Source organism: Danio aesculapii, chromosome 12 (assembly GCF_903798145.1).
Source record: "Danio aesculapii chromosome 12, fDanAes4.1, whole genome shotgun sequence".
Lineage (NCBI taxonomy): Eukaryota > Metazoa > Chordata > Actinopteri > Cypriniformes > Danionidae > Danio > Danio aesculapii.
This window is the reverse complement of record NC_079446.1, coordinates 50,946,027-51,013,526: the sequence shown is the minus strand read 5'-3', so window position 1 is coordinate 51,013,526 and position 67,500 is coordinate 50,946,027. Positions and strand designations below refer to the sequence as shown.

At 38.8% G+C, this 67,500-nt stretch overlaps 2 protein-coding genes across 3 annotated transcripts in view; both read right to left on the bottom strand.

Annotated features, from left to right (window-relative positions):
• Window positions 1-10,674: 10,674 nt before the first annotated feature.
• LOC130238973 (disks large homolog 5-like) lies at window positions 10,675-59,309 on the bottom strand. 2 transcript variants are annotated; one of them, XM_056470094.1, is made up of 33 exons: window positions 58,707-59,309; window positions 50,507-50,575; window positions 48,332-48,503; window positions 45,563-45,706; window positions 45,006-45,189; window positions 42,540-42,778; window positions 41,036-41,348; window positions 39,157-39,387; window positions 37,879-38,063; window positions 37,413-37,538; window positions 37,196-37,328; window positions 35,306-35,433; window positions 35,025-35,203; window positions 34,466-34,569; window positions 32,336-32,428; window positions 29,835-30,590; window positions 27,604-27,706; window positions 27,225-27,360; window positions 26,882-27,003; window positions 25,114-25,194; window positions 24,882-25,041; window positions 23,610-23,772; window positions 22,263-22,396; window positions 21,919-22,062; window positions 20,439-20,589; window positions 20,216-20,364; window positions 19,052-19,222; window positions 17,614-17,810; window positions 16,918-17,061; window positions 16,426-16,553; window positions 14,092-14,201; window positions 13,737-13,846; window positions 10,675-13,490 (listed from the first exon to the last, which is right to left on the bottom strand). In XM_056470094.1, exons 1-33 carry the CDS (start codon window positions 58,984-58,986, stop codon window positions 13,387-13,389), a joined length of 5,643 nt encoding a protein of 1,880 aa, XP_056326069.1. In that variant the 5' UTR covers window positions 58,987-59,309; the 3' UTR covers window positions 10,675-13,386. The 2 variants fall into 2 exon arrangements, with proteins under 2 accessions (XP_056326069.1, XP_056326070.1); XM_056470095.1 differs by lacking the exon at window positions 39,157-39,387.
• Window positions 59,310-64,217: 4,908 nt separating this feature from the next.
• The window catches only part of anxa11b (annexin A11b), a 20,948-nt gene continuing 17,665 nt past the window's right edge, over window positions 64,218-67,500 (bottom strand). Inside the window, exons 12-15 of the mRNA XM_056469413.1 lie at window positions 67,319-67,414; window positions 66,978-67,036; window positions 65,631-65,753; window positions 64,218-65,455 (exon numbers count right to left, since the gene is read on the bottom strand). Of these exons, the coding sequence (XP_056325388.1) occupies window positions 65,396-65,455; window positions 65,631-65,753; window positions 66,978-67,036; window positions 67,319-67,414 (338 nt within the window). The 3' untranslated portion in view covers window positions 64,218-65,395. The remainder of the gene's footprint in view (window positions 65,456-65,630; window positions 65,754-66,977; window positions 67,037-67,318; window positions 67,415-67,500) is intronic.

Genomic DNA, 67,500 nt, shown 5'->3' with positions numbered 1-67,500 from the left:
AAAATGATTCAACTTTATTAAAGTTACAAATGGTTTCATTTCTCGTGGCTGAATGCTGTGAATTCTCTTCTTAAAAACACGCAAATTCAAAACTTTCACTCCATTTTGGTTAAGCTCGCAATACCTACACCTGTGTTTCTCCAGGCCAACTATAATAATCAGTCAACATTGCGTATCCTGCGATGCGACTCTAGCAGATGTGCACACTGCGATATCGGTGCTGAAATGATATATCGTGCAGTCCTGGTGTACCCGATACAAATTTAACATAAATCTAGATCTCTATGACAACATAGTTTTGTTTCTATGTATGTGTGTGTGTATTAGATATACATAATAAATATATATAAAACACACACACACACATACAGTTAAAGTCAGAATTATTAGCCCGCCCTAATGTTCTTTTTTAAATATTTCTCACATGATGTTGAACAGATTCAGGAATTTCTCACAGTATTTCCTCTAATATTGTTTCTTCTGGAGAAAGTCTGATTTGTTTTATTTCAGCTAGAATAAAAGCAGTTTTTAATTGTTTTAAACACCATTTTAAGGTCAATATTATTAGCTCCTTTAAGCTGTATTTGTTTTCAATAGTCTCCAGAATAAACCACTGTTATACAATGACTTGCCTAATTACCCTAACTTTACCCTAATTACCCTAGTGAAGCCTTTAAATGTCACTTTAAGCTGAATACTAGTGTCTTGAAGAATATCTAGTCTAATATTATTTACTGTCATCATGACAAAGAGAAAATAAATCAGTTATTAGAGATGAGTTATTAACACTGTTATGATTAGAGATGTGTTGAAGAAATCTGCTCTCTGTTAAACTGAAACTGGTGAAAATTATACAGGAGGGCTAATAATTCTGACTTCAGCTCCATATGTCAAATCAAACTTTTATTTCCGGTGTGATTATTCATTGCCCAGCACATTAAAATTTTCATTTTTGTTTACAAAAACCTTTAATTTTCTTTCTTTTTTTAATTAAATAAATATACATGTATATAAAATTTTTTTGTGCAAAAATGAATCGCGATTAATCTAAAAGATTTTCTCAAATATATGCATGTGTGTATTTACACGCATAATAAATATGCACAGCACACAAAACAAACTTTTACTTTGACAAAATATAAGTGTGTGTGCTGTGCACATTTATTATGCGTATAAATACACACATGCATATATTTGAGAAAATCTTTAGTTATATTTAGATATAAAATATGTGCGTACATGATACAAATTTAAATGTAACACAATGCTTTTGTATAGTTTGTGTCTATATAAATACACGCTGTTGTCTCAGATGGGATTAATGAATGCCCAGCACTAGTTTTTAGAATCAATCCTCTACAATAAAACTGAAATGTGAGTTTTTTCATCAATATAAAGAGCTAAACAAACAAACTTGAATGAAATCTTCACCTTCATCATCATAATAATCATCTTCATCATCATCGTCGTCTTCTTCTTCTTCAGCGGGGAGCATCGAGCGTCTTTCTGGAGCTCCAGCAGATCAGCCATGTTCTCCAGGCGCTGTGGCCGGGTTCAGTGCACTCTCCTCCGGCCGCCGCCGCGCTCTCACCCGCGCTCCGGTTCTACGGTTCCCGCGTCGGAAAAACTCGCCCTCAAAGCGCGCAACTAAAAAAGCGTCGCTCCGTCTTTAAAAGAGGTCGCAGAAGGGCTGTCGGTGATGATTAGAAACATGCTCAAGATGGAAAATATCTCTCTCTTTTTCTCCGTGCGTCCGCTTTTTCGGAACGTGTTGCGCTCGGGCGGATGCACAGGTGCCGGAGGGCGGAGCTCCAACACCCGTCACTCAGAGCTGGAGACACACACGCACACAGACACACACACACACACACACACAATCTATTTATAGACAGTCAAAATAAGACACTTGAGTCAATAGAACTGAATAATGCTAAGTAATTGTGTAAAATAGGGACAAACGTTGTGTTAAAGGGATAGTTGACCCAGAATTACATTTACTCGCTCTTAAGTGGTTATAAACGCTTATGAGTTTCTTTCTTCTGTTAAAACACTACAGAAGATATGTTAAAGAATGTTGGAAACCTGTAATCATATGACTCTCATTGTAGGTAAACAAATATGATGGATGTCATTAGTTACAGGTTTCCAACATTCTTCAAAATATCCTCTTTTGCTTTCAACAGGAGAAAGAAACTCAAAAAGGTTTGAAACAAGTAAAGTGAGAGCAAATGATTACATAATTTGTATTTTTGGGTGAACTGCCCCTTTAACTGGTTTTAAACCTCTATGAGCTTCAATCTTCTGTTAAAACACTAAAGAAGATGTTTTGAAGAATGTTGGAATCCTGTAGTCATATGACTCTCATGGTGGGTAAACAAATACGATGGAAGTCTATAGTTACAGGTTTCTAACATTCTTCAAAATATCTTCTTTAGTGTTTTAACAGAAGAAAGAAAATGATAAAGGATTGAATCCATTAAAGGCAGAGTAAAAAATGACAGAATTTGTACTTTTAGGTGAATCATCCCTTATTTTACAGCCATTTAACTTTTAAAAATCATATATCCCATGTCACAAAAACTGCTTTCTTTCATCTGAGAAATATAGCTAAGTTACGAAGTATGCTATCCATCTCAGATGAAGAAAAGCTAGTCCATGCTTTTATGACTTCTAGGCTGGACTACTGTAATGCTCTGTTTGCTGGCTGCCCAGCATCCTCTATTAACAAACTTCAGCTAGTACAAAATGCAGCTGCCAGAGTTCTTACCAGGTCTAGAAAATTTGATCACATCACCCCAATTTTATCCTCCTTACACTGGCTGCCTGTTAAGTTTCGTATTGAATTTAAAATATTGCTTCTTACATATAAAGCTTTAAATAATCGAGCTCCTGTTTATCTAACCAATCTTCTGTCTCGCTACAATCCAACTCGCTCTTTAAGATCTCAAAACTCAGGGCTTCTGGTAGTACCTAGAATAGCAAAGTCGAGTAAAGGAGGTCGAGCCTTCTCATTTATAGCTCCTAAACTCTGGAATAGCCTTCCTGATAACGTCCGAGGCTCAGACACACTCTCCCTATTCAAAACTAGATTAAAGACCTATCTGTTTAATAAAGCATACACTCAGCGCATCACTTATGATGCATCAGCGGTATGATACAAGAATGTGCTCCACACAGGTTTCTGCACCTTGTTGATATACACTGTGAACAGCAGCTACGCTAATTATTCTCTTTATTCTCTATTTCCACCTGGGGATACTCATCTCGAGAACCCTCAGACCACACAGCGCCACTGATTCGATCCAAGACCAGCGACGAGATGATCCCAAGGTTTCCATATCCTGGACCAGGCCGTATCTGGAGCAGCTACTGTGATGGTCATGGAAGAGTGGAGAGCATGAGATTCCTGTGAAGCTCCAGAGACAGACGAGTCTTCGCTGAGGCCAGCTTCCAGCCTCCGCCACTGAGACTGCAGCTCTGCACAAGACGTTTGGCCAGCGGAGAAATTAAAATGGTCGTGCCCAACTGAGCCTGGTTTCTCTCAAGGTTTTTTTCTTCACTTTCGCTAATTGGTGAAGTTTTTCCTCTCCGCTGTCGCCACTGGCTTGCATGGTTCAGGATCTGTAGAGCTGCGCATCGTTGGATTTGCTCTTCAGTGTTTGGACTCTCAGTAGTGATTATTAAACCACACTGAACTGAGCTAAACTGAACTGAACTTAAACACTACAAACTGAACTACACTGTTCCTATTTACTGTGACCTTTTATGTGAAGCTGCTTTGACACAATCTACATTGTATAAGCGCTTTACAAATAAAGGTGAATTGAATTGAATTATTTTGAGGAATGTTGGAAACCTGTAACCATTGACTTTCATTGTAGGAAAAGATGTGAGATATAGAGGTAAATCTCTCCAAAAATGTAAATGTAGACATTCTTTACTGTGAGTTGTTATAAAACTTTGAGTGTTTTTATTCTGTTGAACACAAAAGATTTTTTTGTGAAAGCTGAAAACCTGTAACCATTCACTCCCATAATAGAAAAAACAAGGCCAGGGGTTTATACAACATTCTTTAAAATAGAACAAAAACAGATAAAGTGTGAGTAACTGATGATCTATCCCTTTAAATTGTGTCCTATAAATGTAATAATAAACAAATAACCCAGCAGTTGACTTTAGCCCAAATTGTGTTGAAATAACCCAACATTGCTTTAGAGTGTAAAAGTTGATTTTAAAGGGACAGTGCACCCAAATATAAACACTGTCATCATTTACTCTTTAGCTTCTTCTGTCAAACCTGTAACTATTGACTTTCATAGTATTAGTTTTGTCTACTGTTGATTTCAATGGGAACATTCTTCAAAATATCTTCTTTCAGGTTCAACTGAAGAAACTCATGAAATGTTTGAACATGCCATAGAAATGTCTAAGAGTGACTTTTAAGATGAGTGAACTACCCCTTTAAGCGTAACCATAATGTAACCATAGCAACAGTTCAGTGTGTAACCTCATGCATGGTCTGAACGTACTGTAATATCACATTGACACGTGTATTTTATGTATTAAAGGCACTTTAAGCATCAAAACACTGAACGCTTTACTGTTGCTCTTTATTCAGAAGTGTTTACCTGCATTAGACTGTGTCAAGTTTAACATGTATAAGAATTGGAGAACAGTGGCTCAGTGGTTAGCACTGTCGCCTCACAGCAGGAAGGTCTCTGGTTCGAGTCTCGGCTGGGTCAGATGGTGTTTCTGTGTGGAGTTTGCATGTTCTCCCCGTGTTGGTGTGGGTTTCCTCCGGGTGCTCCGGTTTCCCCCACAGTCCAAACACATGTGCTATAGGGGAATTGATTGTGTGTGTGTGTGTGTGTGAATAAGTGTGTATGGGTGTTTTCCAGTACTGGGTTGCAGCTGGAAAGGTAAAACAAATGCTGGATAAGTTGGCGGTTCATTCTGCTGTGGTGATCCCTGAATTAATAAAGGGACTGAGCCAAAAAGAAAATGAATGAGTGAATGAAGAGTTGGTAAAAACAACATATAATACTATAAATCTTCCACCATCATCATTATGAAAAATAAGTTATTTATAGATGTACTAATAATTTAGTAAAATATGATTTAATAAGTAATAATTATTATGAAGGTATAAATAATAATGCAATATACTTACAAAAGCTCACCGAGGAACCGTCCTGATGCTCTACAGTAAATAAAGTCTTTTGCATGTGTTGTTGAAGGTAAATGTAATTCTTCACATTCGCATCATCGTGAGCTTGTTTTTCCTGTTGCTTGATGACAAATAATCTCCCTCTGCCATGTGATTGTAGGAGATTTCACCTGATGCAGAGTCTGAATGATGCTCATGTAGTAATCCTGCTGCTGATGGAGCTGAAGGGGCAGCGCGGGGCGCCCTCTGCTGGCCGAGCTGGAGAACACACACTCACAGGATAAACTACTCAGTATCTGGATGCAGCCTTGATGATGTAAGCTGAGAGTGCATATCCCAGTGATGCAATGTCAGACACAGGGCACGCAATAGAGTGAGTGACGTCACTGTGACGGGTAGGGTTAGGGGTGGGGTTAGCTGAGCACAATAAAAAGGGTTGGATGCAGCTCAGATTGCATCTGCACCGGGTCTGCATCCAGACCCCTCTCCAACTACTCGCCCGGTGACATTTCTATTCTTATTATAAATATTGCTTTTATTCTAATTGCTTCTAAGAAATCTGACCGCATGCATTTAAAAGAACGGACTGAATGAAATGAACATTATTCAACTCAATTCAGCTCATCTTTAATTATAGAGCGCGTTTTACTATGAAGATCGTGTCAAAGCAGCTTAACAGTTCTAGTAAAGTCCAATGTCAGAGTTGAACATTACACACAGTTAATGATAAACTTCAGCATGCTTCTTTATTATTGAGAGCAGTGTTATTCAGTTGATCATGCTTTTCATCTGATTAATAAGAAAATACACAAACAATTGTGTATTTAGCTGTTAGTTTTCTCTATAATGCTCATTTCTGCTTCATTAAATGCAGAATTAATGATACACTCATAATAATAATAATACACTCATTTATATTATTCATTTATTAAGTCTGAGATTTGAATTTAAGATTTGAAGATTGTAAATCTTTTATTTCTAATCTTTGTCTCGACAAATATGAGCAGTTTTTGTGTATATGTTTGATACATATACTGCTTATGAGATACACACACACACTTAAAGAGATAATCCCTCCTTTTTCTGTGTGCATCATCAGTTCTGTATCATTCATTCATTCATTTTCTTTTCAGCTTAGTCCCTTTATTAATCAGGGGTCGCCACAGTGGAATGAACCGCCAACTTATCCAGCATATGTTTTCACGCAACGGATGCCCTTCCAGCTGCAACCCGGTACTGGGAAACACCCATTCACACAAACACTCATACACTACGGGAAGTTTAGTTGATCAGTTCCCCTATAGCGCATGTGTTTGGACTGTGGGGGAAACCGGAGCACCCAGAGGAAACCCACACCAACACGGGGAGAACATGCAAACTCCACACAGAAACACACACTGACCCAGACGAGACTCGAACCAGAGACCTTCTTGCAGTGAGGCGATCGTGTTACGCACTGCACCTGTATTATTTCTCATCTATTTATTTTTTCATTATTATTATTATCTGAAAATGAATAAATGTTAAATCAAATATATTTAAATGGAGATCAAGATTTAAAGTAGGGCTTATTTTACAATATTCAACCCCTGGCAAAAAGTATGGAGTCGTGTGTAGTGTGTAGGAAATAAACAAGCACATACACACCACAACACTATTTACAGAAAACACTCCAACCTTCTGGCTGTATCAAACACTTCAAAAGAAAGAAGGATCGGCGCCAATAGCTTAGTGGTTAGGTGTGCTGACATATAGCACCAAGGTTTGATTCCCAGATCAAGGTCCTATGCCTATTATTCCCGTCCCTCTGTTCCCAATGCTTTCCTCTGTCCTTCACTGTCCTATAACATTAAAGGTGAAACCCCCTGTAAAATAATGATTAAAATAAAGAACAGAGCAGTCAAATACAGCGGTTACAGGTCAAGCAGAGGAAACACATATAGAATCACACAAACCTGAGGAAAAGGATGAGGAATCAGCAAATAAAAACACTGATGGTGCTTTTGTTGCAGCACCGCTGGCTTTTATAACAGCTTGATTCGTCTGAGGCATGGATTTAACAGTATTCTTCATCAGTCTGTCTCCATGTCTTATTGCAGTGCCAGATCAGCTTTGCAGGTTGGAGCCTTGTCATGGAGCTCTTTCTTTAATTTCCACCACAGATTATCAATTGGATTGAGCTCTGGAGTATTTACAGGCCTTCCCATTGACATTATACATCTGTCCTGGAGGAAGTTTTCACAGATTTTGCCCCATGGCACGATGCATTACCATCCTGAAACAAGATGCCATCATCACCAAACATCCTTTCAACTGGTGGAATAAGAGAAGTGTCCAAAATCTGAGTATAAACCTGTGCATTTATAGAGGATGTAATGACTGTCCTGTCTCCCATTCCTCTACCTGACATACAACCCCATATCATTAATGAGTGTGGAAATGTGCAGGCTCTTCAGGCAGTCGTCTTCATAAACTTCATTGGAATGGCACCAGACTAAAGTTCCAGCATCTTCACCCAGCCCAATGCAGATTCATGATTCATCACTCAATATCAGTCTTATCCAGGCATCCTCAGTCCAACACTGTCTCTCTTTAGCACTGAAACCTTGCTCTGATCTCTTTACATGCTAATGATGGTTTTCATCTGGCCTTTTCTGTATGTAAATCACATTTCTTTTAGATCAGTGGTCTCAAACTCCACTGCAGTTCTGCAGTTTAGCCCTAACCACCTCCAACTCTCACCTGATCAATAGTCTCTAGTAGTCATGAACATTATTTAGATCCGCTGTGTTTGATCAGGGTTGGAGAAAAACTGTGCAGAGATGTGGCCCTCCAGGAATTGAGTCTGACATCTATGATGTACATTATTTCCTACAGTCAGTCACAGACATTGACTCCACTTTCTGTCCATTTGCTTTGTTGAAGGCATATTGCTTTAAGCTTCCTGTATTGATGCTTTGACGTCTTCCTTGGTCTCCCACTTCTCCAACCTTCCCATTTGATTTGTACTTGGTCCAGATTTTAGACACAGCTGACCGGGAACAACCAAAATCTCTAGCAACATTCCCTGAAGATTAACCTTCTTTGAGCAGTTTGATAATCCTCTGCGGTGTTTCAGCTGACATCTCTTGTGTTGGAGCCATGAGTAATGTCAATCAGCTTGGTTCATACCTGTCAACTCTCCCATTTTTCCCGGGATTCTCCTGGATTTTACAGTTCTATCCTGCTATCATCCCGTAAAGGTATTTTCCCGTATTTCTCCCGATTTTTCAGAAATCTTCCGTATTTTCGGAAGCCTCCCTACACGCAACCCATACTGCCGAACCACCAGGGGTCGCCCCTTGCTCTTAAATGTGAGTCTGTTCTGTGCTTTCGCTTTGTTTAGGCATGAAAACACTTTGAAATAAATATAAAAACGGAGAGATTCCCTTCCTTTTCATTACAGGTGCCGTCTCCCCTCCATATGCAATCCTCAAACAGTCATATAGCGGTGCGTGACTGTCAGCTGACGCGCTCCATAGTGATCAACAGACGCTGTTTCCTGAACGGATTCTGTACACGTGATTTGAAGCGGAGTGAAAGTCTGGGTTTTGGGTGCGTGTTTGAACAGACATATACACATAATTAATAATAATAATAATATCTAAAGATGTCGATCTTGGTGGGGTTTTTCCAAACACAACTAATTTCGTCCTAAATGAGAATAAAAAGTTAGGAAAGCAATCGAAAGCTTTCAAGGTTGAGTCTGAGTCATTATAATGTTAGATGTGTGTATTTTAAAGTGACGCCTGTTATTTAATGTAATCAAACGAAAAAATCTAAATAAATAAGAGATTCATTCATTGCTCTTTAGAGACCACCCAAAACATCACCTTTTATGATGCAAAATAGGGTCTCTTTAAATCGAAATTGATATAGAAAGTCAGAAAATATTATTACAATTATGACATAAGTCACAAGTTCGTCTTTTTATCTTGTAATTTTGATTAACCAAGTCCATTTTTGATTTATTAAGTCATTATTTTATCTCATAATTTAGATTTTGCCAAGTAATAAGTAGGGTTGGGTACCGAAACCCAGTGCCATTTTAGCACCGGTACCTTTGTAACCGGCATGTACCGGATCAAATCAGCATATGAATTTCTCAGCTATGCAGAGGCCATTATTAATCAGAAATCTAGTGTACATAGTTTTACATTAGGAAATGCAGTCTTGAATTTACAAACAGTCAGCAAGTACCAATGAACAGCTGTAACACATTGATCAAATGGAGTTTTCAGTCACGCTCATGTGAAAGTAATACTCAACTTGTTTAGTTTTGCCTTCTTTCATTTTTGATTTCCGTCTTCAACACATGATTTATTTACAGCACATTTTTAAACATAATAGATTAACTAACTCATTTCTTATGTCTGCTTTATTATCTTCCCCATGGTGACAGTCAGTGCATAACAGTTTACTAGTTATTTTGCAAGAGTGTTGTATTTAGATAAAGCCCCTTTAAGTGTTTTATAGTCTTTTATTCAGATTAAAGTGTCATTTAAAGACTTAATCAGTTAACTATGAAAGTTGAAATAATCAGTCAAATTATTTTGTAAGTGATTTGTTGTGTATATCAAAAATAAACAGTAAATATAAAAGGAAGCTAATAATACTGACCTTATTTTTATTTAAATTAAAAACTGCTTTATTCACAAAATAAACAATCAGAAATAGGCCTTATTATGACTCCAGAATAATGATGTTTTTTAGGAAACACTGAAAATGTTCAGAAACATTCTTTTAAATGGGAGGGCAAAATAAATGGACTTCAACTGTAGGCCTGTCTGCTAAAGTTTACAGGTCCAACAATGTGCCTTGATGTGTGATCCTACACCAGTACAACGATACTTGTCAAACAAATGAACAAAGAAGATTATTTTGAGCTTAAGTTATTTAATTATCTTGTTTATGAAGACTGCAGAGTGATGCAGGAAAAAATGACTTTGAATAATTTTTTAAGTATTTTATGATAAATATGTTAAAATGGACCCAAGACGTGGAGGAAAAACTAGTGTGAATTTGGCAGAAGCACTCATGTCTGTTTGACGTGTCATCTGAGCAATATTACAACCGGGTCGATGAAAAAAAAAAAAGTTAAATAAGAGCATTATTTACCCCACTAAAGGCTTCTTTCTCATTATGTAGTTAATAACAGAGATATACACTCCGTGACGTTTCCATGTCACTTCTTATGTGTGTTTGGTTGTGAGATGTAGTTTGTGGACCAAGACAAAGCTGTCAGCGATTCTCCTATTGTAAAGTCATGCAGTGTGAAACCCCCTGTCTGCGATCCATCCAAGTGTAAACTAAGCAGCGCCTGAGTGCTAGCCCAGAGAGTCATGCAGTGTCAGAACATCTGTGATTACTTTGAAAATCCTCCAGTCTGAACTCAGCTTTAGAGTGACCATCAGCCAATCAGAATCCAGCATTCAACAGATGTGAAGTATACAAAGTACAAACAGCAGTATTTACATAAAATATATTTACATAAATATATTTATTATTGAGGGAGAAAATAAAGGTCATCGCTGTATATGTGGAATTGGCTACCAGCCCTAAATAAGTACTAATTTAATAAAGGTATTTTAATTCCTCTCAGTCTACAACAAACCCTTTGTGTAGAGTTATATTCAACACTGGAAAAGGAATAAACAATATAAAGTAAACGGCAATGATAGTGGCATTCGTTAGAAATCTACTAATCTACGTATACAAGAGATACATGAAGTCACTCTGTAAAACTGCAGCACGCTTCTGGAACATACAGTATATAAATAAACATGTCTGAGGGAGGATGTGAACAAATCTGGAGTCCTGAATCAAATGATTGCAATCAATCCGGATATTACCGGGGATTTGAACTCTGAACTGAGTCACTAACAGTTTGAACTGTTTAAATTGAGTCACTGAGAGTTTGAACTGATCAAACTGAGTCACTAAGAGTTTGAACTGTTCATATTGAGTCACTAAGAGTTTGAACTGTTCAAATTGAGTCATTAGGTGCGTTAAACTTCATGCAGTGCTGCGCAGATCAATGAAATCTGTCTTAAAGTGGTGCATGCTGGTTAGAAATTCTCTGGATTGATGCTGCGCGGATGCCACGTGACTGTCACATGTAGCATCAAAGTACCGCGACAGCGCTCTGAGATCAGACGACTGATTCAGCCGGTGCATCGTCTGAAGAGCGACTGCTGGAGCATTGATGACGACACCGATATTACACAATTGGCCGAGTTCACCGTATGACAACAACCACGTGTGTTTCAGGTTTATTATTGGACAACTTCAGTCTAACAAATTTCAAAACAAACAAGTACCTTTTCATACCCTCTCTATCTTGTACACATCATGCTTATTAAAACACTACAGATATTTTACTGCAGTATCATGTTTTGTTAAATAATTTGTTCATAATTGTTTGCACAGGTTTATTCAGCCTTTTGATACACTCTCAGAAAAGGTACGCGAGCCATCACTGGGGTGGTACCGTTTCAAAAGGTACAGATTTGTACCTAAAAGGTCCATATTACCTCAAGGGTACATATTAGTACCTAAAAAGTACAAAAGTGTACCTCTTAAATATTAAGGTACTAATATAAACTTCTGAGGTACCAATATGGACTCTTCAAGCACAAAAGTGTACCTTTTGAAAAGGTACCACCCCAGTGACAGCCCGCATACCTTTATTTCTGAGAGCGTACAGACTGCTGTATTCAGCTCCATGAACGATTTAAATGATATTTTTTGTGAATAACCTAAATATGAACTCAAATAAGTCTTACAGACTTGAAATAAAATAATTATCATCATTGATCCTGACACCCCTATAAAGATTTCTTAACAAATTAAGTTAAAGAACTATTTTATTAAATAATTATGAAATGATTTATAGGATTATAAAAGAGATTGTTTTCCTGTCTAGTCATTTATACACAAGTTTTAAAAGTGACATTGATGAACCTGCTCTTTCTGGGAAACCTATGCTGAAAGTGGAGCTCACTTATTTCAGGAATGTCCTTTTGTTCAATCTTTTTGGATTAAAGTGCTTTTTTGAAGATGCTTTCATTATCCAAAATAATCTCCATCATTGTTTCAGACTTAAAACCCCATGTTTTTTGGGGTTTACACTAATATATATTGGAAAGTTTTATATCTATAAATGTAAATAAATGTAAACGCCTTTTTAGCATATTCAAACAAGAAGTATTAGCCTAGAGTGATGTTTAAACTCTGAGAGTTTGTGCTTATTGTTTGTATTTAATAGGCCTATTCGTTAAGTTTATATTACCCTCTTGTTTCCCCTTATTTCTCTCATACGTTTGTTAAATATTTAATTCATAATCCCCTTATTGTTTAAAAATGAACTATACGTTGTAGAGACTCTATTCCGTATTATTTGTACTGTAAGTCTTTTGTTGTTAAATTTTTTTTAAATGATGATGATGCAGTGTGATCGGTCATCATGACTGCCGCAACTTTGAGCGCCGAAGTGTCCGGCTGTCCGACTTGATGACGCCCCCGCCTGCACTCGGCTATTCTTGTTGATCACCAGCTGCAGCCATGGTTCAAGTCAAACGCACCTTAAAAAGTATGAACTATTCGAACTGAGTCACTAAGTGTTTGAACTGTTCGAATTGAGTAACTAAAAGTCTGAATTTGTTCGAAATGAGTCACTAAGAGTTTGAACTGTTCGAACTGAGTCACCAAGAATTGAACTGTTTAAATTGAGTCACTAAGAGTTTGAACTGTTCAAACTAAGTCACTAATAGTTTGAACTATTCAAACTGAGTCACTAAGTCTTTGAACTGTTTGAATTGAGTAACTAAAAGTCCGAATTGTTCGAATTGAGTCATTAAGAGTTTGAACTGTTCGAACTGAGTCACCAAGAGTTGAACTGTTTGAATTGAGTCACTAAGAATTTGAACTGTTCAAACTGAGTCACCAAGAGTTGTAAACTGTGAGTTTACAGAATCTGATCTACAGTTGACTACATGATAAATATTTGTACATAAGCAGACTGATTAAACATAATTCCTCATAAAAGCGTATGTTTTTAAAGTCTCCATGATATATAGCACAGCCCTATGAGTGTAGTAGTGATGTTTACAGCAGTGAGTTGCAGCAGTGTGAGTTTTTGCTAGTGTTGTCAGTATTATTGCGTTTATCAGGACTTTTCTTCACGTGCTTCCATCAGGAATCCACAGCACTTTGTTTTGCTCCTGGTCCACAATGGCCATGATCTGTGTGCATGTGCTGGAGAGAACGCCGGCCTGAACCACACCTGGAAAACAGACAACATCTGCTAAAACATTTGCAGATTCAGATAAACAGATATGGGTGAAATCAGACACATGCATTTGCACAAATTAACAGATATGGATGAAATCAGACATGCACAGATAAACAGATATGGGTGAAATCAGACACATGCATATGCAGAGATAAACAGATATGGGTGAAATCAGACACATGCATATGCAAATTAAACAGACATGCATGAAATCAGACATAAGCATATAAATCAGACCTGTGAAGTATTTGCTGTAGTCTTGTTCAATCCTCTGCGCCAACTCAAACTGCTCTTTGGAATGTTTTTGTGACACTTTGTCTCTCAGATAAACAGGGTCTTTCTGCTCTCTGCATGAACACACACACACACACACACACACACACACACACACACACACACACACACACACACACACTCTTATTCTATGTATTTTTTCAGTGTCAGTTGTTAGTTTTCCGTTTATTGTGAACATGTTTAAGTTAACTAAACAGTTTTTTGACCAATAGTTGTAGTTTATTAACTGAATCCTGATGTAAAACAGGTATAAATGGGCATCAGTACATGCAGACAAACGAATGCAGTAGTCTCTCACTTGATCTGTTTGGCATTTCTGTATCGTATGAAGATGACAATGGGGTAGATGCTGACAGCGTGCAGGCGCTCGATGGCATGAGGAGCGATGTCCAGCAGACAGTGACAATCCTGACAGAGAGAGACAGCATTCACCTTTATTTTTACAATCAGATCGCTCAGAGCATTCAAACTCTCTAAACTGAGCCACTTACAGTTTGAACTTCTTCAATCGACACACTAAGAATTTGAACTGTTCAATTTGAGTCACTAAGAGTTTGAACTATTTTAATTGAATCACTAAGGGTTTGAACTGTTTGAATCGAATCACTAAGAGTTTGAACTATTTTAATTGAATCACTAAGGGTTTGAACTGTTTGAATCGAATCACTAAGAGTTTGAACTATTTTAATTGAATCACTAAGGGTTTGAACTGTTTAAATTGAGTCATTATGAGTTTGATCTGTTCAAACTGATTCACTAAGAATTTGACCTGTTTGAACTGAGTCAATAGAAATTTGAACTGTTCAAACAGAGTCACTAAGAGTTTGAACTGTTTGAACTGGTCACAAAAAATTTTACTGTTTAAATTGAGTCACTAAGAATTTGAACAGTTTGAACTGAGTCAATAGAAATTTGAACTGTTCAAACAGAGTCATTAAGAGTTTGAACTGTTTGAACTGAGTCACAAAAAAATTGAACAGTTTGAACTGAGTCACTAATAATTTGAACTGTTAAACAGAGTCATTAAGAATTTGAACTGTTTGAACTGAGTCACTAAGAATTTGAACAGCTTGAACTGAGTCACTACAGGGTATATACAGGAATCAGAGTGAAATGTAAAACCTTTTAAGACCTTTTTAAGACTCTCCATACATTTTAAGATCTCATTGCCACTTTAGGATTCAACGGTAACATTGACGATAATTTAACTTGATATATTCCCCGAATACTGATTGTAAAAAACTAAAACATTATTCATATACTCAATAAAAATGCTAATCCAGCAGATAGCGCATACAACAGCAGGACGTATACAACAGTGTTATATAATGGTGTAAAATTGAAAAGCAACATTTTAAACAGTATCTTAATAAAAAGAAACAATTTTCTAAAATGCTGACAAGACGAAGTTTAATATATCTGTTTAACTTATGGCATGACAGTAAGATTAACACAATAACTTACATTACAAATTTTGTTAGTTTTACTTAAATTAGGGTGATGCAAAAATGAGTATACCCCACATCAAAAACTACTTTATCTAGTTTGTATGGCCTCCGGGATTTTTAATGACAGCACCAAGACATCTAGGCATGGAATGAACGAGTTTGCTTCATTCTGCATCATCTATCTTTTCCATTCTTCAAAATGAGCCTCTTTCAGAGTTGCTCAGAGAGATGCTCAACTTAATGTCTCCTCAGAATTCCTCATATTTCTTCAATTGGATTAAGATCAGGAGACACATTTATAATAATATAATATATATATATATATATATATATATACATAGATGTCTATATATGTGTGTGTATATTTATGAATGAATTTATGTGTCAGAATTTAATCATTTTGGACAAAGTGACTTTACATAAAAGCTTTATTAGTCTTTCTTTAACAGACAACACTGGAAAAAATACTATATACTATTATAACATATAATATCAATGTCCCATTTTAAAAGTCATGTTAATTTAATTTAACAAGTCAGTATTCATTTATATTATGCCAGTTTGTAAACTATTGAAGTAATTTAAAATATTTTCACCTAAGTGACCGTTCCAAGAAAATAAGTATAGTTAAAATATAAACATTAAGTCTGTAAACTAAACTATTAAAAGTGCTGATGATTGTAAGTGATAGTAAGTGTTGTATTGTCGTCTTTCAGATTGTATCTCAGCTTTAAAGCACTTTTTAAATGAATAAATAAGAACACAAATGTCATGAAGAGTTTGAACTGTTTAAACCGAGTCACGAAGAGTTAAACTGTTTGAATCGAGTCATGAAGAGTTTGAACCGTTTAAATCGAGTCACAAAGAGTTTGAACTGTTTGAATCGAGTCATGAAGAGTTTGAACTGTTTAAATCGAGTCATGAAGAGTTTGAACTGTTTGAACTGAATCACTGAAAGTTTGCATTAACTTATTTTCTCTTTCATTATATTTTTAATCCTTTTAATCTTATTTTAAATATAACAAGTAATACTGTAAAACATGTGCTGGCTCAGTTTAACATCACAAGGGAAAAATCAGATAAATAATGAACACTTCACAGGATGAAGAATAATGTATTAACTGTGTATTATGCAAACTTCATGACAATTAACCAGCATTTATTTCCATCTCTGGGTTTCTGACCTTCTCTGTGATCTCCTTAATGGAGGCCACTGTGGTGACGTCGAAGTGTCCGCTCCGCCGCTTATAATCGATAAACAAACAGTCTTTAACACCGCGCTCGATGGCCTGCTGCTGGGCCTTCATGCCCTCTGAAAACACACACACACACACACACACACGCACACACGCACACACGCACACACACACACACACACCTTTCAGTCAAAAACACTAGCGCTGAGCCATTAATCACAGCAGATTTTCATGCAAAATAAAAAAAATATATATATGAAATTAATACAAATTCCAACATTGTAAATTATATTTTAAAATGCACATTTGACTTTGAGTTCATTGCAGTAAATACTCAGATTAACTTTATACTGTTTTGTTTATTTTTCCACACAAGAGCGCCCTCTAGCCCTCAGATGGAGATTCACTGATACTTCAGCTCAATTTCAGCCCTAATAGCTACACAATAATGAAAACTCAACCATCAGTGGATCTCCTCACCAGGTAAACAGCGGCAGTACTTCCCAGGAGCCTCTCTGAGCAGCATGTCTTTGATTGGCTCCACCAGAGGGCCCAGAATCAACACTGGCCTGCGACTGGCCGATTCCACCTTCAGAACGCGCTGATAGACCGGACTCACACAGTCTGAACACACACAGAGACAGACACACACGGATTAGGCAAACTTCATGTGTAGTCAGTCGTTCTTGTCTATTTGATGACAGTTTCTTCTTACACATTATTGTTAGTGTTGGGTGAGTAAAACACTTATTACTATATATCCACAAACTGTATATCTCAACACCAAGAATAGAAATTAAACTCGAGTCAAACATGACCTTGGATTTGTGTATATATATATATATATACATATATATCTGACATAGATACATACACACACACACATTTCTATTTTATTTATACAATATATACAATTATCATTATATAAAATATTGCAAGTATATATATATATATATATATATATATATATATATATATATATATATATATACACATACATATACACACGCATACACTAATATACATGTAATTGTACAATTGTACTTGTGTATTTCTATGAACAAACATTAAGCGTATTCTTGCTTCTTGTTTGTCTGTATGTATGTTTATAGGTATCTATATGTGTGTGTGTGTGTGTGTGTGTGTGTGTGTGTGTGTGTGTCAGTATCTCCTCACCCTCCAGGTAGGGCATGGAGTCAGTGCTGATGGCGTCGGCTGCAGGAGCGTCGCGTCCGTCTTTAGAGCTGCTGCGTTTGTGTTTGAGTTTCCGCCGAAAGAAAGAGCGACGCGCCGCGGCTGACAGCGTCTTCCCAGAGCCGCTTTCATCTTTACTGTCCGTCACACTGTACCGACGCTGGGAATCCTGATCCATCCTGTAAACACACACACATAGCAGATACAAACACGCTATACAGTACACCACTGCACGCTTTAAAAGAGGCAGCATGGAGGATCCTAATTGTGGCGATTTGGTGACTGTTGCTTTAAATGCAAATGAGATTGTGCTCCTTTATGAAAAGGGCGGAGCTACAGGCTGCTGTGCGTCAGCATAGTGGCACAGCCCTGCTGTGTTGTGAGTGCTGGTCAGGTGTGCATGTGTGCTTCATGCTTCTGTCAGTCTATGGAGACTCCTGTCGCTGTTCATTTATGCTTCATCTAAAACTCCACATTTATAATCCTCTAAAGGTCGCCTCGCACTCTGAGATTTTTAATAATCCTAAACGATTGTAGCATTTCAGACTGCATGAACATGGCTCTCATGTGACACTGTAAGATCTCAGCAGTCATGAAGTCAGACTGGACAAAAATGAAGAGACACCAAACACAGCAGAAAACTCTCCTGGAGTTTGACGTCATCCACCCATGACACTTACACTATCCCGCGTTCTGAGATGATTCCTCACAGCAAACGTAAACTATCTGTAGTGGCCATTTTGCACACAGCGTGTCTCAATAATAAAGCCAGGAAGAAAAAAGCTGTTTTGGCATTCCCCGCGGTCATTTGAATCATCGCACGGCTTGCGCCATCAGATTCGGAGCTCCTATTGGTTCTTGGATTGACGCTCATCGCAGCTGTCGTCACACTGCAGGAGAGTGTCTGAAATCTGCTGACTCTGCCAGAACCTCATCAGAGGGAAAATCTGATCGCAACGGGCAGAAAGCGGCTGTCTGTGAACATGGCCAACCAACGAGCAAAGATCACCGATTTTAGCCCAGGATCTCAGCAATCTTTTAGGATTTCCCAAATTTGTCTCAGATGACAAAATCGCGGCTGAAATCACACAGTGTGAGCAGGGCTTTAGTCTCTAATGGCTAATGGACAGACGGCTGCTGCTCACTCAGGGCTGCTGTTTATGCTAATGAGGGAGAGATGGGCACTAGTGGGCGGGGCTTTACCCCTCTGATGACACGTACAAAGGGAGAATGCCAATCAAAGTGTTTCTGCATCAAGTCTGATTATAATAAATACAATTCATGTTGAGCATTAGAGGATGCTGGAGATACTCACACACTGGGCTTATAACCCCATATAAAGGTGATTTCTGCATAATAGGAGCCCTTTAATCTTTAATAGTGAAACAGAAGCAGGAATAATGCCATGAATCTCACATACATGCACTTGCTGGGCACGTGTCCGCGCATCAGCTTCTGTGCGTTCTCGTCTAGTTGCCATGCCAACCAGTAGCCGAAATTCCCCCTGGGCAGCGTGTCGTCCACATAGAGGATATCATCCTTCTTGAAGCTCAATTCCTGCTCTGAATCTCCAACATGGTCAAACAACGCCCTGGAAAAGAGCAGAGGAGCCATCAGTTATATAGCACTGTCATCTTCATTCATTCATTTTCCTTCGGCTAGTTCCTTATTTATCAGGAGTCGCCACAGCGGAATGAACCGCCAACTATTCCAGCATATGTTTTATACAGCAGATGCCCTTCCAGCCACAACCCACTACTGGGGAAACACCCATACACACTCATTCACACTCATACACTACGGAAAGTTTAGTTGATCAGTTCCCCTATAGTGCATGTGTTTGGACTGTGGGGGAAATCGGAGCACCCGGAGGAAACCCACACCAACACGGGGAGAACATGCAAACTCCAATGTCATCTTTTTTATTGAACATTTTAGATTTTAAACTACATACAACAAAGCCTGAAATCCACCCAACAAAAGGGTCAACTATAATAAAACTGTTTAAGGCTAACTTATTAGCTCTCAGACTGTGGAATTGTAGTTATTTATTAAATAATTCCAGAGCAAGGACATTTTTCACAATCTTTACAAATATTTAATCTTTTAACAAAAAAAAGTTGTAATTCTTTTAGTTTGGCTTGATGAAAAGCAGTTTTTACATCATTTAAAACAATTAAGATCAATATTATTAGCCCCTTAACAAATTCTTAGATTGGTTACAGAACAAACCTGACTTGCCTAGTGAAGCCTTTAAAGGGCCACGAACTCCCCCTAACCAGTGGCTAATCAGCCGGAATCTGCTGAGGTGACAAGACGGCGACCAGCGAGACCTAGCTGTCACACAAGTGGCCACGCCCTTAATTATGCAGACTTCATATAAAGGAAACGGATGAGTTATAAAAAAATTCACCCACTAACAGTTGTCATGAAGGGTAATATTAGCTATTTGAACCAAAACCGCTCTTTGTGCCAGGCTGTAAACACCTTTTCTGCTGTAAAGTTGGTCATTTTAACAGTGAATTCAGGAATAGAGGAATTTCAATGAATTTCTGATTCAACTACTTCCGTATTAGACACACACCTGATGTAGAATCCGTCTCCAGGTGTGTCTTTGGCTCTCCTGAAGTGCTGTGGTCGGTTCTGCACCCTCAGCATGATGTTCTCCGCAGGCTTCAGCAGCTCTAGATAAACCTCCTCTGCAGTCTTATTCTTCATGCTCACCGAGTTGCACTGCACACAGGAAATAATATCATCACATCCCCGTCCACCAATCACAGCCGCAGGACACCAAGCCGCAGCTTTACCTCCAGGATCAGGTCTCCAGGCTGCAGGCCGTGAGCTCCTCCGTCCTCCAGATCCTCCACAAACACACCGGTCAGGTTTCCTCCGCAGATCCTCACGCCCAGATCCACCGGAGTCTTCCTCAGCAACACCTGCCTCGGCTCCGCCCGCTCCCTGGCCAATCACAGAGCAGATGCTGCTGCAGTCAGACCAATCAGCAAACACGATGCTTCTGACCACAGCGAGGCTATGTTTACACTCACTTTTGTTCCGAGCAGTGTTGGGTAGGTTACATCAAAAAAGTAATTAATTACATCATTAAAATTGGGATTAAATTATATTTTCAGACCATTTAATTAAAATTAAATAAACTCTCCACATAAATGTCAACACATGGACAATTGAAATGAATTTAATTCGTTAAATCGGAGTCAAACAGAACCCTTTAGTTGTGTTTAAAACAAATTGAACTTAAATTTTACACGACATATGTATTAAAACATGGAGAAATTCCACATATTGACAAATTTCTAAAACATTTCATTGTTTCTTATGCATCTACAACTGTAAATAACATGTGAATAACAAAAAACATACATGTACACTACCTGACAGAAGTCTTGTGGTGGATCTCAGTTGTAGGAGCAGCACATAATAACTGGACTTCTAGTTGATCATGTGTTAAAGTGTCAGAAGGTGGATTTCTCTGCTGAATCATCTGTTGATCTGCATCCCAATCATCACTAATACTGCAGAAGACCTGCTGGAACCATCATGGAGCCACTTGAGACATTTGCGCTGCCCATTACATTACAAACCACAGGAGAGGGACAATTCTCCAGCAGGATAGCGCTCCTTCTCATACTTCAGCCTCCACATCAAAGCTCCTGAAAGCAGAGAAGGTCAAGCTGCTCCAGGATTGGCCAGCCCAGTCACCAGACATGAACATTATTGAGCACGTCTGGGGTAAGATGGAGGAGGAGGCGTTGAAGATGAACACAAAGACTCTTGATGAACTCTGGGAGTCCTGCAAGAAGGCTTTCTTCACCATTCCAGATGACTTTATTAATCAGTGATTTGAGTCATGTCAGAGATGTATGGATGCAGTCCTCCAAGCTCATGATGGAGTCAGACACAATATTCATTCTGTTTCCACTGCAGCATGAGCACATATTCTATACTGGACATTATTGAAGCTTCAGTGAGCCGACTTTAGTCTAAGCAGAGTCAGACCTTACTGTCCTAATCAAATCAGTCAACATCAAGACATGATCAGATTATATTGTGCTCAAATAAGCCTCATCTAGAGGCCTTTACCTTTCATATAAGACACTTCTGATATCAAATCATCAACTAGAAGTCCAGTTATTATTTGCTGTTCCTAAAACTTGGATAGGCCACAAGACTTCTGTCAGAGTTGATTCCTTATATAGCCATGAAGTCTTATCTGAAATCCCAGTATGAATAAAGATCGTGTTATAATGAGGTGCAGAGCTTATATACCTGTAAGGGCTGGATGTGGGCGTGGCCTGTTTGGAGGGTGGAGTCATGGTGCCCTCGTCCTGTTCACTGAGTGTGTCTATGTTGGAGTGTGTGTCTGGTGTACCGGGTGTAGAATGAGAGCTTATAGATGACTCCATCCGCGAGCTGAAAACACACATATATTCAGTCATATTAAGAGTTTGATAATAATTCTGAGATCTGATTTGTGACATCATAGCTCAACAGTGAAAGCGAACTGCTATAAAGAAACAAAACCTTCCAATATCATCCTCTCTTAGTATCACGTAATGATTAAATTCAAATGATCACACTTTAAAGTCTATGAGCTCAGGACTGAGGTGTACCTGGAGCGCGAGTGGTTGCCCAGCTGCTGCATGTGTGTGTTGTACTGGGCCAGTATGGTGATGGTGTCACACTGCTGACCAATGATGAGCCTCGCCAGCTGCTCAGTGGCGTTCCTGAGATTAACACCATTAAACTGCGCGCACACACACACACACACACACACACACACACACACACACACACACACACACACACACACACGCACACACACGCACACAGATTTACCATATGTGTTTATTAGGATTCTAAGAACTGCAGAGATGCATAGATCACTTGTAAAGGGTCATAAAACCCCCTGTTCAATTTGACACAAACAAAAAATATGCTAGTCTTGGGGCGTGGTCTACTGAGAGAAGAGGTAGAGTGGGCATGGCCAGCTGTGAGCAGGAGGAAGGGATGTGGTCTGCTTTGAGCAAGAGGGATAATGGGCGTGGTCTGCCGTGAGCAAGAGGGATAATGGGCATGGTCTGCCATGAGCAAGAGGGATAAGGGGCGTGGTCTGCCATAAGCAAGAGGGATAAGGGGGATAAGGGGCGTGGTCTGCTGTGAGCACGAGGGATAACGGGCGTGGTCTGCTGTGAGCAGGAGGGATAAGGGGCGTGGCCTGCCGTGAGCAAGAGGGATAATGGGCATGGTCTGCTGTGAGCAAGAGGGATAAGGAGCGTGGCCTGCCGTGAGCAAGAGGGATAATGGGCATGGTCTGCTGTGAGCAAGAGGGATAAGGGGCGTGGTCTGCCATAAGCAAGAGGGATAAGGGGAATAAGAGGCATGGTCTGCTGTGAGCACGGGGGATAATGGGCGTGGTCTGCTGTGAGCAGGAGGGATAAGGGACGTGGTCTGCTGTGAGCAAGATGGATAAGGGACGTGGTCTGCCGTGAGCAAATGGGAGGAGAGTGGGCGTGATCTGCTGTGATAATGGGCATGGTTAGCTGTGAGCCAAAGGGAAAATGGGCGTGGTCTGTTGTAAACAGAGGAAGAAGAGTGGGCGTGGTCTGCTGTGAACAGGGAGGAGAGTGGGTCTGGTCTGCTGTGAGCAAGAGGAAGAGTGGGACTGATCATCTGTGAGCAAGAGGGAGAGTGGGCATGGTCAGCTATGAGCAAAGAGATCTGGTGTGATCAGGTATGATCAGGGGAGTGGGTGTGGTCAGCTATGAGCAGAGAGAGTGGGTGTGGCCAGCTGTGATCCGGGGGAGTGGGTGTGTTCATGGTCAGTTGTAAGCAGATGGCGGGGAGGAGGCGTGGTCAGCTGTGAGCACAATCTGATCTGTATATTTAACGGCTTCTTTAATCAAATCTTTATTAATTGCCTCTGTACAGCAGCTGTGTGTCAGTGTTCAGTGCCGCACCTCCAGCAGCTGGTCTCCAAACTCCAGGTGGTGCTTCTGAGCGATGCTGCCCTCCGTTACCTTAGAGACAAAAATGCCACCATTGTCCCCGCCCACTATGGAGATGCCCAGAGGCTCCGCCCCTTTGGGGATGGTGACGTACCGTGGCTCCTCGATGAACGGCCTGCAACACACAAACACACTGCTTTACTGCAGCGTTCAGGCACACACTGGAAGAAGATGATCTACTAAAACATTACAGGTTCAAAGCATTATAGAAATATTTATAAAAGAGTTCCTTTATTTAATGAAATCTGATAAATAAGTTTTGTTAGCTAATTTGTATTTACACTAATGTGGTACTATATTGATATTACATTATTATTGTTCTGACTGCTAATTCATATATTTTATTTAATTAGTGAAGGTTTTAAGCCAAACTAATATTAAAACTTTCTCCAGAAGACAAATATAATAGGAAATACTGCAGAAAAAGAAAGACAATTGAATGACAAACAGCACGTGTGAATGTACATGACAGCTAAACAGAGGCAGTTTGCTTGTTTGTGTTTTGACTGACGGTGGACAAACCTCAGGGTTCGTAAAGACGCAAACCATGATCTCTGAGATCGAGAGAGCTTCAGGAAAGACCTGTTACGCAAAACACATCTGGAGCAGCAAGAAGAGGAAGAACAGAGGAGAAATCAGAGCAGAAGACAACAACAGCAGCAGATCTGAGATTAATAACAGAGCAGGAGAAGAGGAAGAAGAGGAATGTCTAGAGGAAAAGCTACAGGCTGAAGGATGAGGACTGCACCAGATCTCATAAACCTGCATGACTTTATCTGAACGTTATGAAGTGAACAGTGTCTTGCACCTCATATTCAGATATGGACAAAATAAAGAGGTCATCAGTGTCTCTGAATTTCCAAATAATAATTCATTCATTCATTTTCTTTTCGGCTTAGTCTCTTTTTTAATCAGGGGACGCCACAGCGGAATGAACCGCCAACTTATCCAGAATATGTTTTACCCCAGATTAATAAAGGGACTAAGCCGAAAAGAAAATGAATGAATGAATATTAGAGATGCCACAATGCTCTGTATAATACTGAAGCATTCAGTTCGACCTCCAGAGCTCAATATCCATTTGGAAATCTCATCTTAAGTGTTTACGTAAAAAAGTCACAGGATTATTGAGGCTTTTTTTTGTTTGTTTATTCTTATACTCACTATAAACTCTTGCATTGTTTTATTTAACAAAATAAAAGATGACAACATTAATATTCATACCTGTCCCTTCTCCTGTCTATGGGCACTGGACTGACTGACAGCCTGCTGTGGGTGGAGCCGGATGCCTGTGACTGTCCGCTGGTGTAGGAGGCGGAGTCCATAGGAGAAAGGGGCGGAGTCACAAGACTGGGGCTGCTGCAGTCGGAGTGAGACAGAGATCCTGAAACACAGATCTAACTCATCAGTTATTCTGTTCTTCAGTGTTTTATTTTTCATTTGATTTAATCTTCACCTCTGTCAGAGCCTTGGACAGATCGAGCATATCGAGGTGTGGAGGGAATCTTGATGCGCTGCTCGCGATACTGAGACAGACCTGCAGATATAAACACAATCAGAACTTTACAATTACTCTTAATGACGTTATTAAGCAATATCACTAAGTAAATCTGAGATAATCAAACACACATTACATATTTTACAGCATGACCAGCGACAACAAATCTTTTTATTAATTACATTTAAATCATAAATGCAAACTTATCTGGGTGAAAAGATTACTAATAATAATAATAATAATAATAATAATAATAATAATAATAATAATAATAATACAATTCTTTGGTTTTATTGAGTTGTACATATTCTATAGAAGAAATGTCTGTAATAATAATACTAGTGCAGTGTAAAATTAATTATTTGGCAATAATGATAATCATAATAAGTATTTTTTATTAAATTAAATTATAGTAATTGTTTCATTATTTTTTAATTATGAAACAATAGGTAATTTCGTTATAATGCTAGACTGTAATACAGCATACTTCATAATTATTAGCAATTTATATTATTTATCAGATTTTATTTGATAAAGAAACTAATATACTACTAAATAATAATATTATACTAATATTGTAATCAGACCCCCAATCGCTGAATCAAAATCAAAATCAACAGAAAGTCGCAAATATTTTTGATCCTGCAAAAGACTGAATTAAATGCAAAATAACCACAAAAAAAGTAAATAAACTCAAAGCATCCAATTCCAAACCATATAATCACATTATATTCATTTCAGTTCACAATTTATTGTTTTACATGTCTTACAGACGTTGCATACACAGAGCACGTGATGTATCGGAGTGTCTCTCGAATAATGACGTCTCACCTGCGCACTCACAATCATTACACTACATGAGAGGGTGGGGGGGGGGGGGTGTTTTTCAGCCTGTGCAGTAAGCAGACGCAGATGAAGCGTGAGTGATTTACACGTGAAGTTAAAGCAAACATGCGATTAGACATACTGTGGCGCTAATTGGGCGATTTGTCACACTTCAGACTGCAAAAAAAGTGAGGAACAGAGCAATGGAACGGACTGAAAGGCAAGCAGCTTACAATGATGGAGATTGGATCAAGGATGACTGCTGCTGGACGGGACCGAATGAAGGACATTATTTGTACTTTACATGTATGCCTATGACTGGTATTATGATGTTCATGAAATGGATTAATTATTTTGTTTAACTCTTTTCCTGCAGGTAACGGGAGAAACGCTTCCCTGCGACGAGTTTGACGGGAATCTGTGTTTTAGGTGTATTACGGTAGGGGATGCCCTAACGCATTTCCTATGAAAAAGTAGGTAAGTGCATAAAAAAATACAGTTCTACAACCTTCCTTTGGCTTTAGATCTGACCACCACAACATCATTCATCGTCAGCCATTTTAATCACGAAAAATCCCCCCAAAATCTTGAAAAACTAGCGGGTCTGTGTAATACTACTGTACAGTAAAAACAAAAACAAAGTGTTATTATTGTTATTAAAATAATCATAATCATGTTGAATTGTAAAAATATCATCATTAAAATAATACAATAAGTACATATTACTGTAATAATGTCATTAATAATAATATATTGTGCATTTCTGTTGTCATTGTTAAGCTTTTATTTAATAACCATAAGACAAAAACTAAATTCTCCCCAAACTACAGCATCAGCTGTAGTGTATGTGTGTGTGTGAGAGAGTGTGAGAGTGCATGCGTGTGTGTGTATATATACAGACCCTGTCTTGCGCTGGAGGGCAGTGAGTGTGTGTTGTGTGCTCCTGAGCCGCGAGAGTTGTCGAAGAGTTCAGCTGAACGCTTGTGGTTCAGATCCACACTCCAGCGGCCCTGATGCTGCGGACTGACACACACACACACACACACACAAAATCAGTTTCACATCAGAACACAAATGTTTATAAAGCCATGTGTGTGTGACACGGTTATCAGGTGAAGATGATTATGAGCTCACTGCTGATGTCCTCATTCCTCAATCAGCTTATCAATCACACAGAATGAGTTTTCTTCTACAAAGTAAAACACCAAAGTTCCCCGTAAGTGTGAGAGAGTGTGTGTGTGTACCTGACTTGTGTGTAAGTGTGTGAGGGCACAGAAGCAGAGTTAGTGGTTTTGACGCAGTGGCTCCAGGCCGTGTACACCGGGTTCCTCATCACCGCTGTCACTGCAGGGTATGGAGACAGTGCACGAGGAGCCGTGACTATACACACACACACACATGAAAACACACACGCATACATGCACACAGTTAACAAAGCAAGTCTTTTACACCTCATAACTACTAAAAACTGAAACTATTACAAATTTTAGTGTAAATAAATCATTTAAACATTTGCATATTAGGTAAAACTGCTGAAATTAATTAAAAACTGAATAAGTAAATGTCTGTAAAATACATTTAAGTTAAACACTGCTGTGTGTGTGTGTGTGCTGTCAAACTCACGTGAATGTCCCGCAGTGAAGGCTGAACTGTGGCGATTGGAGCGGAACGGAGAGAAGCGCACCAGATCCACCGGTTCAGGAGACTGCTCATCATGAGAGAAACTCTGAGGACCAACACACTCACACACTCAGCAGACAGTTCATGCATTCCTTCAACTAATGCTGCCGAATAACTCATCTAGCCAGAAATGTGCAGAAGAATGTACAAAAACATGTAACTATATTTAGCGGAGTGTGTTTCTTGTGCTTTTCTTGGCTGATTTAGAGCTGTGGAGGATAAATATGACACTGAAATTGATTATTGATTATTGAGTGATTCATTAAAACAAATCATTGAGCATATCGTCTATTGGGTGTCCTGCAATCACTTGCCTAATGAACCTAGTTGCATCTTTAAATGTCACCTCAATCTGAATACTAGTGTCTTGAAGAATACCTAGTCTAATATTATGACACAGACTAAAGCAATGATTAGAAATTAGTTATTACAACCAGTTTACAAATGTTAAACTTTACATATAAAAAGCATTTTAGGCTGTAGTTGGGAAATATTTGAAGAATGTATGTATGAATGAATGAATGAATGCATAAAGGAACAATTAAATGCAGGAATTATTTAATGTGTGAATGACTGCAGGAATGAATACATTACAGCTGAATGAATGAATGCATGAATGAACGAATAAATACAGGAATGAATATTCATGTTGAATGAATGCATGAATGAATAGATTAGTGCTGAATGAATGAATGTATGAATGCTTGAATGAATGAATAAATGCATAAATGAATTAATGTGTTAATGGATGCATGAATAAATAAATTTGTGCTGAATTAATGAATGAATGCATGAATGAAAAAAAAATACATGAATTAATGAATGAATGTGTGAATGAATGCATGAATAAATTAATGTGTGAATGAATGCATGAACGAACGAACGATCAAATGCATGAATGAATTGATGTATGAATGAAGGCAAGAATGAATGAATTAGTGCCAAATGAATGAATGCATGAACGAACAAAAAAACATGAATGAATTAATGTGTGAACGAATGCATGAAATAAATAAATTTGTGCTGAATAAATGAATGCATGAATGAATGCATGAATGAACAAATAATGTATGAATTAATTAATGTGTGAATAAATGCATGAATAAATTAGTGCTGAATGAATGAACGAATGAATAAATGCATGAATGAATAAATTATTGCTGAATGAATAAATACATGAACCAATGAATGAATGCATGAACCAACAAATAAATGTATGAATGAATTAATGTGTGAATGAATGCATAAATAAATTTGTGCTGAATAAATGAATGCATGAATGAATTAACATGTGAATAAATGCATGAATTAATAAATTAGTGCTGAATGAATAAATGAATGCATGAATGAACAAATAAATGTATGAATGAATATATTATTGCTGACTGAATAAATGCATGAACCAATGAATGAACCAACAAATAAATGCATGAATTAATGTGTAAATGAATGCATGAATAAATAAATTTGTGCTGAATAAATGAATGCATGAATGAATTAACATGTGAATAAATGCATGAATTAATAAATGAATGCATGAATGAACAAATAAATGCATGAATGAATATATTATTGTTGACTGAATAAATGCATGAACCAATGAATGAATGGACCAACAAATAAATGCATGAATGAATTAATGTGTGAATGAATCCATGAATTAATAAATCAGTGCTGAATGAATGAATGCATGATCGAACAAATAAATGCATGAATGAATTAATGTGTGAATGAATCCATGAATTAAAAAATCATTGCTGAATTAATAAATACATGACTGCATGAACAAACTAATAAATGCGTGAATGAATAAATTAGTGCTGAATGAAAGAATACATGAACCAATGAATGAATTAATTAATTAATAAATTCATGCTGAATGATTGACCGCATGAATGTTTAAATGCATGCATTCATTTATTCATGCATTCAATAATTCATGCATTCAATAATTCATGCATGCATGAATGAATGCAAAACCTAATAAATGGATGAATAAATGCATTTATGAATGAATAAATGAATGCATAAATGAATGAGTGCTAAATGAATGCATGCTTGAATGAATAAATGCAGGAATGCATGCACAAATGAATAATCATAATCAGCTAAATCTCCAGTGTTTATCATCAGTGTGTGTGTGTGTGTGTGTGTGTGTGTGTGTGTGTGTGTACCTGTGTGTAGGGCATCTTGAGTGGCGTGAGGTTGCGGCGCGGTGCGGGTGCAGATTTGGGTCTTCCTCTCTGCAGCTCCAGCGGGTCAGTGTTGGACACACACCCGTCCTGCAACACACACGCATCCGCATCAGCGCTGCTCGACTCCTGCACCGGCGTGGCTGGCGGAGAGCCTGCGGTGACCGTGGAGTCTGACGCCGAGCTGCCCTGCGTCTTGTGCTTAAACTTGAAGGAGTCGCTGCGTTTGGGCGGATCGGGCGGTGCTGGTGAATCCGTCCAGGAGCCCTGCGGAGAGTGTGTGTGTGTGTGCGTCACATACTCCAGCGTTTCGGGACGTTTGAACACATCAGCATCGAATATTGACTTGCGTTTTTTTGGGGTCTTGAAAATCGATAGGGGAGGGATGCTGTCAGCAGTCGCCATGGCAACCGGGATGCTGCCAGAGGTAGTCATTGCAACCGGGATGATTTTGGGCCAGGTGCCGCCGGTGGGTCTCTGGCGCTGCTGTGTGTTGTCTGCTGGTGATGCCGGGTGGAAGGTGAGCGGGCGTTTGGGGTTCAGGCAGATCTGGTGGTACGGCTCCGGGCGGTACATGTGCTCCGGGCTGTACGGCTCTTTACGGATGCTGATGCTGCTGCTGGTGCTGATGCTGCTGGGCTTTCTGCTGGGCCTCGGGGGCGGATCTGTGTTTGAGTTTCTCTCACCGTCCCGCTGGATCTCAGAGATGCTCTGAACTGACACACTCTGTGGAAAAAACTGCAAAGAGGACGAGTGAGAGGAGTGTTTCTACAGTGGGAACAAGGTTATGGTCACACTGCAGGTGCATACAGGGAGAACTGACATGAAAAAAGGGATATGGAAAAAAGAAAAGGAGGGCATCATGGTGGCACAGTGGTTAGCATGATCGCCTCACAGCAAGAAGGTCGAGTCTCAGGTCTCAGTTGCTCTTTCTGTGTGGAGTTTGCATGTTCTCCCCGTGTTGGTGTGGGTTTCCTCCGGGTGCTCCGGTTTCCCCCACAGTCCAAACACATGCGCTATAGGGGAATTGATGAACTAAATTGGCCGTAGTGTATGTGTGTGTGTGAGAATGAGTGAGTATGGGTGTTTCCCAGTACTGGGTTGCAGCTGGAAGAGCATCCACTGCTTAAAACCAATTCTGTAATAGTTGGCGGTTCATTCTGCTGTGGTGACCCCTGATTTATAACGCACTAAGCTAAAGGAAAATTAATGAATTACAATAAAGGGAGAACTGCAACAAAAAATGAGAATTGTGACATGATTTGTGATATAAAAAAAGTAGAAATTAGCATGAAGAGAGAATTGTGACATGAAAAAAGTGAAAATTGTGACATGATTTGTGGTATAAAAGTGAGAATTGACAAAAGCAAAAAGGTGAAAAGAGCAACATAAAAAGTGAAAATTGTGACATGAATAAGTGAGTTATGACAAAAAATTGAGAATCGTGGCATAAAAAAATATACTTTTTATTGAAAGAAGTGATCCTTGACTAAAAGCTGAGAATAGGGTATATTTAACACAGATCTACTAACTACCTGGCGTTATTTCAATGACAAATGTCGTGAGCACAATAATACAATTCGAGATCGCATTCGTGTAATACGAGCATGTGAATGATTTCCTCTGTTCGCACACAAAACGTCTTTAAATATCCGCTGCTCAAGTGCAGATTTTCTGGTGCGCTCTTAAATAAACGCTGCTGCTGCGGTGCGATTCAGTGCATTTATGTAACAAGTACGCCTCCAACATTTATCAGATTTGCTAGGCATATTTGTGAATGTCTCTAATAGACCTACAGAGCAGCATTGATGCGTCCTGAAGTGGCTATAAACTACAGCAAGATGAAGTCATTGTATGTTGTATGCAGTATGCAGTATGTATCGGCATGTGATCTTAAAAGGGTTAAACAAATAACCCACAGCACTACTACGGTGACAGAAAAGCTCGCGCTGTTATAATATACTTACCTTTAATATGTTTTGGTGCGATTATAACTCGCTTTTAAAAAAAACAACAACTGAATGTTTTGAATGAGAAGCTGTAATGTCATCATGGAAGAATGAAAAGCAGAAACCATGGACTTTTCACTTCAGTCAGCCAGCTCCAGATGAATTGTCATTCCATACAAAATAATAATAAAATAAAAAAAGTGAGAATTGACCTAATATAGTGAAAACTGCAACAAAAAGTGAGAATCCCTACATGAAAAAAGTGAGAAATGACCAATAAATTGAGAACAGACTAATCTAGAAGAAATTGCAACATTAAAAGTGAGATCTGACAAAATAGTGAGAATTGGGACATTTAATTGTGATATAAAAAAGTGAGAATTGTGGAATGAAACAAGTGAGAATTGCAGCAAGATGAACAGCCATGCAAAAATGAATACATAAATGTGAGAAAAAAAATCAGATTTGAGCCTGACAATGTGAACATAGCCCTCATAAATGAGAAACGGAAGGTGAATATTGAATAATGCTGACCTTCAGGAGGGAGATGGAAACGGAGTCTCTGCAGCTGCGCAGGAGATTCTCACACTCACTCAAGGGTTTATTATCCAGAGAGATCCCGTTTATCTGCCACAGAGAACATTCAACAAGCTCAGAATAATCACCACTGATCAGCTGATTCAGTCACATCACACTGCACACACTGGACAATTATAGTAAACAGGGTTTCTGCAGATGTCAAATTTAAGACCTTTTTAAGACCATTAAAGTATTAAATTTAAGACCTATATCACAATATCAAAAACACGCACACACACAAAGAGAAAATGCAAAATCACTAAATTATTGGTAAGATAAATGTATTCTAATTGAACAGTCCTGAAGACAGGTTAACTGCACCACTGAACTACAGAAAAAACAAACAAACAAACAAACATCTTAAGGCTGATTTATACTTTCGCCTGGCGCCGCATCGCGCACCTCATGAAACGGACGAGGCTTTTATACTTGATGCGTTCGCCACTAAGATATTCTTTTAAATGACAGGGGACGGTCAAAAGAAGCAGACAGTAAAGTCAGATGGATAAACAGAGAAGTAGGACGTTTCCGGAACTAGGTCATATCATTAATATCAGTCAAGATTTTTTAAAGTTTTTTATTATTTTAATAGTTTATTATAATGATTATAAAGATATTTATAACCATTTAAGATGTTTTAAATCATACTTTGATGCATCACTTGCTTTTGTTCATATCTCAGACAGTTCCACCTATTATAGTTAAATAGAACATGGGTTGCTCTACTATTATATATTTTATTATGGAAAGAATAAAAGCAAAAAATATATTTTTTTAAAAGTACAGTTACTAAAAAAAATGATTTACACATTACTGTCTGGCTAGTTTCTGTCCTTTATTTATAAACTGAAAAGGCAATAATGGTCCAACATTCCTGACTATTATCACCAATAAATCCTAGAAATTGGGCATCAATATACTGTAAACTGATAGGTTTATATATTCCTTTCCTGCTATCAAAGAAATTATTTGTTACTTAATTTTAGTTTGTAACTTTGATTTAAATTCAAAATTGTAATATATACATCAGTGTAAAACCTATGACTGGTGGAAAAACATATTCTGTAATATTAAAACCACCTGGGTCTCCACTTGTGCTTTGTCTCTTTTTTTTTTTTTTAACAAACTTATTCCTCAGGTTTTTCTAAACTCAAAACTTTCCTCCTTTCCCACAGCTGTTGCAATTTCTAGCCACTAATTATTGGTCATCAGGTTCTCCCTATGATCACACATGGACGGACCACAAAGATGTCTGTACAGTCGTACATGTTTCAGACAAAATCTCTTCAAAGTGTTTCATATTCAACTCAAATCAAACGCGGGGCCACACACCTAAAGTGAACCTCCGCAAACACAGCGATGACATCACATTCACCACACGCACAGAGTACAATAACAGAAAGCTGATTGGCTATTGCATGCTGGTCTCATTTGTAGTTGTAATACAGCAAATTACATTTGGGCTAGTAAAATAAAGAACTACAACAACAAAGAATTTAAAAGAGCATTAGATGTAGATGTACAATTGCAATAATATTGTTGTACTAAATTCAACATGAGTGTTTTTTATATTATATACAAATAGCATTAATAAATAAAAATATTTTTAGTTCACGACAATACAAATAATAAATGTATTATTTAAATAAATAATATATACACTCAAACTTAAAATTTAAACTCTATAAAAACAATTTAGCTAAAGCACCTGAAAAACAGAAAAATATATGAATACAAAATGTTAGAGAAAAAACACTTGTACTGAAGTTCTGTAGGCCGACTAAGACACATGCAATATCAACACCATTATAATACCCAGAAGCTTAGCTATGATTCTCTAAAATAAATGAAAACGCATTTTACTGAGTGTGTTTTTGTGCTCATCTTGGCTGGGTTTGGGATAAATATGACATTGGATTTAACTCATGAGGGATTCACGGAGTCATTCTTATAAAAGAATCATAGATCACTGAATCAATGACTCAAATGATCTGTTCAAAAATGAATCTATTCAGTAGAGAATCTCCACAGTGTTAAAACAAACAATCACAGACTGCACCGAAATAACGCATCAGTTTGACTCACATTGAGGATTCGATCGCCGGGACAAACTGAAGCATCTTTAGCCGCAGGACTGCCGGGAGATACAGACGATACAAACACACCGCTCTCCAGACCAACACCACAGTCTGAACACACACACACACACAGAGGAAAAACTGCATCAGGAGACATTTAATGTTAACCCTTGTGTGCTGTTGGGTCGTTTTCATCCACTCTGGGGTGATTTTGAGTATTAATTTGGCCCCAGCTTTCTCTGTGTTTCAGCAAATGGGATGATTTTTGCAGCTAAATCTTATTTTGACACATGCTCTGGGAACTCATCATTACACTGTTCAGATTGACTCTCCTTTGGTTATGTTGGTGCTGATTTTGACTTCCATCATTATCACAGTTATTGATTGTAAAGCCATGAGAGCTTATAATCACGCTTTCTTGACTGCTGCTGGTTTCCGCCGTTCTTGATTGTTGAACAATGCGTCATTTTTTGCAATCAATAAATGTGATTATATTGGAAGTCAATAAGTCAAAACAGCCACTAACATAACCAAAGAGGTTCAATCTCTGTGTGCTGATCTCTGACCTTTCTGTCCGGCGAGGTTCAGATGAACAGAAGTCACGGTTTTTCCTCCGAGAGATTTTCTCCTGCGCACCAGCATGTTAATAACACCACCGCCACCACTGAACACAGCCTTTATGACCTGCTGCCGGTCCTTATTGGCCAGATCCACATCATTGATCTTCAACAGCCAATCATTGACTCTGAGGAGAGAGAAAAATCGCTGTGAGAAACACACACACACACACACACGCGCACACACGATTGCTGTCTACTGTAGGAGACACGTCACTGCGTTTACTCACCTTAACCTGCCCTCTGCAATACTTCCTTTGTCCACTTTACTCACAAATATCCCATAATCCCCAGGGAGATACGGGTCACTCACGCCCTCCGAGATATCAAAACCCAAAGTGCTCAAATCCATGTTGTCCTGTGTGAAATAACAGAGTGTGCTGGGTCAATTAAAATGATATAATATATAAAAATATACAAAATTGTACAAAATATAATGATATAAAGGGGCGGCATGGTGGCTCAGTGATTAGCACTTTGGCCTCACAGCCAGAAGGTCGCTGGTTTGAGTCCTGGCTGGGTCAGTTGGTGTCTCTGTGTGGAGTTTGCATGTTCTCCCTGTGTTGGCGTGGGTTTCCTCCGGGTGCTCCAGTTTCCCCCACAGTCCAAACACATGCGGAAGTGTGTTCGTGTATGTGTGAATGAGTGTGCATGGGTGTTTCCCAGTACTGGGTTGTGGCTGGAAGGGTATCTGCTGTGTAAAACATATGCTGAATAAGTTGGCGGTTCATTCCGCGGTGGTGACCCCTGGAAAAAGTTTGGGACTAAGCTGAATGAAAATAAATGATTGAATGAAATACTATAATATATACATTATAATTACTTTTTATAATATAATTGTAAGTTTTCATTTAAATATATAATTATTTTTTTCCTCCAGATATTAATATATTGATTTAATAGTTGAGCTCAACAAGATTATTTCTTTACTTGTTTAATTCACTTCAATTCAATAATTTTGTGTAACAATATTAAATGTAACACTTTTTTGAGGACAATATTTCTACATTTATTTAGTTTGTTTTATATCTAATATTTATATTGTATTTTTATTGTCAGATGCACGTGTAAAAATACACATATATTTGCTGCATTCCAATTCACATACCTATCACATACCTATAATCCTAAATTGTATACTATATTGGATTCTACTATTTCTGGTTGAAATGTGAAGTGTAGAAATATCTAAATGTTTATATTACCCACAGTACATTGCGCGTTGGATTTGAAATCTATTAGAACTACAAACATGGGTAAAAAGTGTAAACAAACTACAAACATGGCTGACACAAGAGACCAACCATTAACTAGAGAGACTAGGGGTTTAAATGACTATTAATTCATCATTTTCCTTTGGATTAGTCTTTATTTCAGAGGTCGCCACAGCGGAATGAACCGCCAACCATTCCAGCATATGTTTTATACAGCGGATGCCCTTCCAGCCGCAACCCTGTGCTGGGAAACACCCATACACACTCATTCACACACACACACCCATACACACACTCATACACTACGGCCAGTTTAGTTGATCAATTCCCCTATAGTGCATGTGTTTGAACTGTGGGGGACACCGGAGGACGAAACTCACGTCAACACAGTGAGAACATGTAAACTCCACACAGAAATACCAACTGACCCAGTTGGGACTTGAACCAGCGAACTTCTTGCTGTGAGGCCACAGTGCTAACCACTGAGCCACCGTGCAGCCTGACTATTAATTAATATCTAGCCAACTGGAATATTTAAATCATGGTTACGTGTTATATCTCATCTGCAACAATAATGTGAACTTTTATCAAGACGTGTTTGGACTTCTGAGTGCAGAGCTATCCAAACACTCGCGAATGGCAGATTAGCCTGCTAATGAATCTACAATAATGTAAGAAATTAAATGGAATATAAATGTGGATGACGCATGGAGATGATTGACAGGGCTCGTAACTAAGCAACAGTCCATTAATAATAATGTAGTTTGTCCCAAAGTTTGCACACTCTTCTGTTACACACTCAAAAGTGTGTACTTTTTCACAAAAACACTTGTACACTTTTGGGACTCAGTATAAGTATGTGAATTGAGATGCATCATGTGACTTTATTAACAGATCTCTCCATACCGTGCTCCTCTGGAACTCCACCGTCTCCGTCTCCCACTCCAGAGAGTCGGTATCGATGGCTGAATCGTGAGAATTGTGCGCCATCAGCTGACGGAATCGCGCCTCTTTCTCCAGCTGCTCGTCCATGCATTCCCTGAAACACAGAGGATTTATTTCTCCACCATTCAGACAGATTTCCTCCTCCATCCTGATCTCTGCACAGATCTGAGATTCTCACTTCAGCTCCTTCAGCTCCCGAACCGCATCGTTTTTCTGTTTCCGCAGGTCGTCCAGGTTTCGCAGAGCATCAGCCAGATCACTGACCGCTCGGTCCCGCTCACGTCGCAGATTATCACACAACGTCCTGACACACACAAACACACACACGATTACATATAGTGCATACAAAATACAATATGCAAACGTACTAAAATCTATTTTAAATGCACAAAAATGACGCACAAATCAAAACTCCTAAGCTGAATCACTTATTTAAATGATCCATTCAAAACGTCTGATTCATTTACAAACAACCCAAAAGACTTTTTATGAATGGATTATCACTGAATCACTGACTCAAATGAATCAATCAAAAAGTTTGATTCATTTAAATGATGCACAAATGCAAATCAAAAACAATTAAATTATATTAATGTCAGATCACACATGTTAAAAATATATGATTTATTCTCATTATTATTCACCGTATGCTCTCCCTCTCAGCCACGATCTTGTCTCTCTCCTGGAAGGCCCAGTCTCTCCTGCATTTGGCCACCTCCCCCTCCTGCAGCGCCTCCTGCAGCTCCTCCTGCACTGCCTCACACTGCTTCCGCAACACCTCCAGCTCCTTACTGACCCGCTCCATGTCCAGTGCCGCACTGTCCTGCTTCTGCAGAGGTGGAAAAACATTATTATTAATAAGATCCTTAGGGCATAGTTAAGACCAGATGTTTTTTTATTTCTATGTTTTTCTATATAGTGACCTTGAATTTTGGGGGCAGTTAATTCATGGGTCACTTTGCTCACAACTGATTGGTGGAACTTTGATTTGTGATCTATAAACCTGAACATATCCTGAACATAACCAAAACATAACAAGTGCATATCCTGGACATAACCAGAGTATATGAAGAACATAACCCGAATATATCCTGAACATAACCAGAGTATAACCAGAGCATATCCTGAACATAACCTGAACATAACCAAAGCATATCAAGAACATAACCCGAATATATCCTGAACATAACCAGAGTATAACCAGAGCATATCCTGAACATAACCTGAGAGATCCGGAACATAGTCAGAATATAACCTGAACATAACCAAAGCATATCCTGAACAGAACCAGAGCACATCCTGAACATAACCAGAACATCATCTGAAATATGCTGAACATAACCAGAGCATATCCTGAACATAACCAGAGCATATCCTGAACATAACCAGAACATATTCTGAACATAACCAGAACATCAACTGAAATATGCTGAACATAACCAGAGCATATCCTGAACATAACCAGAACATATTCTGAACATAACCAGAACATCAACTGAAATATGCTGAACATAACCAGAGTATATCCAGAACATAACCAGATCATATCATGAACATAACCAGAGCATAACCTGAACATAACCAGAGCATAACCTGAACATAACCAGAACATATCCTGAACATAACCAGAACATCAACTGAAACATGCTGAACATAACCAGAGTATATCCAGAACATAACCAGATCATATCATGAACATAATCAGAGCATAACCTGGACATAACCAAAGGATATCCTGAACACAACCTGAAATATCCTGAACATAACCAGAATATAATCTAAACATAACCAGAGCATATCCTGAACATAATCAGAGCACAACCTCAAATAACCAGAAATATTGAACATAAAAAACCCAGGATTAGTCCAAACTAATGTGAACCCTAACCAGCTAATCCAGCTTCGTGGTACAGGCTGTTTACCTGTCTGGCCTGGTAATACTCTCTCAATAGCTGATCTCTCTGTATAATAGCCTCTGTCCGCTCTTTACGGGCCACGTCTCGCTCCTCTCGCACCATCTCGATGTCTTTGCAGGCCTGGCTCAGTTCTTTCTGGGTCTCGGCTTTATCCTGCACCTCATGACAGTATTTCTCTAGCAGCTCATTCTTCTCTCGAATTGCACGATCGCGGTCCAGAAGAGCAGAGTTTAGCTCCTGCACACAAAACAACCAGAAAACGGTAAATCCAGGATATTCTGCATGACAAAAAAAGGAGGCTTGAGTTTTATTCATCTGTTTAAGATCATAATTAATTCAAGCATTTGATTAACAGTGCCTGACTTATGTTAATGCTATATACACTCACTGGCCACTTTATTAGGTACAGCTGTCCAACAACTCAATGCAAATGTCTAATCAGCCAATCAAATGGCAGCAGCTCAATGCATTTAGGCCTATAGACATGGTCAAGAGGATCTGCTGCAGGTCAAAGCGAGCATCAGAATGGGGAAGAAAGGGGATTTAAGTGACGCTGTACGTGGCATGGTTGTTGGTGCCAGACAGGCTGCTCTGAGTATTTCAGAAACTGCTGATCTACTGGGATTTTCACGCACAACCATCTCTAGGGTTTACAGAGAATGGTCCGACAAAGAGGAAATATCCAGTGAGCGGCAGTTCTGTGGGCGCAAATGCCTTGTTGATGCCAGAGGTCAGAGGAGAACGGCCAGACTGGTTCCAGCTGATAGAAAGGCAACAGTAACTCAAATAAGCACTCGTTACAACCGAGGTCTGCAGAAGAGCATCTCTGAACACACAACACGTCCAACCTTGAGGCGGATGGGCTACAGCAGCAGAAGACCACACCGGGTGCCGCTCCTGTCAGCTAAGAACAGGAAACTGAGGCTACAATTCACACAGGCTCACCAAAACTGGACAATAGAAGATTGGAGAAACGTTGCCTGGTCTGATGAGTCTCCATTTCTGCTGCCACATTCGGATGCTCGGCTCACAATTTGGCCTCAACAACATGAAAGCATGGATCCATCCTGCCTTGTATCAGTGGTTCAGGCTGGTGGTGGTGGTGTAATGGTGTGGGGGAGATTTTCTTGGCACACTTTGGGTCCATTAGTACCAATTCAGCAGAGTCAACACCACGGCCTACCTGAGTATTGTTGCTGACCATGTCCATCCCTTTATGAGCACAGTGTCTCCATCTTCTGATGGCTACTTCCAGCAGGATAACGCACCATGTCATAAAGCACCAATCATCTCAGACTGGTTTCTTGAACATGACAATGAGTTCACTGTACTCAAATGGCCTCCACAGTCACCAGAGCTCAATCCAGTAGAGCACCTTTGGGATGTGGTGGAACGGGAGATTGGCATCATGGATGTGCAGCCGACAAATCTGCAGCGACTGCGTGATGCTATCATGTCAATATGGAGCAAAATCTCTGAGGAATATTTCCAGTAGCTTGTTGAATCTCTGTCATGAAGGATTAAGGCAGTTAAAGTGGCGGGTGAGTGTATGTTGTTGTTGTTTATTTTAAGTTTTATGCTAGCAATTTCAGCGATATGGATATGATAATTGCAGTAAAAAACGTAAACAACTTAATATGTCTGGGAAAAATATAAAATAAAATTAATAAACATAATAATAAGTAGTGGAAGGTTTTTTGTTGCAATATATTGTTTGCATTTAAATGTATTATCTTTCTATTCCTGAAGATGTTTGGTGACCAAACTCTTATTTTAATAAATAAAACTGTTTCCTTAAATGCACCAAAATATATTTTCTCTATATTTCTCTATATTCTCTATATTGTGCAAATGTATTCCCGTGAGTGTGTATTGTGTGTTTGACCTGTCTGAGCGCCTCCATCTCCTCGCCGGCGACTCTCCTCTCGCTGGAGGTGTTTTTGAGCTTGTGTTCTGCCGCCTCTAGGCCGCTCTGCAGTTTCTCCAGCTCTTTAATGACCTGATCTCTCTCGCTCATGATCAGCCGGTACTCGCTCAGCACAGAGTCCCGCTCCTCCTTCAGCTTCTCTGCGTCCTTCACCGCCTTCAGCTGCAGGGTTTTACAGCGCGTGTTCTCCATCTGCAGACGCTCCGTTTCTCTCAGCAGATCCTCGTTCTGGACCGACAGCTTATTCAGCTCCTGCTGGACACTCTCAAACCTGCAGAACAACACATGAGGAGCTCGATTAAATTTAATGTTGTATAGCGCTTTTCAGAATAATTAGTGTTTTAAAGCAGCTTTACAAAAGGTGCACATTTAACATTGCATTACAATAAATTCAGAAAAGTGAAGGTTATTACAGGTTATCCCTATTGGTTACAAATAACCTTAATTAATTAACTAGTAACATGCTCGATGAAGTTACAGGGATAGTTCACCCAAAAATAAACATTTCCACAATAGGTTGCTTTCACATGACGTCACTGAGACTCAGATGGAGGGCAGAAAGTGGTTCTTCTACATAGGAGTCGCTATCAGAACATCTGAATGTTTGTTTTATGCTGTTTATAATCGGCCAAAATGAGCTTTTATAGACTTCCAAAAGTTTTTGCTCATAAAGAGGGGAAAGTTCAAGAAACTGGCTGAAAAATGAAAGAAAAGGTGACATGTAATAAACATTCATTCAATACATCCATGTTTTTGAAAACAGCTCGTTTGACAGCACCAATAGAGATTATATACAGGCCTAGCTATGTGTATTATATGTTAATGTGTTATATAAAAATCAATAACAAACACCAGCACATATACAAAATCCAGAAGAACATGAATAACATGCTCTGCCATGTAATCGCTGCAATGAAATCTCAGTCTTATTTTGCAATGACTATATAATGAAATATTTAGCAAGTCTTTACTGCCGTTTTGGTGGAATAAACAACTGTAAGGTGAACATTGAGATGCACAGCAGCAGTGAATGTTTGGTGATGGTAAGTTCATCAACAGAACAAAACAGAAATGCAACCCTTGTGACAAAACTAATTTATACTCCTCTCTGTCTTTATAAAGAATTCTGTCGTATTGAGTTGTCATGATGAGCAAATGACCTTAATGAAAGTTATTATAAGCATGCAAAAAATGTCAGTCACATTCATAACATATGTCATGTCATGATTATAAAGGTTTCATGACTGTCTTATGATCACCCCTTCAAGTAGTGTTAGCTGTTTTTTAGTTTTGCTTTGGTACCAAGTGTATATTTTAACTGGTATTTTCACTGAATACTGAAATTATAGTACTGTAACAACCCTAAATCAAAAAAAAACCCTAATAGTGGAGCTATATATTAAACAGATCCACCAATAGGAAAAAAAAATCTAAAGTATGCATGTGAAGATGTGCTGCTGACCTGTGCATGGACCCGCTGTACTGCTGCTGGAAGTGCAGCGCTGCATCTCTCTGCTTCTGCAGCCGCCGCTTCTCCTCCTCCAGCTGCTCCAACCGGCTCTTGTCTGCATTGTGCAGCGCCGTCTGCTCATTATAGCGCTTCCGCAGAGCCTCGTACTCCTTCTTCAGAGCCTCCAGCTTATTTAAAGCGCTGTCGTAGAGTTTATTCAGCAGGTCGGAGGAGCCGTTTTCCCTCATCACCTGCAGGAGAAATCACAGAAACAACAGCTCAAATCGACCAGGGGTGTGTTTCTGAAAGCCATAATTAGCCAACAAAGGTCGCAAATTTCATCGTTACAAACAAAGTTTGTTGATTTGGCGTTTCTCAAAACCATCGTACCAACGAACATTCACAAACTATATATTCTAGAGTTCCTGGTTGTGTTATATTCTCAGTTATCCTCCCTAAATAAAATAAAATAAATATATAAACAAACAAGATCCCACTTAATAATAATAAAAAATGCAATAATAATAATAAAAAATGTAATAATAATAATAATAATAATAATAAATGTAATAATAATAATAATAATAATAAAGTAATAATAAAAAGTAATAATAATAATAATAATAAATGTAATAATAATAATATTAAGTTTAATAATAATAATAATAATAATAATAATAATAATAATAATAACAACAACAATACATTTAATAATAATAATAATAATAATAATAACAATAAATGTAATAATAATAATAAATGTAATAATAATAACAACAATAATAATATTAAGTTTGATAATAATAATAATAACAATAATAAATGTAATAATAATAAGTTTAATAATAATAAATGTAATAATTATTATTACTATATTAGGTTTAATAATAATAATAATAATAACAACAACAACAACAACAACAACAACAATAATAAATATAATAATAATAATAATAATTTAATAATAATATTAATTATTTTATATATATATATATATATATATATATATATATATATATATATATATATATATATATATATAAATAAATTATTTATTTATTTATTTATTTTTTTTATTATTATTAGTATGATTTTTTCTTAATAGCCTACTGTAAATAACAACCATTAACGATTTAAATGATCTATATATAAGATTAAAATCCGTGTTAGCGAAGTGATTTTGATTAAGAATAGACTATGTAATGTCCTCAATAATATTAGCAAAAAGAAACACAGGCCCTGTATGTGTCGTTTACATATATTTCAGGTAATATGGAAAGCGAGTCCATGTGTTTACTAACACTAATATTGGATTATATTTTAAATGCCTGTGCTTGTAAAACAATATAATTTACACAAAGAAATGATGCGGTTCTTCTGTAAAGAAGTAGTTCCTCCACCCTGTTTAGAGCATCATTATGGGCGTTTTATGTTATAACTAACACTCATCACTACATCGTTCTTTTCCCAAAGCATGCATCATACTATGATAGTTCAGCCGTGAGTTATGTCGCTGTTTGTGAAATGCACCCCTGATCAATTCATATAAATAACACACTTAATCGATTAGAATAATCCTCTTAGTTTATTGAAGGGATCGGATTTATATCTTCCAATCCGTCTCAGCATGGATCAACGTTTATCCTTTCCTCATCATCCTGTTTCTCATTATTTTTATTAATGATGATTATTGAATAATGAATAAAGTTAACACATTGCTTGATATAAGAATGTTATCTCTTTATTACTTTTTTCAGGATAGAGACCTCGAGTGAAACTGAAGGGCTGAGGACAGGAAGCAACGGTTTCTAGTGTTATTTCTATTAATACTATAATAAAATATTTCTAGTTAATACTTCTGAAGTGTATTCTTCTAAAATGATTCTACTTTTTAGCTGCGTGAAACATATGCTGGATGAGTTGACGGTTCGTTCTGCTGTGGCAACCCCTGATTAATAGAGGGACTAAGCCAAAAAGGAAAATGAATGAATGAATGAATGTATTTGAGAATTATTTTGTTCCTGTTATTAAAATGTGGAGGTTCTGTTTGTTTTATGCATCATCTGTATTTTGAAGCCATACTTTGTTTTATTTAACAGCAAGGACCGCAATGGAAACGAGTAAAGGGCTTTATTGTGTTTTTATCCTGGACATTTTTTATTTATTGTATTTTTATATTTACGTATTTTTGTCCAGCTCGTCTAAAATCTGTCAAAAAAAGTCAATTCAATTCAATCAAAGTGTTTCATTCATCAAGTCTGATTATAATAAATACAATTAACTCATGTTTAGCATTTGAGGATGCTGGAGATACTCACACACACACTACTGGGCTTATTAACCCCTAAGTGATTTCTGCATAGTAGGAGCCCTTTAAGGCCTGTTTTGCTCTTGACACACACTGAGATGTGCAGCAGAGCCTCTATTATTATCTGATTATGGGTTAATAATGTTAATATGATGTGTGACGATGATGACCTGCTGCTGCTGCATGCGCAGGTCCTGCAGCTCGCGCTGGTCACTGTCGTGTGTGTGCCTCAGCTCGTCGCATGTCTGCTGCATGTGTGTGTGTTGCTGCAGGAGCTGTGTGTATTTCTGCTTCACCGCCTCAGTCTCGTCCCGCAGCTGAGTCTGCTCGCCAACCACACGCGCATGAAGAGTGCTGAAACACACACACACACACACATAAATACACACTATTATTCAGAAATCACACACAGGTTTCACTGATTGTAATCTGCATCTCTCTCTCTCTTGCGCACGCGCACACACACACACACACACACACACACACAGACACACACTCAAACACACTGCTGACACAGACAGACAGACAAACACACACACACACACACACACACACACACACACACACACACGCACGCACGCACGCACGCACGCACGCACGCACGCACGCACGCACGCACGCACGCACGCACGCACGCACACACACACACGCACACACACACACACACACACACACACACACACACACACACACACAGAGACACATGGACTCACTCACACACACTCACTGGTAGTAATCGGCGTCTCTGGCGGCCTCTTCACATCTCTTCAGTGTTTTGTTGTGCTGGTTCTGCAGACTCTGCAGGTCCGTCATGGCCTTCATGCACTGCAGCTTCATGTGTTCATAATCATGACCCGGCTTCACACTCGGCCTAAAAGACACACACACACACACACACACACACACACACAATCTCAACACACACATTCAGGGTTTCTGCAGACTTCACCAAGTCAAACTGAAGAGCCTTTAAAGCCCATTATGGAAAACATTTCAGCCTTAAACAGGTTTAAAAAAAAACAGGCTTAAAATGAAGTTTCTGAAACGCAAGACTCTTTAGGAGCCCACGGACAACCTGCTCATAAAACCATCAGCTCTGATTTATTCAGACAGGTCTGTGGGCATTCAGGGAGAGATTCACAAAAACTGCAAAAAGCCTGTGAAATATTAATGAAGGTAAAGATTGTTTATTTCTGTGCTGAAATGTGCCGCCACAGCTACGATTACTACACCACAATGACAATACGCTATTATTTACATGCTTTTACTCTAGTTTATTTCATTCATTCATTCATACATTTTTCTTCAGCTAAAGCCTGGTTTATACTTCTGCGTCGAGTGATCGGCGTGACCTATGGCGCATACAATGTGTGTAGTCGTGCATTTATACTCCTGCTGCTGTTTCTGTTCCTCTGCAATACCACTTCAGAAACACTAGCTGGTTTATGTAAATAAGAGCCCTCTGCGGACCTGCACCCAGGCTTTTAATTATTATTATTTAATTATTATTATTATTATTAGCCTATTATTATTATTATTATTATTATTAGCCTATTATTATTATTATTATTATTATTATTAGCCTATTATTATTATTATTATTATTAGCCGATTATTATTATTATTATTATTATTATTAGCCTATTATTATTATTATTATTATTATTATTATTAGCCTATTATTATTATTATTATTATTAGCCGATTATTATTATTATTATTAGCCTTTTATTATTATTATTATTATTATTATTAGCCGATTATTATTATTATAAGCCTTTTATTATTATTAATATTATTATTATTATTATTAGCCTTTTATTATTATTATTATTATTATTATTATTATTAATAATATATAAAGGCAATATATAATTATTATTATTATTAATAATAATAATAATAATATATAAAGGCAATATATATATATATATATATATATATATATATATATATATATATATATATATATATATATATATATATATATATATATATATATATATATATATATATATATATATATATATATATATATATATATATATATATATATATATATATATATATATATATATATATATAGGCACCGCCTACATGTGTAAAATGATTTTTATAGTCGTTTATCCATTTTTCTACCCTAAATTAAAAAACAAAAATTGAGTCAAAATCGCATTTTTTTGTGAGTAAACGAAAAACGGCCGTGTTTTTGTTTGAAAACGGATATGGAATGGACGGAAGATACCCTGATTTTACACAGCACTAATAATGTGAGAGCATGTTTTTCACCAAGAAAAGAAGTAAAAACAACTAACCTCCATTGCAGTATACAGATATTTGTCAAACTAATTTTAGATGATGTTAATAGTTTGTTAAACTAGTAATAGTAGGTAAAACTACTTTGATTGTAAAGCTGTGATCACACTGCACTCTTGGCTCCATAGACTTGCATGCGAATGCGGCAGACCAGAAACGTGACGCATGTTTTGCATTTCACTGCGTTCGAAAGTTTAAGCTTGGTGAATTCTTACCTGCAAAATCACATCAGGTGGTTGGGTTAGACCAGTAGAAGATAACTTAAAATAAGACACTTAAAATATGGAGCAATCGCTCACTTTTATTAACGTCTAATCAGATTGTTTAATACCACCCCTTTTCTCAGCACCGTACAACAGAATTTTGTTAGCACAAGTTCTAGTGTGACCGCAGCTTAAGTCGCTTTTGACAAAAGTGTCAGCTAAATGACAATGTTATTTACGTGACTTTTCCAAAACCTTGTGGGTTTTTCTGTTTTTTCAAAACATTTTCAGGTCTGGAAAATGCCATCTCAATATTCCATAACTCTTCCAGGTTTTCCATGACTGTATAAACCCTGCATACCATTTTATTTCATTCATTCATTCATTCATTCATTCATTTTCCTTCGACTTAGTCCTTATTTTAAAGGTCGCCACAGCGGAATGAACCGCCAACTATTTTAGCATAAGTTTTATGCAGCAGATGCCCATCCAGCTGCAACTCAGTACTGGGAAACACCCATACACACGCATTCAAACACACACCCATACACTACGGCCAACTAAATTGATCAATTCCCCTATAGCGCATGTGTTTGGACTGTGGGGGAAACCGGAGCACCCGGAGGAAACCCACACCAACACGGGGAGAACATGCAAACTCAACACAGAAACACCAACTGACCCAGCCGGGACTCAAACCAGAGACCTTCCTGCTGTGAGGCAACAGTACTAACCACTGAGCCACCGTGTCACATGGTCATTCTAGAAGTTAAAGAGTTCTGGTAGTTTCGGTGTTGAAGTGTGATATACAGAACACTAAGAAATTAGTAAAGGCGGGGCAAACACTTTTCACACCCCTGTATGTGACTGTGTGAAGGGTACACTAGGTGTTCCGCATGCACTGGACTCAGAAGTGTGAATGTGTGTGTGTGTGTGTGTGTGTGTGTGTGTGTGTGTGTGTGTGTGTGTGTGCTCACCGTCTGGCGTCTGCGGCTGCAGTGTTTTCATCAAAGGTGCTGCCGGGTAAAGAGAGCGCCAGGCGGATGCGCAGGTCGTCTCGCTCGCGGGTCACCTGTCTGAGCTGAGACAGCAGCGGCTCCAGCTTCTCACTCAACACCTGCTTCTCCAGGTGTGCAGGAGGAGAGGATGCTGAAACACACACCCACACACACACACAACACACATGAACAATCAAACGCAAACAAACAAAAGAATGCGGACACACAAATGAATGCGCACACACACAGGAACGCACACATATATATGCATGCATGTGTGCAACAAATGCACTTACACGCACAAACGAAAACACACACCCACCACGCACAACCACACACACATACACACACACACACACACACAGATGAATCAGTCAAAAACAGCACAGTTCACCATGCACATTCAAATCAGGTCAAAATTATAATATCACAATTTAAGTCTCTTCATATCATAACAATATCACAATCGTGTGTACAAGTTGCTTAAATTATTTAACTAATAATTTCATCCTTATATTTGTGTGTTATTATTTTTCTATTACTCAAGAGGTGATTTAATTGCTTGACTTAATAATACTTAATCCATATTAAATCTCAGCTCACAGACAATATACAGTACATTAAACTCCTCATTCATTCATTTTCTTTCAGTTTAGTCCCTTACTTATCAGGGGTCGCCACAGTGTAATGAACCACCAACTATTCCGGCATATGTTTTATCTATTTGAAAGAATATAACCATTATATAGTAACACTGTTTTGTTTAAATGCATTGTCTATATTCAGTGAGAAATGGAGATTTATATTGTATGGATATAAAATGAATATATTCATATGTTAGATTTTTCTCAATAAAGGTTAGATAAGGTTGCTAAGCGTCTACTTTTAGAGTGAGAGAGTTCACTCTGGAGTTCATACAGATGTTATGAATAAACAATGAGTTTATCTGGGGCACTGACGCGCCGTCTCATCCTCACACCGCAGAAAACAACAAGTCTGAGTTCAGGAAACAACACAAAGGGTTTGAAATTAAATGTAGAATTAATTATAATATTCATAATATTTTAACTGTACATGTTAAATGGTTTACCTTTTTTAAGAAAATCAAGTCTATTAGTTAAAGTTATTAATCAAATTTCTCCTCTGGAAAAATGCTATTTTCTTCTAAATATTTACACTACCTGACAGAAGTCTTGTGGCCTATCCAGGTTTTAGGAACACAAATAATAACTGGACTTCTAGTTGATGATCTGGTATCAGAAGTGTCTTATATGAAAGGTAAAGGCCTCTAGATGAGGCTTATTTGAGCACAATATAATCTGATCATGTCTTGATGTTGACTGATTTGATTAGGACAGTAAGGTCTGACTCTGCTTAGACTAAAGTCTGCTCACTGAACCTTCAATAATGTCCAGTATAGAATATGTGCTCATGCTGCAGTGGAAACAGAATGAATATTGTGTCTGACTCCATCATGAGCTTGGAGGACTGCATCCATACATCTCTGACATGACTCAAATCACTGATTAATAAAGTCATCTGGAATGGTGAAGAAAGCCTTCTTGCAGGACTCCCAGAGTTCATCAAGAGTCTTTGTGTTCATCTTCAACGCCTCCTCCTTCATCTTACCCCAGACGTGCTCAATAATGTTCATGTCTGGTGACTGGGCTGGCCGATCCTGGAGCAGTTTGACCTCCTCTGCTTTCAGGAGCTTTGATGTGGAGGCTGAAGTATGAGGAGCGCTATCCTGCTGGAGAATTGTCCCTCTCCTGTGGTTTGTAATGTAATGGGCAGCACAAATGTCTTGATACCTCAGGCTGTTGATGTTGATCATCCACTCTGCAGATCTCTCGCACGCCCCCATACTGAATATAACCCCAAACCATGATTTCTCCTTCACCAAACTTGACTGATTTCTGTGAGAATCTTGGCTCCATGCTGGTTCCAGTAGGTCTTCTGCAGTATTAGTGATGATTGAGCAGATCAACAGATGATTCAGCAGAGAAATCCACCTTCTGACACTTTATGATCAACTAGAAGTCCAGTTATTATGTGCTGCTCTTACAACTGAGATCCACCACAAGACTTGTGTCAGGTAGTGTATAATTATTACAGCCTATAAAAGATGCAAATAAACTGAGTGACAGAACTCACCGACGCTGCTCAGAGAACTGCTGCTCTCAGAGTCTGACGGCATCGCAGACAAAACACTGCAGGAGGAGCCTGGACAAAACAAACAAATAATCAAACACCAAAACACACACACACACACACACACACTCCGTCATCAGTGAGCATGTAATCTGAGAACATTCAGTACATGAATACAAGCATTAAAGAAACATACAAACACAGGTGAATCAGGTTTCTGTGTGTGTGTGTGTGCGTGTGTGTGTGTGTGTGTGCGCGCGTGTGTGTAAGAGAGACAATGAATGACGCCCTGGGCAGAATATTTACTACTGAGACACACCTGTGAGAACACCTGTGTGCACATCTATACTCAAATATAGACATGCGAGTGTGTGAGAAAGTGTTTGTGTGTGACTGACTTGAGTGTGTGTGTGTGTGTGTCACTCAGTCACACACACACACACACACACGCTCACTCCCTCTCATTCATGTAAACGCACACACACACACACACACAAACGCACACACACACACACACACACACACTCATGCATACACACTCGCTCACTCATGCGCGCACACACACATACAAACTCATGCAAATACACACACACACTGGATCGCTCACACATGCAAACGCACACACACACACACTCACTAATACAGACACTCACACACACACACACACACTTGCTCACTCATGCGTGCGCACGCACGCACACACACACGCAAATACACACACTTGCTCGCTCATGTAAACACACACACTTACTTAAACATGCAAGCGCGCACGCACGCACACACGCACGCACGCACACGCACACACGTATTCACTATATTGCAAACACACTTGCGCACCCATACACACTCATGCAAATACACACACTTGCACGCTCATTTTTGCAAACACACACACTCATTTACACATGCAAACACGCAAGCACACACACACATTCACTAATGTAAACACATCCGCTCACACATGCAAACACACACTCACTAACATATGCAAACACACACGCTCACTCATGCCAAGACACACACTCACACACTCGTTCACTCATGCAAACACACACATTCATGTAAACAAACACACACTCACACAAGCAAACACACACACACACGCGCACACACACGCTTACTCATGCAAACACACACACTCGCTCACTTGTGCAAACACACACACACACAGACACACACTCATGCAAACACACACACACACTCGCTCACTCATGCAAACACACACACACACACACACACATGCAAACACACACTTGCTCACTTGTGCAAACACACACACACACAAACACACGTGCAAACACCACAAACTCACTTGCAAACACACACACGCACACACACTTGCTCACTTATGCAAACACACACACACACACACACACACACACACACACACACACACACACACTTGCTTACTCATGCAAACACACACACATATACACTCAATGTGATGTGTGTCTCTGTCTGTGTGCACAGCTGTCTGTGTGTGCATGTGTGTCTCTATCTGTGTGCGTTTGTGTGTCTCTGTCTGGCATTTAAACAGAGCATGAAGCTTGGCAAAGTGCAGACCATAAACTGGACTAGTCTTTAATTCTCTTACGGACACACACACACACACACACACACACACACACACACACACACACACACACACAGCTGTGAACTGGACAACGGAAACTTGGATCTGACAGAGTGCGGCGCTGGATCTGTTGAGCCTCTCAGTGTGTGCCATATGGCATGCTGGGTAAAATCTGTGTGTCCTTCATTACAGTCAGCCCTGTGAAACTGAACCGTCCGTATGAGCAGCTCTAAACTCAGCCTCCATTACAGCTCGTCTCCAGCAGGACCGCATTAACAGACACCTTTAACTGTTGTGCTCGACATTACCTCTGCTTTCATACAAAGAAGTGAAATAGAGTCATGCACAAAACTGTAACAACACGTCAATCATCAGTTAATAAAGCAGCGTCTCCATCAGTGCTGCACAGGACAGCATCACCTCCTCACCTCCTGCTGCTCCTGCACAGAGATCACTGAGAGAAGTGGAGTAAGGCATTCTTCACTGTGGTGTTTGTTCTCCTCTAATAAATGAGCTGCGCCTCAGAAGACCAAACATAATGAACGCGGTGGCTTTAGGAGGCATGAGACGGGAGCGCAGACAGATGCTCAAGACAATGCTGGAGGGAATAGTAATAGACATGGTTTCTGCAGATATCATAATGTCAAATTTAAGACTTAAGACCTTTTTAAGACCATTAAAGACCTATATCGCAATATCAAAAACACACATACACATGAAGATGAAAATGCAAAATCACTAAACTATTGTTAAGATAAATGTATTCTAATTGAACAGTCCTGAAGACCGGTTAGCTGCACCATTGAACTACAGAAAAAACAAACAAACAAACATCTTAAGGCTGATTTATACTTTCGCCAGGCGCCGCATCACGCACCTCTCAAAACTGACGAGGCATTTGTACTTGATGCGTTCGCCATTCGCCACTTTTTCCGCGGGACGCGTGAATAGGCAGAGTGATCTGTGTTCTTATAATGGCGTCGGTAAAAAAAGGGGCACAACCAACAGGAACCAGCCAACAGTATCTGAGGTGTTCGCTATTATTACTAAGTACAAGTGTGAAAGATTGAAGCAGTCTCCTGACCCGCTGACCGCCTGGACCTGCGGTCACGAGCGCATGACAGTGTGTGTGCGTCTGTGTCTGTGTGTGAATGTGTGTGTGTGTTCACGTGATGTGCGTTTTCAGCGGTAGTGAGGAAGAAGGGCTGCTCAGAAATGCAAAACGCCAGTGTGGATCGTTGTCGTTCTAAAATGGCATTTAACTCACTGGAAATCCAAAATACTTCCACACCGGCGACTTCATTGAAAGAGGAGAGGGTTTAAGTTCTGTCGACAGGTCTCCTGCGTCTGCAGTTCAACAAGCACTTCAACAAGCGTGTTTTTTTTCCGCTTGGCAAGCCAAGCTGATGTGGCATGGGTGCGTGGCAGCATCGACGATTCCATTTTTTGATTCGATAATCGAAATTGAGCATGAATTTCAATCGATTTCGATTTAAAATCAAAACCATGACACCCTTATGACCGACTGACTGACTGACAGGTGCGTGATGCATGAGGTCAGCAAACACAACGTATAGCTGTTTCACTTTACTTCAGGACGCATTAATGCCACTCTGTAGGTCTATTGGAGACATTCATAAATATTCCTAGCAAATCTACTAAATGTTGGAGACATACTCGTTACATAAACGCACAAAATCACACTTCAGCAGCGTTTATTTGAGATCGCACAAGAGCGCACAATGCCATAGCACTTCAGGGTGTCCAGAGTTCGAATCCCGGCTCGAGGACATTTCCCGACCCTACCCTCTCTCTCTCTCTCCCCCACTCCGCTTCCTGTCTGACTACTGTCCTATCTAATAAAGGCAAAAAGGGCAAAAAAATTATTAAAAAAAAAAAAGAAAAAATGAACTTCTTGAGCTGATTATAATAACGTGTGCGTGATTATTGAAGTGCTTCTGACATCCCATCCTTTCCAAAGCGGACAAATGCGAGAGTGAACCCGACAAAAAGCAGCAAATGATTTATTCAGGAACCTAAAACATGAACACACTGTCATGTTTAACTATTATCATCAGCTTCTGGACTATTCTGAACTGGGAATGAAGGAATTACTCTCTAACAGAAGCTTCAGAGGTGCTGCTGAAGATAACAGACGCAGATGAGAGCTCTGCTCTGACTGTGGGCTATACAGTATGCTGTGTGTTGTTTTTTTTAACCGAAATAAGGACTAAATGTCTGCTGTGTGTAGTATATTTGTAACATATCGGGGACTCTAAGGGTCTATGTGTGTTCATATACGCTCATTTATTTTATGTAACTGCAGAAGTTACAGTAGGCTATTTCGCATTGATCTGCAGTTATAATCAGATCATGTTGATGAAAGGTTAGTAATGAACATTTGTACAGTGTTTATGTGTGTAAATCATCTGTTTTGTGAGAAGTGCTTCTCATATGATATGTGAACGACCCGTACAGCTTTACTGTAGACATTTCCTCGAGGACCATTGGTACCCTTTTGGCAATGAAAACGAAAGCCTGATAAAGGCGACCCGTACCGTACTGTACCACTAAGTGGAAACGGGTCATTAGTGATCAGAACCAGCATAGGCTGTGAATAACAGATAATAAAATTGTAAATAACCTTCAGTTTGTTGCACAGAGCGATCGTTTGGGAGTCACGTGGGAAGTCTGATTTGCATGAATGTTTTTGTTTTAAAGAGTGACGGCAGTCATAACATGAGCTGCATTCGGCATTGAAAGTGAAACCAGCATGCACATTTCAATGATCATATCATATTTTAGAGATACGATTACGACAAGCGTTTGATATGTTTTTTCTTTCATAGCGAAACACGAGTGCTGTGCATGAGAATAAATGTTTAACAGTGTCAGTAGAACTACTCTAGCCAATATAATGTTGAATATAATGCAGGAGGGAATCTGATGATGACCAATGTCTGATTTTACCAGTAGAAAAACGGTCTAATAATGTTGTCAAGGACAGATTGCAAGCATAAACCTCAAAAGTACTAATTCAACTTTAGAATTATCAATATTCTGATGTCATCACTATACTGTGAATTAACAAACAGGACATGTTTAAAGTCTGTTCAAGTCCTCCATTCAAAGTCTATTCAAAACGGAGCATTTAACCAACAGTAGAGCTACACAGGCCTAATATTATTACTGTTGTTTTATCATATGTTTAAGAATAACAATAATAATAGCCGACTCATATTAACATTTATTTCACATCTATATTTATTTACATCTTCCTTTTAAGCTTTAAAATTGTGATTCTCATTTTAGTCAGAATCGTGCAGCTCTACCCTCAAACACAGATTTATACCTGATCAGCTTCTGGCAGAAACTACAGCACTGAAGCGCAGATACTGATGAAGCGCAGGCACACACTTTACCCACTAAAGCCGTTTACTGCAGAGGTTATGCACAGTTATTATTATCAGATGATAGTTTAACCTAAGTTGTGTGCATAACTTTCTTACGTGCATTTTTAAAATGAACGCACATCTTTTTCATGCAATAATCCAAAATGCACGCAAGTAAGTGGATCTAAACAAAGCTTGTGTTCTTCCATCATGTTGGCGGTCAGCTGACCTGCTCTGGACTCAATCAGGAGCCTATATTTTAACTGAAGCCCCACTGAAAACAGCCCAGAGCAACGGGACACATGAGCGAGAGAGGAAGTGTTCAGACGAGGTGATCAACCAAGCTAAAAAAAAAGCCAACAACAGACCCCCAGCGAGCTTTATATCGACGTCTAACACACATCTGTAACGCTCCATTTCACTCTAAATGACTCTTTCTTTCGGTCAGATAACATTACTCACATGTGTTTCTGTGTCATCCAATCAGATTCCTGGAACAAGGCTTTCTAGGTAATGTTATTTGATCCGGCTTTAAGCTGCATTATTTTATAGACGGCAGCTATTCCTGGCTTACGGCTCAATCCCTGCACGTCTGAGCAGGGTTTTTGGCCATCTTGGAAACATCTGTAATAGATTTACTGTACGGCGCTTCACTGAGACATTTACACAAGTCTACTAGCCATGTCTTCTGTGAGGAGACACTGCAGGATTTATCTGAGCACACAAAGACAAAACACACACACACACACACGTTGTTAAATGGGTTAAATGTCTGCTCTTTGCCTGGATGACAACAAACTAATCTATAGTTTGACTAGTAAAACTACACAAAATAGGTCAAATAGCAGTGTTTGTGTGCTGTTTTACCAGTGTTTGTGCAGTTTTGCCCATGTTTGTGTAGTTTTGCCAGTTTGTGTGTAGTTTTGCCCATGTTTGTGTAGTTTACCTATGTTTGTGTGTAGTTTTGCCCATGTTTGTGTGCTGTTTTACCAGTTGTTTATGTGTAGTTTTGCCAGTTTGTGTTTAGTTTTGCCCATGTTTGTGTGCTGTTTTACCAGTGTTTATGTGTAGTTTTGCCAGTTTGTGTTTAGTTTTGCCCATGTTTGTGAAGTTTTGCCAATGTTTGTGTAGTTTTACATATGTGTGTGTGTAGTTTTGCCCATTTCTATTCTGTTTTACCTGTGTTTGTGTGTAGTTTGGCCCATGTTTGTGTAGTTTTGCCAGTTTGTGTGTAGTTTTACCCATGTTTGTGTAGTATTACCTATGTTTGTGTGTAGTTTTGCCTATGTTTGTGTAGTTTTACCTATGTTTGTGTGTAGTTTTGCCCATGTTTGTGTAGTTTTATCTATGTTTGCGTGTAGTTTTGTCTACGTTTATTCTCTTTTACCTGTGTTTATGTGTAGTTTTGCCCATGTTTAGGTAGTTTTGCGCATGTTTGTGTAGTTTTACCTATGTTTGTGTGTACTTATGTCTATGTTTATTCTCTTTTACCAGTGTTTGTGTGTAGTTTTGCCCATGTTTGTGTAGTTTTGCCAGTTTGTGTGTAGTTTTGCCCATGTTTGTGTAGTTTTATCTATGTTTGCGTGTAGTTTTGTCTACGTTTATTCTCTTTTACCCGTGTTTATGTGTAGTTTTGCCCATGTTTATGTAGTTTTGCGCATGTTTGTGTAGTTTTACCTATGTTTGTGTGTACTTATGTTTATGTTTATTCTCTTTTACCAGTGTTTGTGTGTAGTTTTGCCCATGTTTGTGTAGTTTTGCCAGTTTGTGTGTAGTTTTGCCCATGTTTGTGTAGTTTTATCTATGTTTGCGTGTAGTTTTGTCTACGTTTATTCTCTTTTACCTGTGTTTATGTGTAGTTTTGCCCATGTTTATGTAGTTTTGCGCATGTTTGTGTAGTTTTACCTATGTTTGTGTGTACTTATGTCTATGTTTATTCTCTTTTACCAGTGTTTGTGTGTAGTTTTGCCCATGTTTGTGTAGTTTTGCCAGTTTGTGTGTAGTTTTGCCCATGTTTGTGTAGTTTTATCTATGTTTGCGTGTAGTTTTGTCTACGTTTATTCTCTTTTACCTGTGTTTATGTGTAGTTTTGCCCATGTTTATGTAGTTTTGCCAATTTGTGTGTAGTTTTGCCAGTTTTTGTGTACGTTTGCCCATGTTTGTGTGTAGTTTTGTCTATGTTTGAGTGTAGTTTTGTCTATGTTTATTCTGTTTTACCTGTGTTGTGTGTAGTTTTACCCATAATTGTGCTTTTTTACTTGTATATCTGTGTAGTTTTGCTCATGTTTGTGTAGTTTTACCCATGTCTCTGTGTCGTTTTTTTATTTTTTGTTGCAGTTTTCCTGGTGTTAGTGTAGCTTTATCCATGTTTGTGCTATTTGTTCCATCTCTCTGTAGTTCTCCCCTGTGTTTGTGTGTAGTTTTACCCATTTAATGCTGTTTTACCAGTGTTTGCACTATTTTACTCAAATGTAGTTTTACCTGCCTTTCTGTAATTTTACTTATGTTTGCATAGCTTTAGCCATGTTTATGCTGTTTTACTCATTATTCTACATAGTTTTACCACAATTTATGCTATTTTACCCAACTCTCTGTGTAGTTTTAGTCACATCTGTGTAGTTTTACCCATGTTTATGCTGTTTTGCCGATGTTCGACGTAGCTTTACCAGTATTTGTGCTATTTTACCTGTTTCATGTTGTTTAACCCATGATTGTGCTTAATTTGACCAGTGTTTGCATTATGTTACTCAGGTCTTTAAGTAGTTTTACTCATGTCACTGTAGTTTTAATCATGTTTATGTAGTTTTATCCATGTTTATGCTGTTTTAAAAGTGATTGTGCTTATTTTTACCAGCGTTTGCACTACTTTACTCTGTAGTTTCTCAAGTTTGTGCTGTTTTACTCGACTCTCTGTGAAGTTTTATTCACGTTTGTGTAGTTTTATCCATGTTTAAGCTGTTTTACCACTATTTCTGCTATTTTACTCGACTCTCCGTGAAGTTTTATCTGTGTTTATACAGTTTAACCCATGACTACGCTTAGTTTAACCAGTGTTTGTGCTATGTACTGTAACTCGGGTCTCTGTGTAGTTTGCCCAGTGTTTGCACTATTTTACTCATGTCTCTGTAGTTTTCCTGTGGTTGTGATTAATTTTACCAGTGTTTGCGCTACTTTACTCGACTCTCTGTGTAGTTTTCCCCGTGTTTGTGTAATTTTCCCCGTGTGTGTGTTGTGTTACCCGTGTTGTGCTGCTGGTTGTCCCCCGGCTGTGTTTTCTCCAGAGCCCAGCAGAGCTCCTGAAAGCGGTGTTGGTTCTGGTCCTGGTCCTCCAGCAGGGTCTGTATCAGCCGCCGGATCTTCTCCCGCCCGCCGCCGCCGCTCCGCCGGATCTCCGCGCGCTCGGCCGGGCTCAGACACCCGCGCTCGGCCAGCAGCTCCAGCAGCCGCTCCACATCTGTGCCGGACTCCGGGAACTTCTGCTGCCACTGCTCCAGCAGCTCTCTGTGCTTGGCCTCCATCGCTAAACATCCACAAGAAGCGAAAAGTTTCTGAAGGAGTCCAAGTGAAAGAAACAAGTAGCCATATTTAGGACTTCAGGACACTCCAACGGTTTTCTCCTCCTCCTTCTTCTTCTTCTTCTGTAGAGTCTCACATCTTTGTCAGCTCTTTTTGTTCGACTGTTTTAACTGCACTATGACGGCGCTCGTAACTTTACCTCGCGTTCGAACATCTTTGATTAACTATAAAGTTTTGACAGTTTATTGGTGATGTAAAATCCGTAACTCCACCGATCTGAGGCGCGGCGGAGCTCCGCCATGACTCCACAACTCCGCAGCTGCTCTCATCTGCCAATCAACAGCCAGGAGTGGGAGGGGGAATGATGAGGGCGGGGCTTTGTGCTGCCAATCAAACCGGTTTAACCAGAGGGCAACGAGACGGGGCGGTGCAGCTACGTGCCACTCAAACCAATTAAAAGGGAGGGGATCCACACGGAGGCGGGACTTCATATCAGACACACCTAGGCGTTCACTGGCGATTATTGATTTACAGACGAGTACAAAGTCAGATTCTTCTCGTTTGTTTATATGATTTAGCGGTAATTGTCAGCGTGTGCGTGATGATGTCATCTCCTAATATCTCTTAATGTTGACTTCAAAATAAAAACATCTAAATAAAGTGTTTTTTGTGATGTCAAATGTGTCATAAATTCTCATAAAAAATCATACATTATAAATGTTATGTACTATTAAAACATATAGAACTTAGACATTTTAAAAAGTATTTAAATAGGGTAAATATATACAAAAAAGTGCATGTAAATTCTATAATGTTGATCTCAAAACCATATATCTACTAATAATTCATTCATTCATTTTCTTTTTGGCTTAGTCCCTTTATTTATCAGGAGTCACCACAGTGGAATGAACCGCTAACTTATCCAGCACATCTTTTACATAGCGTTTGCCCTTCCAGCCGCAACCCAACACTGGGGAGCACACACTCATACACTACGGCCAGTTTAGTTGATCAGTTCCCCTATAGCGCATGTGTTTGGACTGTGGGGGAAACCAGAGCACCCGGAGGAAACCCACACCAACACAGGGAGAACATGCAAACTCCACATCTTTACTGGTTTTGAATCAGTCATGTTATTTAGAGTTTAATTTGGCTCTTGTTTAATCAATAAAGTCCACAAAGCACAGGATAAGTTGGTGTTCATCAGTTTATGTTTGATTTTCCTCTTATTTTGTGTCATACTTCACTCAAAGGTCTTGTATATTCAGCTGATCTCTCTGAAAACATGCTGTTAAACATGAATATGTGTTTCTGTAAATGAGGTTATAGTTGTACTTTATACACATGTTCATTAAACCATTTAATTATATTTTATTAGTAGGGCCAGACAGAATCTGCCGACATATCTGAGAAGAATTTTGTAAAAAATCTACAGATTTATGTGGAATTATTTTGGGAGTATCATAACTAAACACGGAGTTTAGTCGGCTTAGTCCCTTTATTAATCTGAGGTCGCCACAGCGGAATGAACCGCCAACTTATCCAGCATTTGTTTTACTTAGCGGAAGCCCTTTCAGCTGCAACCCATCAATGGGAAACACCTATACACACCCATTCACACACACACTCATACACTACGGCCAGTTTAGTTGATCAATTCCCCTATAGCGCATGTGTTTGGACTGTGGGGGAAACTGGAGCACCCAGAGGAAACCCACACCAACACGGGGAGAACATGCAAACTCCACACAGAAACACACACTAACCCAGACGAGGCTCGAACCAGAGACCTTCTTTCTGTGAGGCGATCGTACTACCCACTGCACCACAATGACGCCTGAGTATCATAACTAAAAACTTAATAAATGAAATTAAAAGTATTATCTTTTTAACTGTTATTTAATGTTTACAATGCATATCCAATTAGATATACTTTACTTAGTAAACAAAGCAAGTCTCTCATATAATATCTCTATATTGTAATTAAATAAAACGAACACTTTCATATTAGTCAATATTATTACTGAAATGAATAAAAAAACTGAATAAATATACATTTGCACACATGTACACAAGTAAATAAACAGACTCAATGACTCAGTGTGGGTCTAGTTATTAGATATTTGTGTATTAGATGTTTGTGTTGCTGATTTCCTGTCATTTCCTGTATGGTGGTGTCATTAAGGAAATGTGAGAAAGGGATTTTGCAAAAGAAAAGACTAACAGGACACAGAACATTTATCACAGATTAATGTAATACTCAATAACTCACCAAATAAATAAACAAGCAGTAATACACCATTTTAAACCTCAAATCAAGTTAAGCATGTCTTTTTATTACAACAGACACAGAACTGCATTAGACAATAGCAAACATGTCTAATGTATGAAATGTTTTTTTTAATTTTATAATATTTTGGATAGGTTATTATTTTGTATTTTAATTTTATTCGGTATTTTTTCATTAAATATTTATTAAGTTTTATTCACTTTTATTCAAGTTTTAGTCATTTTAGCACATCAAAATATAATTTCAGAAATTTAAAATGAGATAAAATTATTATTATTCTTAATCTTTTTATGTTAACCTTTATTTTACTTGAATATAATGAGTTTTGATTGATATTTTTAGTTTTAATAAACTATAATAAGCTTAATATGTATTTACACATAGTACTCAGATGTTGCTGAAATGGGGGTGGCACGGTGGCTCAGTGGTTAGCACTGTGGCCTCACAGCAAGAAGGTCGCTGGTTCGAGTCCCAGCTGGGACAGTTGGTGTTTCTGTGTGGAGTCTGCATGTTCTCCCCGTGTTGGTGAAACCGGGTGCTCCGGTTTCACCAACAGTCCAAACACATGTGCTATAGGGGAATTGATCAACTAAATTGGCTGTAGTGTGTGAGTGTGTGTGTGTGTGTGTGTGTGTGTGTGTGTGTGTGTGTGTGTGTGAATGAGTGTGTATGGGTGTTTCCCAATACTGGGTTGCAGCTGGAAGGGCATCCACTGCGTAAAACATATGTTGAAATAGTTGGTGGTTCATTCCGCTGTGGTGACCCCTGATAAATAAGGGACCAAGCTGAAGTGAACAATCAACCGAGCAACATTTATAGAAAAGATCTCCATTCCTCTGCGAGCTGGTTTCCGTGTCATCTGAATAGTGTGTAGTGGTTTAGCTCCTGCTGTGTGTGTCAGATGTGAGTGATTTGTGGATTTGTTGTCAGAGGTTATAAACGCTGAAGCAGATCAGCAGCTCATAATCTTCATCAGACAAACAAACCCTCAAAAAAAGACTAAAAATACATACGGCTGATCGCAGATGGCTTTCAGAAGTGTGTCAGACTAACACAAACACACAGATGATGCCTGTGAGAGAGCAGCAAGCACACACACACACACACACACACACACACACACACACACACGCGCATATTCATTCACAACCAAATGCACACACGCACAACCCCACAAACAACCATGTACCCATACATACATAAACAAAGACACACAAAACCACACACACACACACACACACACACACACGCATGCACAAAAACAACCACACACATATGAACACACAAAACTGCCCATACAAATACACACACAACCACATGCACAAAATGCACACTCCCAATAAAACACACACTTGAACACACTACCACACATATACACAGACATGTACACACACTTACAAATATACACTCACAAACATAACCATATGCACACACACACTTACAAACATGCACAAACTAAACCCACTCACAACCAAATGCGCGCACACACACACAGACACACACACAAAACCTCCACAGACACACACTATCATACAGACACGCACAAAAACTGATAAATATACACACACAGGTCACGAATATAAACTTACATCAGAAACTTACACAAACAACCACAGTCACAAACACATGCACAAAACGCACAAAACAAACACACAAACAAACAAAAAAAAAAACACGCACACATACACACACAGTTATATAAGGCCAGAGCTAATGAGAGCTGAGCCTTTTATCCAATCAGAGTTCTGCATTCTCATCAGCATCGCTTTGCCTTCAGCAGCAAAACAGTGTGTTTAGGACTTCATCTGAAAGCTGAAAACACAGACACACACACACACACACACACACATTCTTTCTTTCTGCTTTACAGACCCGAACACACGTTGACATGTAAATACAGGTTATTTTTGTGCCTCCACAAGAGCACAGCAGGTGAAATCTGCACTAAATACACATATTTAACAACACAGCACACATAATACACATTTATGTTGACTTGAATGAAATAGCCCGTCGAAGGTTTGGCAGCAGTTCTAGCATCACTAACATATTTTAACATGAGTTTTATCACACGGCTAACACAGATAGCTTTTCAAACAGCTTATGGCAACTGGTTTTAACAAGTGTGTAAATATTTTGTTTAACACTATGACAACTTAATGTTAGCATAAAACATAGGCTACAAACACAATTAGCATATTTCTAGCTTGATCTGGGATCTTATTACAAGTTTGACACTAATAACTAACACGAATTTACAACTTTTAGCTGTTTTAACACTATGCTAGCATCTTGCTAACAATTTAAACTCATGCCCAACACGGCTAGCTAACAACTCACAGCTATCATAAATTATAATTTTCAAAGTTAGCAAAATGCTAACACGCCGCTAGCACATATTTGATCTCTGATCGTAATTCACATGATTAATCCACTTACGTTTCTGTAATCACTATAGAATCGCCACAACAGGTTAATTCTAATTATAATAAGTTCTTAAGGCAAAGACACTTGTATTTACTATAAATTACTATAGTATTTTTCATGTAACATGGCACATGTCAATTTAATGAGAGCCAACCCTACTGAAAAAACTGCTTGGCTGCTTGACAAGCCTGGTTTTAGAGGGGTTTTGGCCATTTCCAGGCTGGTCTGGTCAGGCTGGAAAATGACCAGCTAAAACCAGCTTGACAAGCTTAGGAGCCCAGCCAAGACCAGCTATGTCCAGCCTGGTTTAAGCTAGATTTAGCTGGTCATTTTCCAGCCTGACCAGCTAAGACCAGGCTGGAAATGGCCAAAACCCCTCTAAAACCAGGCTGGTCAAGCAGCTAAAACCAGCCAACCAGCCTAGACTGGTTTAAGCTGGATTTTTCAGCAGGGAAAACAACACCTCTAATAAAGTATAAAGTAATAGTGTAAATAAAGTAAAACTGCAGACTAAAGCAAGAGCTGTGAGTGTTTTATTTACCAGACACGAGTTATTATACAGTACAGGTTAGATGACAGAGTGAAGATGTTAGAAAAACTCGAGCTGTCTGTCTTCATGATGATGAACAGGCTCAATCTCCTGTTTAACTACTGATGATGATGATGATCATGAGGAAAGATTGCTCACTGTACACTGCCCTCTACTGCTGCAGAGACGCTCATTCACTATAATAATCAGAGTAAAACCTCACTAAAACTGCTCATAGCTCACCCCAGACTTATTATTAATTATTATCTTAATTATTAAAAATTATTAATAATATTAATTATTTAATTTAAAGAATGCATGAAAAATTAGGCCTATTTTTTGACCATCAATATGCAGTATATACTATGCATTTCATCTTTTATGCAACGTTTCTGCACATTAAAAACAATTTAAGTTGCATAAAAGAAACTATATATATTTGCATAACTATTATTTATTTTATTATATATATATATATATTTGCTAAACTATTAAGAATTACCAGTAATAAATCATGCACAAATGAAACCCCCAGATGCATTAAAGTAATGGGAATGAAAGATAAGTGCCTAATTTTTATATGAAAAAATATAATCAAAAACCTTCCTAAAACAGGATTTTACATTTTATAAGCAAAATATTTGTTGATTTCTCTTTTGATTTGGGGGTAAATTATGAGACGTTTCTGTCAGATTTCCTCTCATAGACCTTCATGAAGATTGTCAGAATTCAATATATATTTGTCTTGCATAGAGATATAAAGCTAACGATACATAAACCTACGGCAAACATTTCAGAACTTCAAGTGTTATTTTCCAAGACATCTGAACGATGATTTTCACAGAAGAGATGATTGCAGTTTTGGTTTTGAGCACAGATTGGCATCAGAAGACAGCACTGTACACGCAAATACAAAAGACGGGTGTATATCCTCTACATATCATGCATAGTCTGGTTAGAGAGCGATAGAAGCACTGCTATATTATCATCTTTATGTCTCTAAGGCACAAATGAAATGCTATTTTGGCTGTGAACTTAATAAAGCTATGATTACAGTGTTAGTTATCATGACGCCGGTGAGATTATCTGACATATCGATAAATGAGGCATATTAATATGATGTCAGATATCCAGTCGTCATGGAAACGGCTCCGTCTTCCTGCTTTCAGTCACTTCCTCCGCAGAGTTTCAGCAGCAGCTTCTTATAATCACCAGACGTGTCACCCTGATGCAAACACAACACAGATTGATTTATTCAGGACTTCATGACAAAGACTAAATTAATTAGTAATAATTAGTCATTAAAACTGTCATGCTTAAAATGTGTTTTGTCATCCAGAGATGTGTGTGTGTGTGTGTGTGTGTGTGTGTGTGTGTGTGTGTGTGTGTGTGTGTCGTACAGAGATGTGAGTGTAGAGGGATTTGCCGAACTGCCGCAGATACTCCTGTCTGATGTCCAGCATGTCCAGCTCAGAGCGGGATACCATGATGCGGATCAGAGTCCGGTCTTTAGTTCCTGCACCCTGAAACACCAGCACAACATCAGTGTGTGTAGATAGACACTCACACACACACACATATATATACAGAGACACTCATACACACGCACAAACACATTCACTTGTGCACTCACCTGCATGCGCACATACAGAGACACACACTCACACACACACGCACACTCTCACATGCGCACACAGGCACATGCACACACTCACACATACATGCATGCATGCACATTCCCACACACACACACACACACTCATACGCATGCAAACTCATGCACATTCACAAACACACATCACACTTTTTTTTTTCACACATAAATATACACACACATGCACACACACACGCAGTCACAAACATGCGCACACACACTCACGCACGCACGCACACTCTCACATGCACACACAGGCACATGCACACACTCACACACACACACGCAAGCTCATGCACATTCACAAACACACGTCGCACTTTTTTTTACACACATACATACACACACACACACGCACAGTCACAAACATGCACACACTCATATGCGCACACACAAGCATCCTCACTCTCATCCACACATTCATGCACAATCACACACACACACACACACACACACACACACGCACACACACACACATTTTTACACATATAAAACGCTCACATACATTCTCACAGACATGTGCATCCAGAGACACAAATGCATCCCCCCCACACACACACACACTCGCATGCACACGTCACATACACTTTTTTACACGTGCACACAGACAAAGCACACACGCCTGCATATTCACACACACACACTCACATGCACACACTCATACACACACACACACACACACACACACACACACACACACACACACACTCACTCATCCACACATTCATGCAATAATCTAACACACGCCTGCATATTCACACACACATACACACACTCGCATGCACACACACATGCACTCACACACATGCACACATTCATACGCACACACACACACACACGCACGCGCACAAACCCATATTTACACACATGCATTTTCACAAGCAAGCACACACTCATATGCGCACACACACGTCCACACATTCATGCACAATTACACACACTCTGATACACACATAGAGACACACACATGCATTTTTATACACAATCACACACACATTAACTCACATGCGCACACGCCCATGCATTCTCACACACACACATCCACTCATCTAGCTACTGTGTTGAACATTTCTTTAACATGCTCCTACTGTACCTGCATGGCCTTGTGGAGGCGTTCAGCAAAGTAGGCAGGAGTGTTTTTAATGCACTTCACTGAAAACAACACAAAAATGCAGATTTAAAGACACGAGCTGCTCAACAGATCAAGAGGAATTCAGCAGAATCATCATAACGAGAGCAGAAACTGATCAACTCGAATGTCAAATGCATTGTGGGTGATCTCCTGCCAATTACTGTCGTGTCTGATACGCTGAGTGATATTTACATATGCAAATCAACACAAGCTCAAATCTGCATCTTAGTCAAAACAATAATATTCCTCGGCTGCTATTGGCTGATGTTTCTGCAGAGGACCAATCAGATTTGAGCACGCACCCACTGCCACCATGCCAGACTCCAGATCTCCAGACATCTCTCTGCAGATGCTCTTCTCGATGTCCCGACCGCACATCTGCTGGTACTCCTGAAACACTGAGACACACACACACACACGTCAGACACATATTACTGAAATATTATGCTCGCCTGGTGATTTCCAAAAATCTAATTTATTTTTA

Excerpts from the sequence above, each read along its gene's own strand:
- LOC130238973 (XM_056470094.1), bottom strand. The coding sequence starts at position 58,986 with ATGGAGGCCAAGCACAGAGAGCTGCTGGAGCAGTGGCAGCAGAAGTTC. Across the intron at positions 42,779-45,005 it reads TGCGCATGCAGCAGCAGCAG|GTGATGAGGGAAAACGGCTC; the intron begins GTCATCATCGTC and ends TTTCTCCTGCAG. Across the intron at positions 27,707-29,834 it reads TCAAGATGCCCTACACACAG|AGTTTCTCTCATGATGAGCA; the intron begins GTACACACACAC and ends GTTGGTCCTCAG.